At 25.6% G+C, this 72,089-nt stretch overlaps 1 protein-coding gene and 1 long non-coding RNA gene across 2 annotated transcripts; both read left to right on the top strand.

The window, feature by feature from the left end:
• Window positions 1-44,535: 44,535 nt before the first annotated feature.
• Window positions 44,536-48,364, top strand: LOC145835070 (uncharacterized). The gene is made up of 4 exons (XR_014369818.1): window positions 44,536-44,660; window positions 46,138-46,163; window positions 46,899-47,058; window positions 47,983-48,364. It is a non-coding gene; the product is annotated as an uncharacterized LOC145835070 (long non-coding RNA).
• A 13,559-nt stretch (window positions 48,365-61,923) lies between these two features.
• Window positions 61,924-65,826, top strand: LOC145834624 (uncharacterized). Its single transcript, XM_082942098.1, has 7 exons — window positions 61,924-62,033; window positions 62,179-62,350; window positions 62,631-62,735; window positions 63,073-63,194; window positions 64,200-64,356; window positions 64,505-64,609; window positions 64,743-65,826. Exons 2-7 carry the CDS (start codon window positions 62,179-62,181, stop codon window positions 65,297-65,299), a joined length of 1,218 nt encoding a protein of 405 aa, XP_082798224.1. The 5' UTR covers window positions 61,924-62,033; the 3' UTR covers window positions 65,300-65,826.
• Window positions 65,827-72,089: the final 6,263 nt, after the last annotated feature.

The raw sequence follows: 72,089 nt of genomic DNA, 5'->3' as shown, positions 1-72,089 counted from the left end.
AAACTTATATTCAACACTTTAAGATAAATTATATATATATATATATACAAAACATAGTTTAAATAACAACACAAGTTAAACACAATATGATAAACAAATTAACTAAATTAAAAAAAAAATCAATTCAAAAAATTCAAACTTATATATTACTTAGTACACACAATGAAGAAGTTTGTCTAAAATCATCGCTTATAAAACAAAATTCACAATTACAGAATAAATAAAAGTAAACTAATAGTTTGTAGGGGGGAGGCTTAGGAAAAAGAATTTTTTTCTTTTTTTTATAGTGGAAAATTAGTGAATTTAACTGGTGTTTATTGTATTTAAATCAAATCTTTTTAGCTTTAAACGAAATAGTTCAACCCCCTCACAAGATACTATATCCTGAGGTAGTCTGTTCCACATAGCTTTTACTCTGTGAAAAAATGCTCCTGGCTACTGACTGTTTTGAAAATCATGTTTACATTTTATTTTCAAATTATTTCCTCTTTGTTTATATTTATTTTGGGAAAAACTAAAAAACTGGTTAAAAAAACTTTTATATTTGCCATTGATAATTTTGTAAAGAGTTAATAGATCAAATTCCCATCTTCTATATTCCAGTGATTCTAAGCAAAATTTAATCATTCTATCATTATATGATGTGTAAGATATGTTGCAACGACTACAAATAAGACGGGTAAAACTCCTTTGCACAGATTCAATTTTATTAATGTCCTTTTTAAATGGGGGGACCAAATTTGAGTATTAAACTCAAGTTTATGGCGAACGTATGTTTTAAATAGTTTTGTCAGAATTGAAGCAGAATTAGTTTTAAAACTTTTTAATATTTGATAACATGAAGTTTGTGCAACCTTATATAAATAGTTGATATGTTCATTCCATTTTAAATTTTTGGAAATATAAATCCCTAAATCTTTAAAAACTTTAACTTCTGGTAACTTGATGTTATTGATTTAGAGGTCAGTTGGAGAAGATTTTTTTTTGTTAATGGATAGAATTTTACATTTGCTAGGATTTAAGTTTTGCTTTCTTGTTTTTAACCATATATAAATATTATTTAAAGATAGTTGTAATGAAGTATTTGACTGACTAAAGATTTTGGCATCATCTGCAAATAAGCTTAACTCACTTTTAATATCAATGTTTGTACAAATATCATTAATATAAATTAAAAAAAGAAGGGGACCAACTACACCACTTTCTCATCATAAAACTTAATTTAAGAGATATTTTGCATTGTAAGCGTAATTCGTTTAGTAAAGTATGATCGAAGTTTCAGCACAAAACTATCAGAAGAATTAGTTAAAATACCTCAAACTAAACAAAAGTTGATAAACTATTATAATTTAAACTTAACTTATTTTAGTTGCTTTTTATAGAATAGCTTCTAAAACATTGATGTGTTTTAACTAGTGATCTATCGGATCTGGCTATTTTTCTCTTGGATCCAGTTAGTTTAAAATGACTTTGTTTTCCGCGATTAGCTTCTTTCAATTTTATATACTTAGCTTATTGTGTTTTAAATATTTGATATATATGAAATAAGTCAAGTGAAAAAAACTAATTAAAGTTCAGTTAATTCAATAATTTTTTGTAAACATACAGGTACATACATCCGTTAAAAGTAAAAATAGTGAACCGTTAATTTAAAGTTTCTTACAGATTAGATTATTCTACTGACTCTACAGCTTAGTTCTATTTCTAAATTTATAAATGCCCTGTAAAACAATGGAAAATAAACGATCCAAAAGTAATAAAAAATCATATAAAACTCTGAACATAATTGCTATTGACAACCAACCATTTCCAATTTCTAGCGATCAAGGTTCCATAGACCTGTTGGCTGCTTTGGAGCCAAGTTACTTGATTCCGAGTACTCAGTACTTCACTGACACAATGCCGAACTTATGAAAGTTTGAAGTTGAAAACACAAACTGAGTCATCAGAAGCTTCGTTTTTGTCACATGTGACAAATGGAAAAATTCAAAGACATCATGTTTTTCTTTAACAGCGCGTTGGTTAAATGAAAGCTTTGAGTACAAAACCCGCGCTTTGCACTGTAAGGATTAGAAGGTTCTCACACTGGCTTCATATTTGTGAAACATAAAGGAGATGCTTGAAAATTGGGGTATTAATTGATTGGGGTAGTTGAATTTAGAGTTTAACATAAACAGACCTTATAAAAGAACCTTTGCAACCGTATTATTTCACTTTTAATTTAACTTGTGAGTTAAGAGCAATTATTAGTCATTTAATATTTTATAAAACTACGTGAAAATTTAGGACGCACTAAAAAAAGCTTATGTTAAATTTGTTCATAGTTTCTGAAGCCAGATACAAAGACAAAGTTGACAAACCGTACTAATTATCTATCAGCTATCAATCTAAGATACCTAACCTTACAAATGAAATAAGGTAGTACCCACGATTGGGCATGGTAAAATTTGAAAACCACTAATTACAGCTGTTTTAATGCGATAGTAACTAGAAAGCTAAAGTAACAAAGTATAGCTAATTTTTTTTTCTAATATTTTACATTGGATAAGATTTAAAAGATAATCATTATTACTTTTGTTTTTTTAAACTTACTATAATGTTAAATTACATAAGTTTTAATTTAAAATGTACTAAAATTTTAACACCTTGATTGTAAAACTAAAGCAGTTTATAATAACATTTTTACATACTACCTTAAGTTTTTTTTCAATAACAAAAAATGAAGTTCTTCTTAAATTATTTTTAGCTTAAAGTTATAAATAAGAAGTATAAATTTTTTCAAATATTAATGTAATTTCTTTTTGTAATTTAATCTTTTATTCAACATTATTATTTGTTAACTATTGTTTTTTGTATAAATTTTTTATAAAGTTAAATACATAAGTTCTTCAAGGTAAATTAGACTTAAATGTTTTAATATCTTTATCAATCAATAAAATTAGAAACAATAATTTAGAGAAATACTTTAATGTCTTATTTACAGTATACAAAATTAAGTTTTGTTATGTGCAATGCATTTGAATGTACATGCTTTGTCCACAAATGAGAGTTGTAAATTATAGGCTGAATTGTTATAAAGAAACAACTATATAGTATTAATTTGTGGCTATAAATTAATCAAAGGTTTAAATAATGTAACTAAAAAGATTTTAGCTTAAATTAATTTTGATATCTTCGGAATGAGAAAACCTATGTTAAGAATAAAAATTAACTATTATAACTATTTAAAAAAGTTTACTTACATTTGAGATTAAAAACCTTATTGTCGGGGATTTTCTGATAGTGATACATTTAATTTGCGACGCTTATACCATCTCTGCCCACGATGGAAAAGATAATTATGGTTAAGTTTATTTATAGACAAGTTTGATAATTCATATAATCAGAAGTACAAACTCTAAATTAGACATACCCTAGAAGAACTTAGCCAAAATTCCTTATAGAGTATCATGTGCAGCAACAATAAATAAACATTTTTACAGTTTTAGTAACACTGTTTTAATGTCTATAAGAAATGTAGAACAACTCCAGAAAAAAAACTTAAAAAAAAAGTTTTAGTTAATTAAAATGATTGTGGTACGTGTAGATATAAGAAGCAATAAATGTAAACCTTAAAAGGTCTTAAATTTATGTTAGTATAAATAAAGTTAAAGTTCTTTCAATGTTAATTAACATTCAATTGAATATAAACTCTGACATGATCTATTGATAAGTATTTATACTTTATTTACTTTAGATTAGTTAGGCCGATTAGAAGTTTTAAGAAAAATAGTTTTATTAAATTTATACAAAAAATCAGTCAGTAAATTGTCTTAATTCCCTTTTAAATTTAAACTTATTATAGTTGTTAGATTATTAGTTTACAAGATAGATATTACTTACATAAAATTTAACTTTATTTTTATATTTATTAAACTTGCTGAATGCAAAAATATTTTTTATAATGTTTGCATTATTCTATATATATAATACATAAGAACTATGAATAATAGATATATCCAACTAATAATTGTTTAAATTATTACTTCTTAGCTAAGATAATTGAATTAAAATAGACACAGGCATCGCAAATGTATTAAAATATCTAATATAAGGAGTACTTATACATAAGCTAATTGAAAAACAGTCCATGCTTTAGAACTTAGTTTGCTATAAATAACTTTCAAACTGAAACACAATTGTATTTAAAATAGGCAACACACATACTTAAATCATACATACAAGAGTTAAAGATACTTAAAAATAGATAGCACTTATAAGATGTATTTATAAATATATATGGTTATCACAACTAAAGCAGAACATCATAGTTAAGTTTGTGTTTCAGCATAAACACTTTAGTTTTCTATCCCTCACACGAACTTGTTCCATGTGTTAATTCTCTTCTTCAACAACTCCGTGTTTTTGTTTGCATAGTATTTAAACTCTACAGGCAACTCCGATAGACGAGACAAACCGTCTTTATAGGCTTCATTAGCAATAGCAAGTGATTTTTCAACAGAACCAGTTTTACAGAAATTAGATGAAGCAATATTGACTGCAATAATGAGCTCAACTGGATGAGCTGGATTAATTTTACCATTGACAATCTCGTATGCACCTTCAAATAAATTAAACAATCTGGTTTCTAAACTTTTATCAGGTCCTGATGTAACAGCAGCTGTAAAAGAATACTGAGTTCCTCGGATATTTTTGTAAAAAGTAACAGCTTCGATATTGGTATCACTTTTAATCCAGTAACTATCTACTCTAACACTTCAATAGCTTCATAACAAATTTTGTTTATTGCTGTTGTAGATTTTAATTTTAACTCTCATTTTAGTTTTTCGTCTACATTGGATGGACAAAGGGGACAAAAAGAGCTCAAGTTATATCTGCAAAATATCAAATTTCGTTCTTCATAGTTAAAAGGTGTTCCCATTTTTATTACTTCCTTGATGTAGCTAATTTCATCAACAAACTGTCTATTTTCTAAAGAAATTTCAGCAAGAGACACTAATTCACTTTTATCAAACTGAGAGTCATTTTGATAATATGCTGAAAACTAAAGCAATATTTATAACTGATACGATCTCACTTTGAAAGTCTTAAAGATAACATATAGAAAAATATAAAGTCTACCAGTCTTTGATGACTATAGATATTCAAGCATAAATATAAACAAACAAGTATTTTATTTTTGTTTTGTTAGTTCAACATTTCTCATTATAACGCTATAATGTTAGAGTTAAGTATTTGAAAAACATAGAGCTTATTTTTGACTTACAAATGTTTTTATACTAACAAAAGTGTTGCTTTTAAATTTAAATAACTCATTTAAATTCATAATAATTCATAATAAATAAAAGTTTACACTAATGAGTTTTTAAAGATGTATAAGTTTTATTATTACGGTATTAAATAGTGTCTTATATCATATACATAATAAACAATGAACTTTACCGCAAGATCAACAACAACAGCATCCGAGACAATCCTACGACCGGTTTCGTCCTTATTAGGACTCATCAGGCAGGAATAGTCGCGAGAAACCGCTATTGTGAACTTAAACAAGCGGGCTTAAGTACAATGTACTGAAGCGACCGTTTGTGAGTAAAGTTGAAAAAAGGACACAGCTTAATCATTCACAGCTAATATCATATACATCAGGGTTTCCCAAAGTGGGCGATTTTAGTAAATCGGGGGGCGATAATTAGTAAGGGGGCGAAAGGGTGGGTGATAACTAGTAAGGGGGCGAAAAGGGGGCGATTTTAAAATTTTGGGCTGTCATAAAATTTTTACTTTTTATCTTGCTATTTTACTAATTTTAGCTTGCTCAAAAATATTTTACTCTGAGATAAAACTTAAACAAAAAAGTTTATTTTTTTTATGTAAAATATAGGAAAAAAAATCAAGTACTTATGACTCCTACTTTCAAGTAAATTACATGTTTTCATTTTTATGTTTTCTTATTTGACAATTACATAGATCATATACGATCGGAATCCCTCTCACCATAACTTGACATTTATGTTATTTGGGATCATAAATGGTTTGTAAAAATCTATGTTATCTATTATCAACTATAACCTCATGATATTTTCAATTGATTTTTGAAAAGTCACTAAGTTAGACTAAGAAATAAAAATAGAAAGGGTTACCAATTTACCTAGAAACCTGGAAAAACCTAGAATTTGACAATTTAGGCAAAAAAAAAACCTAAAAAATTTGGTATTTTTAACAATTTCAACATATTGTATAGTCAAAAGTGTAGTGTCAAAATTTTGATTTGTCACAAAAAAGCTATCATATAGATAAAAATATGGATCCCTTCGAGGCAGATCTTTTTGAAGTAAACGACTTAAAGGAAACCTTCTTAGACTTACAAACTAACCTTTAACTTAAAGTAAATTTTTCTAAAGAACGATATGAAACCTTTTGGACTAAAAAAAATAAGGCAAAAGTATCAAATCATTTGAGAGGAATTTAGATTGTTGTTTATAGTTTTTCCTTCTAGCTATGTTGTTGAAAAAACTTTCAGTTCATTATCAACATCTTGAGCAAAAGATCTAATCTAGATATTTGTAAAGGAGGCTTTATTTTACTGATTAAGAACCAGATTTAAAAAAAAAACTTGCAAGCAGTCATGAACCTCATCCTTCACATTATATTAGACTTAAGTAGCAGACATTATTTTATAAAAGTTTTTTTTATTTTATTTGATCTTTTAAAATACTTCTTTTTTGACCTGGTTTGTAATGTATCTAAAAAGTCTTTTTATGATAAAAAATTTATTAAGTTATTTATTCTACAACAGGTTTGAATAATGCCTACTAAATATTAATTACGGTAGACTTCCTCTTGATTTCGCACTTTTTACACAAAAAAAAACTGCAAATTTATATTTTCTTAAATTTAACTTAAATAAAGTCATTTACCAACTAAGTATTAATAAAAGAAAAATTACTTAATATTTGATATCTTATATAGATTTATTTTTTTATTGAATGTTCATTTTATGTTTTAGTTGATTTCATGTTTATTCATAACGTTATTGTAACTAGTGATGTACCGGACTCACTATCCGGGTCCGGGTCCGGCCGGATATTGCCATTTTTGTCTGATATCCGGATCCGGCCGGACTCTAATTTGAAAAAAAAGTCCGGATCCGGTTCCGGCCGGATTCTAATTTGAAAAAAAAGTCCGGGTCCGGTTCCGGCCGGATTCTAATTTGAAAAAAAAGTCCGGATCCGGGTCCGGCCGGATCCTAACAAAGATCCGGCCGGACCCGGATCTAGTTAGTAAAAAAGAACATACTAAAAAGTATTTTTTCAAAAACAAACCCTGTGTAAATTAATAAGAGTCATTTTCGTCAGTTAAAATTAAACACCTACCGTGATTGGCTCATTTTGTACACGTAAATAATTTACATTTCTTTACATTTAAACTATGAAATAAACATTTCATGAAATGCAACTCTTTACATATGTTGTAAAATTGAAAACTTTGGAATGAATACTTGTATTATTTATTGTTTAAAGTTGAGCTCAGACAATATTTAGAGTTAATACGGTTGAATGTACGAGCCAATGAGAATAATATGACGAAATGTTTCAAACTAAATACTGATGCAACAAAACATCATAACATGACAGGCAGTTTATATGTAAGCAGTTAGTTAGTTTGGTGTGTAGCGTGAAGCAACAAAATATCTTGAACGTTTTTGTGAATGCTTATTGTAAGTAGTGTTTTGTTTTAAAAGTGAATATTTCAACAGGTATTTAATTGTTGAAATATTTAAGCCAGGTTTATAGTTTAATAGTTTATTAAAAAATTTACAGTTTCTTGTTTACTAAAAGTTTTATTTAATTTTTAGTTTTTTGTTTTAAGTCTTTTGATATAGATTTAAATAGCTTCCAGTTTTTAAAGTGTTACCATAGTAAATAATAATTTTGTATATGCTAGTATTTTTTGTTGTGTTTTATATAAAAGATTCATCACTCAAAACAGTCGTGTCTGATTATAGAAAGTAGTCTCAGTTAGAATTTAGTATTTGTTAGATATTAGTTAAATAAGGTAGGATTTAATTTTGATGGGTAGTACTAATAAGTTAAGTGTACCACAATTAGTCCACAACTTTACTACCAAATTGTCAACCTTTGCTAGCTGTTCTACTGATTAATAGATTAAAGTAATTTTTTCAGTTTTTAAAAACCTCATTCTGACTCAGGCTTGTTTATACTCCTCTAGCTAGTTTTATTGACTTAAACAGTGGCAACTCTGCTAATTTGAAAATTTTTGGGAATTTTAGAAAATCTTGGACTGCCTCAGGCTAGTTTAGTTTTTTATAAAAACTCAGGCTAGTTTTCTTTTAGATTTTGAATGAGTTTGAGCTGATCCAGTTTGCAATATTTTGTAATTTTCTAGTGTATTTTGTTCAAGAACGTGATTTCAGATTTTTAATTGTAAATAACACTTAAATTTGTGAACCTTGTGGCTAGCTGTTCTACTTATTATTAGATTAAAGTTCTTTTTTTCAGTTTTTAAAAACTTCATTCTGACTCAGGCTAGTTTATTCTAGGGATGTATCGGACTCACTATCCGGGTCCGGGTCCGGCCGGATATTACCATTTTTGTCTGATATCCGGATCCGGCCGGATTTCTAATTTGAAAAAAAGTCCGGATCCGGTTCCGGCCGGATTCTAATTTGAAAAAAAAGTCCGGATCCGGGTCCGGCCGGACCCGAAATTGTGGGTCCGGTACATCACTAATTGTAACTAACATATTTAAATTTATCATTTTGTAAAAAAAAATGGTAATTATTTTTGAGTTTGCACTTTTTTATTTTGTTCAAAGTGCGATTTCAAGCGAAAGTCTACTGTATTTATTAAATGGTTTATGTTTTAAATCTGTTAATAGTTTTATTTTGACCTGGTTAATTTTGTAGTTTATATTAGTCGTTTTATATTACACTAAAAGTTTTTATAGCGTAGTGATAAAAGTATTTGTTTGAAAGAAATTTATTTGACATATTTTTGTTATTACTTTTTTAATCTGTATAAATAAAAAAGTCTTGATAACCATTAAAGTTTTTATTTGATTTATTATTGTTAAAAAATCTATATATTAAGAAATTTTAAACTATTAATACAACTGTTTTTTGTTTTATCTTAATTTTTAATATATTAACAATTAGAATGTGTTGTTTATTTTAATAGTTCAACACTACCTTTAATAAATTATTATAGGCTAATAACTAACAGCTTAATTAAGTTACTTAGTATTAACTACTAAATGTCCGAAATTTGTTATATGAGAGATTATCAAAATGTCAGGTTTCAATTAAGATTTCAGATCGGTAATGTACGGTTAAGATCCAGTCAAATTTCGACCCGCTAAATAACTTGAAAACTACTTGTGCAAAAAAAAAAAATTTTTTGATACTTAATATTTTGAAATACACTTTCAATTTGGTTTTCAGTTCACAATAGCATTTCCTAGATCACAATAATACTAAATCATTTTATTACAATTTTGATCGAGTTGTTTAATTTTCTTATATGTTATTTTATTAAATTATGCAGCCCGCAATTACATTTTTTTAACGAGTTGAAACTAGAAAAGATTTTTTAGTAAATATTAATTGCTGGTTACAAAAGTTTTCCACCGCTACCCTAAAAGTTTCATTATTTTTAAAACAATTCATATTTAAACAGGATTGATTACAGATTACACAAGGCTTTTTAATAATCAACTATTTTAATACACTTTACTGGGCGTAAAAGAAAACAACTGTAACTTATTTTCTCAAGCCCTGTAAACTACTTTGAAAACAGCCACAAAAATGCTTGCATAAGAAATACCAGACTAAGTTACATTTCAAACACAACTTTTTTGGCTCAAAAGTTTGTACTCAAGAGAAAAACTACTTTGTAAGATCGTGGGGGGCGATTATTTTTCAAATTTCTGAAAAAGGGGCGATTTAGTAAATGAGTTTGGGAAACCCTGGTGTAGAAGTATTTACCCTTAAATTATATATCTTTATATAATTTATTTTTAAATCAGTATTTTTATCTTTGTAATTTTTCTACTTTGAAAATAGTTGTACGAACTAAAACTAAGAACAAAAAAGAAATCAGTTAGATTTTAATATAAGCAAATTAATACTGCTTAGTTTAAAAACATTTCAAAAAGTATAAGTTTTCTAGCTGTACACGTACACTTGATTGATGTTTTTATTAATAGTTCAGATAGTTTGCTGTAGTAAAATTTACTTATACAATTAGTACTTTTTAATAAAGAGTTACTAAATTTTTTATTGATAAGACAGTTATTGTTGTAAGAAAACAAATGAAAAAAGTAAAAACATTGAGATCAAGATGAAAATTTTTGCTTAGTTTTAAACGTTTTAAAACTTAAACTTTTAAAAGGTAAATGTTTTGAATTTTTAACTGTTTTTAAATATTTTATTTTCTAAATACGAACAGTATGATTTATAATCATTCATGATAGTAAGCATGTTAAGTCGAATTGGACACTGATTAAATATTAAATAATAAAACTGAGTAACTTACAATATTTACTTAATAGCATTCATGTTTTTAATTAAATTTATGTTAATATGTTGAATTTTTTATAATTTTAGTGATATTAAGACAAAGATATCATGATTATATAAATAGACTCAATGCAAGATAAAGAATTAATAAATAAATAAATTCAATATGCAAATACGAATTTACAAAATTAGAAAGTCAGTCATTTATAAAAAACAGTTTAAATAACTATCAGTTCTAACAAGATTGTACAAACTAGCAAGTTAGTAAAATATTAAAATATATTAATGTAATAGTATAAGCCTCAATAAAGTTGTACAAATCGAAAGTAAAACATGCAATTTTATTTTGAACTGGTAGCTAACTGCTGAGTTGATATAAACTGTTTAAAACCAAATATAGAGTTTTTGTCCAAACAAGTAACAAATGAAAAATAAAGTAAGCTGTAAGAGGACTGATTCCAGCACTCAAACTCAAATATAGGATTTGTGTCCAAACAGGTAACAAATGCAAAATCAAATAAGTTGTAAACGGAATGATTCCAGCACTCAAAATCAAATTTAGGATTTGTGTCTAAACTAGTAACAAATCCAAATAAGCTGTAAGTGGAATGATACCAACACTCAAATCCAAATATAAAACTGTGACCAAACAACACAGAAAGTGGCTCCAACCCAGTATTTTGTGTAATTTTTGTATCATCAATCAGCTTTTTGCATAAGTGATTCGCTAATTAGTAATGTGCTGATCATAGTTGGCTGTAAAGCTTCATTTTGATATTCACTTAATAGTTAAACTTAATATCAGGGATTCATTATAAATGCATTAAAAAATTTAGTATGTAAATTAAAATTTGTAAGTTAAATCATAAATATTTTGTTATATTTCCATAAATACTAGTTTTATTTAAGTAAACGCCTTAATTTTTACTTTTTTGATTAAAATCAAATGTGTTTTTTAATTAATCTGAACTAAAGTTAGGTGTTGATTTTTTTTGAGAAGATTTTTTTCAAATAAAAATGAAAAACAAAATTCCTGAGTAAAAAAAAAATGTTGTTTAAGTTTATATATTTATAATTTTATCTTATAAAATTATTTATATTTTATGTTTTAAATCATTTAAGTATTTAAACTACAGTAACGTATAATGTTAATTACTATAGTAAATAACAAAACTTAAAAGCTTGAAGTCTAATTATATTTTTTGAATGTCTTAGTGGTTATTTTTTCTTTTTGGATGATTAATTATTTATGTAGATCTTTAAGAATGTCATTTGAAACTAAAGTTAAAACGAATTACATAAAATCAATTAAAAAAACTACTTTTTTTACTAACTACATATAAAATTAAAAAAAACTCACTATATTTGTAAATGAAAAAAGATCAGTTTGCATTATAAAGCTTTAATTTACATACGTTTAGTACAAATAGTATAAAATAAAAACTACAAATGCTTAAGAAATAAATTATATTCAAATTTGATTTTATTATGTTGTTTAATAAAGTTTTGATTATATAATGTATTTGTATCGTAACCTTATTTAATAAAACAGGTTATTTAAAGAATATACTAAGAATAGTTAAAAAGTAATAAACAAAGTATATCAAACAAAAACAATTAGTTGTGATAAAGTTTCAAAACCGGAAATAACGTTAAACGCAACGCATAAAGATTAATAATACAAAGTATAATTTATTTGATATTGAAATATTTTTAAAATTAAAATAAAGTTTTAGTAAATTTTTAACTGTTTAGCGCATAAAAGATTTAAACTAGGCCTAATTAAAAATTTGTTTTATGAACTTTACAATAGAATAGTAGTGCAACAAAAAACACAAACAACTTTATTTACAAAGTCTTAGACGGTTTTGGTAGTAAATAAATCAGTATTTATGAATAAAATAAAATTTCATAAAAAATAAAACTAAATGAGCTAGTTATATTATAATTTTGTACAAGCTTTCTATTAAACAAAATCAATGTTACCTTAATAAAGCTTAATTTTAATAAAATTACTGTTGCTTCTGTTTAAATGTTTAAATATATGATAACATTATAAATAAAAAATATTAGATGTTAATACATAAAAAAATAACATTAAACAATATATAAGTTGGCATTAGAAATTTTGTTTGAATTACTGCATACTTAAAGAAATAGCAATTTCTTAACTATACAACAGTTTTAACTTTATTTAGAAATAATAAAAAAAACCTAGTAGTATAAAGCATTTATTTTTACTCATTTTTATGACTTGTGAACACATTTTGTTTACCTTATTGTAGTGTTATACACTAATAAGAAACTAATTCTAAAAACAATCTGTTTAATATTTCAAAATCGTTTTTTTTTCTACACCTTCTTTTTAGTAAGAAATTATATTTGATTTAGACAAAAGCACTGAACCAATTGTCAGAATATCAAGGAATGAGGTTTATGCGGAATATCTAATCGTTGTTGAAAGTTTCTTGTAATTTTTTGTGTATTTTTTTGTAGTTACAAAGTCGTAATAAGTATTTGTTGTATTTTTTAGTCGTTTAAACTTAACTGTAATGTAAATAACTTATTTAAGTTAAAACTAGTATACTTATCAAGATCGAAAACTAAGTTTTTAGTTTTTGAGTTTCTTATATTGAACATTTTTTTTAGTATATTTACTTTTAGAAGCCCCCCTTGGTTTTAAAAACATTTTATTACTAAACTTCTAACATATGTTACAACCATCACATCACAGTATATAGCAACACTACAACTATCACATCAAGGTAGATCGCAATGATACAACTATCACATCACAGTACTATGCAACAATACAACTATCACACCACATTAGACAACAACACTTTGACTATCTCAGATTTTTTATTATTTAAATCAACCTTTGACGCAATTGTATAAAGATGTAGCATTGATTTAAAACTTAACAAATATTCTTTCAATATCTAAGATATAATTTAAAGTAAATTGAGTTTAGTGTAGAAAGAGTATCTAACAGTTAAAATGGTACTTGACAAATAATCTCTTCTTAATATATCATAAAAACTTTGACGCAACTCTTTAAAAGACTCTGTGTTTTTTAGAGTTTTCATACGTTTATTATATATTAAATATTTATTAAATATTTAATATAGTTTATTCAAAAGTCAAGCTTATTAATCACCTTCAAATGCTGCATATTCATAATGCGTTTTTTATTTATTTTATATTTTTTTACTTTATTGTTATACTTTTTTAAATGTCATACAACTTTAATGAAAAATAACTGTTTAATAAGTACTTAATTTTTAGGAAGTTATTTTTTCGCATATTTATGATAACATTACAGCCTACTGTATTTTATCACAAAAACTTTCTTGTTTAAAAAATAGTTATTAATTTGAATCAAAGTTATAGTTAGAACAAAGTTACTAATAGTACACTTTATTAAAATTAAACTTAAAAAAAAATTTTCTTTTAACATATTGATTACAAAACTTTTCCTTTTTTTTTTGTTACTACTTTTAATTTATAAAGAACTAAATGTATATTTTTAAAGATTGTGCACCAGGGCTTTCCAAACTATTTTTAAAAGGCCCTCTTTAAAGAAATAAAAAACAGCTATGCCTCTCCTACAAGGTTTCTCAAAAAGCTACCATTAAAAAAGCCTTTAACCCTTTTTTTCCTCTTCATCATAAACTCCAAAATTTCTAGCAAAACTATTAAATTATGACCTCATGCACCCACCGTGGTCCTTTTAGTGCTCAAGCTCTTTTGCTAAAGCTCCTTTACTGCTTATTGGCCCAAAGGGGCACCTTGGCTTACTTTTGAAAACCCTGATCTAAACAGTATTCACGTCCTTACATTTTTACCCTGCAAATAAGATTTTTTATTCGTTCATTGAGTTTTTAAATATATACTAAAAGTAATAAACTAACAGATCAGGTGTTATTAAACACTTTAGTAGAGACTAGTATCACAAACAAAAATTTTATATTAAATTTAGTTGTAGTGTCATTTAATGTAAGTAGTATTTCATAGGACTTTCTAATAGCTAAAGACAAAGGTGTTAGTTCAAGGAGTTTTTTTTCAGTAAATTTTAGCTAGCCTTAACAAAAATACAACGCATCACCTTAGTTGTAGTTAAATTATTTTTGAATCTCTTAGGTCATAGTAAAAAAGCCATTAAAAAACTAACTAGTTTCAAATTTACTTCTAATCAAGTATTTAGACTTCCTTTTTTATTATAATTGCAACTAAACTACTTCTATTTGTAGATTTGCTACACAAACGATAAGTCTAAATACTATTTTGAAATCTCCTTTACTTTATAAGTGTCTCATTAGCATTATTTTATACTCACAGAATGAGCAGTATAAATATAAAAAAAAAATTTCTATGTGTTTGTTAGGTGTATCTTAAGTAATTAAAAACTACAGTAAAACACATCTCGTCAACTTTTATTGAAAATAAATTCTATTAGAAAAAAAATAGAAATTGTTTTTTGCATATGTTAGGTTACACTACATATTAATACAGGGAACGGATTAAAATTTTAGAAAGACATAATTGCACGAGGGGACTAAATTGCACTACGACAATTTTGCACTTAGGGTCAATTTTTTACGAATTACAATTTAGCTCGGAGAATCATTTTTGCACGAGACTAAAAAATAAACAGAAAAAACATGTATAAAAAAACAGAAAATAAATCTAAAGGACAGAATGTAAAAGAAAAAAAAAGTAAAACATTTTACTGACCAAAGGTAAAGGTTAGGGGGTAAAAGTGACAGTAAAAAAAAAACTAATAAGAATTATTAAAACATAAACAGAAAAATAAATAGATAAAAATAGATTAATTAAAAAGAAAAAAAGCTACCAACCGAGGGTAAGGGTTAGGGGTTACAGTAGTAATAAAAAAATAATTAATTTTAATAAATAAAATACTAAAATAAAAATGTAAAAAAGTTAACCCATGCTAAAATGTATCCGTGGAAAATTGTCTGCTCTTCCAAAAGTGATCCTTCGTTTAAAAGTGTCTTCGTGCAAAAGTGTCTTCGTGCATTTTGTCGTCGTAAAATTTAGTTCCCTAGTGCAAAAGTGTCTTCGTGCAAAAGTATCTCCGTGCAATTAAGTCTCCTCGTGCAGTTTTGTCCGTTCGTGCAAGTTTGACACTTACCCATTAACACAGGATAAAAATACTACATTTCTTAATAATAAATAATCATAAATTAAGCTTAAAATTTGAATTCGTGAAAAACAAAAAAATAGTTATCTATAATTTTAATGAAATTTATGATAGTAAAAATATAATAATTTTATTTATTTTCCATTGTATTTGAAATACAACTTATTTCAAACAAATACAAACAAGACTAATATATGCATATAACTGATGCAGGTGGTTGTTATTTAGTTTTTAAAATAAATATTTCATAAAATTCATAACTAATGTCTAGAATCTAACAACTAAATTGAATATAAAGTTTAACTTTCTTGAAACCATTTAGTTTGACCATATCAAAACAGATTGTAAAAATACTGCTAATTTTGAGCTTACTTACTCACCAAATAATTAATAACTTCGTTTTTTACTATTAATTGCACCTAGTTGTAGAATTGCTTTAAAACTAATAAAATTTCTTATGTCATTTTTAACTTTAGTTCAAAGGTTTTTTAGCATTATAAGTTGCTTTTACTTGTTTAAAGTATTATTTTTACTCACCAAAGAGTGAGCAGAATAAAACAAATTACAAATAATTTTATAACAGTTTTTAAACTTGTTACTTTAATCTTTAGTTATAAAAAATACATTAAAGTTCTATTATTTTAACTGTTTTTTATAATATAAATCCATCTATAACTTTTACCTTTAACGATAACAATTTTATATCTCATATTATTTATAAGGATAATGACATCACCTAATTTACTTAAGACTTTATTTTTTAAAACATCATCAGCTAAAAAAAAACCTGTTATAAACAGATTGTAAATTGAATTGAATGTAATATACTTAATTAATAACAAACTTATGTTGTTATTACACATGCTATGTTAAATGAAAGTTTTACATTAAGTAATTACACAAGATTTTAAGCATATTTATTTTTAGTGGTACACAAAATACATTGTTTTAATTTTAAAGGTTTGATCTTAAAAAAATAGAACTTAAGTTAGCAATAACCTACAACGATATTTTTACATGGTCCGAACAGTAGTGACATTCATTACACAGCTAATAATATTTTAAATTATTATATTTAAGGTTTAAAATATATTCGAACAAACAAACAGTTCATTAAAAATAAAACCATAATCGAGGTTGATAACACACAACACAAAATATTAATAAATTTCAACTTAACTGTAATCGCATAGACAAAAAAGTGCAAACAACTGCTAATTCAAGTAGCAAATATAGTTAAAACCAAGTTAATGTCATCATGACTAATTTATTAATGTTTTAGTTTAAAATTTTAAAAATGTAAACAAAAAATTACATATTTGAACCATAAACGTTTTGTTATACTTTTATTGATACCAGTCTGTATAAGTGAACACCTTAGTATTTTTTTTTCAAAAACAAATTTTCTTGTTAATTAATTAAAATTGAACTCAGAAGTTTTTTGTTGAGCTTTTTAAAGGAATACGATAAAAGACTAAAATAGAGACAGTTATTTCGTTCAAGTATATTAATATATAGTATATTTAATGGTTTTTAATTGGTTTTTGTTGTTTTTTTTTATATTTTAAAAAGTCCAAGTACTGAGTTTACATCTAATTATAGTGTAAACTACTATATTAAAAATAAAACTGTGAGGCATAAAAACTAAGTATATTTCTAAATATTTCTTAATATGTTGGTCTATAAAAATGGTGGTCGATGTTTAAGTTTGAACACAATCCACAACATAAAAAAAATACTATATCATAATTAACGTTTATTTTCTACAATAAAAATTATAAATCTTAATGAAGGGACGGTTTCTGAAAAGAATGTCTGCATGTAAATTAAAAAAAAAAAACTTTATTTAAAATAAAAACACTTCTTTATATCAAAAAATTAAAAAAAAACTTGCTTATTTAAAAAAATTACAGTTTTCATAATAAGTTAACTTCATCTAAATTAGTAGTTTCCGGTTTTAAAGTTGCATAACAACTAACAGCTGTTGTTAGACATTTAATTAAGTAAATACATTCAATTTTTTCGTACTTTTAAATTAAATTTATATTGTATGAAAATATTGATAACTAATTTAAGTAATTACAGTATGGTCTGTATATTATTTATTAAAACTAAAACTTGTATATTCTTAGTGGAACTAAATTCAATTTATTTTAAAGTTTAAGTAAATAAATAAATACTTGGGATCTTTTATGTTGTTTCTATGCCCAAACATTTAAAGCTGAACTAAAAATTCATATCACAAAACTTACTTAGATTATAATTTATAAAAAAAACATTATAATCTGAAGTGTCTAATTTAGCTCATTTCTACCACTAGTGCACAGTTTATATTTACTTTGTTGTAGTTTTTATTCATTAAAAACTAAAAAAAATGATTAAGCTTTAAGCTTTGTGTTTATAATTTGTTTTTACCGTTTGACTTTATTTAGATACTTTATTTAACTCGAAAAAAGAAAAGAAAACTCTATAGATAAAAATCATTAATGGAAAAAGTAAAAATTTAAAATGAAAAATATTTTTGATAAGTTTAAAGTCTTAGCTCGTGTTGTACTCAATTTAAAACATTTACTGTGAGTTTTGCAACTATTTGTTTATAAATCGTTTAATAAATCTTTCAAAGAATTTAAAATTATGTTTAAAAATTATACAGTTAACTAATAAATTAAAAATTAAAGTACTTATTAACTTTGATATAATTAGTATTTTAGTTTGAATGTTTTCGAAGCAGTTAGATCAGGGGTTGGCAAACTGCGGCCCGCAGTCCAATTTCGGTTCTCAAAGAAAAAATCTACGGCCTGCGAGGTACTTTTTAGCTAAAAATATACTTTTTTTAAACAAAAAAGATAAAAGTTTTTGTAATAAAAACTTAGAATTAGGCTCTTATTCAATAAATACTATTCGCTAATGCTTTATTATTGCTTTTTTTATTATTTATCGGGTTAAAAAAGTACTTTTGTAGTTATTATTACAACTGTTTAAAAATAAGTGCAGCTCTCGAAGAATTTTTTCTAAGTAGTGCGGCCCGCGATCTATTTTCTTTATAAAAATTAGCCTGCAAGTCATTAAAGGCTGCCGATCCCCGAGTTAGATCATCGGAAAAAGTCTTGTAACTAACTTATTTAGTAACTGAGTTTACTTTGTAAGAAATAATTGATAATTTTCATTTTCAAGTAATTGGTACCATAGTGCATCTAGTTGTAAAAATGTTGCATAACTAATACGATTTCGTTTTTCAGCTTAAACAATATTCTATAGATTTCTAACATTATAACTGATTGCACTGTTCATCTCTTTGACATTATTTTTCACTCACTAAAGAGTGAGTTTAAAGTTATTAATTCATTTTTAAATTATTTTAAGTATTTATTAGGTTTATTTAAAACAATTAAAACACACAGTAAAAATATTTTTGTTTTATCTTTAGAAAAACGATTTCACACCTTTAAAAGTTCAATTCAAAGCAAAACTGTAAATTAGTTACAAATGCTTGGTAAATTAAATTATTTAAACTACATACTAAAAACAAAAACTACCATTTTATTTAATTATACAGACAATATTGTGTTTAAGAAAAACAGCGTAAGATACTTTGATATTTTTATACATTTCTCATTATCTAAATAGTAGACACGTTTATGTAGTTTTACCAGGCAGCTTATGTTTTGATAAAAGTATTAAAGTTAAAATTAAATTCACGTAAAGTAATTAATTAAAGATTCAGATGTTTTAGATACCATGCTTAAGGTAAAAACACCATACAAGAATTTTCTATGTAACTTCAAGACAATCAAGATCAAGTTATTTTATTAAGAATAAAAGAAAAGTAAAACAATATTTTAATAATTATATATATCAAACAATAGCAGTTAGTTCTTTATGAAGTTTCAAAACCGGAAACCACGTAATTTGTGTCTCTTCAAGCTTACTAAAAGAGAGAATAATTTCTTTAAACTAGAATTTTTTGTTATCTAAAGATTTAAATAAAGCAACTATAGTAATTACATTATTTGTAAAAAAAAAAATAGTTTTGAGCTTAGTTACTCACTATCTCTACATAATTTAATACTTCCCTTTTTTTAATAATTGCGACTAAAATGCATTTAGTTGTAAAGTTCTTACATAACTAATAAAATTTACTATGTCACTTTGAACACTATGTTAATAGTTTTGAGAATTATAATTTGCTTTTAGTTGTTTAGTTAATATTATTTTTTACTCACCAAAGAATTATCAGAATATAACGTTTGAGTAAATTACTAGTTTAAAGTGTTACGTGGACCTTAAGTAATAAACAACACAATACAGTCCTACTAGTTTAACCGTTTTAATAATATAGAACATAACATTCTATAACTTTTATCTTGAAAAATAAAATATAAAGTTCTTATTTTTCTACAAAGAGATTGACATAACTTTACACATTTTAAGACTTTAATTAAAAGCATTATCAATTGTGGATAAAATATTTTTAGATAGAATGTAAATTGAGTAAAAGATAAAATAGTTAATTAAAAGCCTACAATAATTTGTTTATAAACATGCTATGTTAAATGAAAGTTTTACACTAAATATTATCACAATATATAAAATATCGTTTTACTTAGTTGATGTTAAAAAAATGGAATTTAAATACACATAGTAATACACAACGATATTTGTTACATGAACTGAACAGAAGTCATATTCATTACACAACAGATAATGTTTTAAATTATTATTTTTAAGGTATAAAATCCGTATAATAAACTAACAGTTCAATAAATAAAAAACATTTGTGATAAAAAACACAAAAAGTTAACTAATTAGTGAATAAATTAGATACTTTGATATATTTAGTATTTTAGTTTAAATTTTTTCGAACTTACTAGTTTTTAGTTAACTTACTCACCATACTTCGTAACTTTTCTATTTACTTATTGCACTAAAGTGCATCTAGTTGTAAAAATGTTAAACAACTAATAGGATTTCGTTTTTCAGCTTAAACGATATTCTATAGTTTTCTAGCATTATAATCTGTTGCACATCTCTGTTGTCATAACATTATTTTTCACTCACTGTGAAGTGAGTAAGTTTAAAGGTATTAATTCTTATTTTGAAAGTTTTAGCTATATGTTAGGTTTATGTAAAAAAATTAAAACATAAAGTAAAAATGTTTTAGTTTTTTTGTCAAAAAAAAAAGTTTCAAAGTTCAGATAGTTATATTCAAGGAAAAACTGTAAATTAATTACACATGCTAGGTGAATTAAATCGTTTAAACTACATCTTAAAAGATTAAACTACGAATTTAATCAACTATAGAATAAAATAGCGTTAAAAAAACAATTACACTCCGTAAGATATTTTGATATTTTAATAATTTAAAAATAATCTAAACAGTAGACACATTCATATAGTTTTACTCAGCAAATTATGTTTTAAAAAAAATATTAAAAATAAAATTAAATTCAAATAAAGTAATTAACTTAAGGTTCAGGTGTTTTGATAGCATAGTTGAGGTAATTAACACATACAAGAATTTTCTATTGTTTTTTAAAATAAATAAGATCAAAAAAAATTAACAAGTTTAAAAGAAAAGTAAAACAAATGTTTATAGCAAAATAAATAAAAAAATAGCAGTTAGTTTTTAATAAATGTTTAAAACCGGAAACAACGTAATTTGTGTCGTTTAAAGCTTACTAATAGAAAAAACAGTTTCTTTGAATTAGTAGCGTTTGTAGCTTAAAAATTGAAATAAAATATTTATTGTAATTATGTCGATTGTAAGCTTGTATTTTTTAGCTTACTTACTCACTAAATATTTTATTACTTCCTTTTTTATAACAATGCAACTAAAATGCATCTAGTAATAGAACTAATACATAACTAATAAAGTTTGATCTGTCACTTAAAACATAGTCATAATGGTTTATTAGCATTACAGTTTTCTTTTACTTGTTTAAAACATTATTTTTTCTCACCAAAGATTGAGCAAAATATAAAATATTAATAAATAATTAGTTTAATAAATTTTCGATGTGTTACGTATATCTTAGGTAATAAAAAATACAACAAAGTCTTATGAAATTAACCGTTTATACAATATAGATCATTCCAAAACTTTTATATTTTAAAATAATAATTAAAGATCACAATTTATTCATAAGAAGAATGACAAAACTTTACACATTTTAAGACTTTATTTATAAAAAATTATCAGGTAATAATGACATATTTTTTAAATAAAATGTAAATTGAGTAGAATATGAAATACTTAATTAAGAGCTTAATCAAGTGGCGTAGGGTGGTGTTTTTGTTAGGGGGTGCAAAATTTACTTATTAAAAAAACTCCACCAACTAAAAACTTTATTGTAAGTACTACAAATAAAATGTTTTATTGTATAAAATAGACTAGGTTACTGAACAAAAAAATACTTATTTATTCTAAAGTTAAGCACTTTTTTTGTACGTAATTTTTGTAAGATGTTAGCAGTTATACATAAAATTCTAACTAATGTCTAGATCTAGATATTAAAACTAGTTAAACCATATCAAAACAGATTGAAAAAAAAATACTAGTTTTGAGCTGACTTACTCGTCAAATAGTTCATAACTTTGTTTTTTATTAACTGCACCTAAAATGCATCTAGTTGTAGAACTGCTACATAAATAATAAAAATTTTATGTCGCTTCAGACATTATGTTAATGATTTTTTAGCATTATAAGTTGCTTTTTCTTGTATTTTATTATTTTGTACTCACGTAAGTAAAATAAAGAGCAGAATAGAACGTAAAAGTATTGTTTAATATATTTGCAATTTGTTAAGTGTATCTTAAGCAAAAAAAAAAAAGGTTCTATTATTTAAACTCTTATTTTAAAAACGAACATTTAAAAAAATATACCTTTAAAGGTAACAATAAACGATCTCAAATTATTCATAAGGAAAATGACATGACTTTAAATATTTTAAGACTTTATTTTTAAAACATTATCAGATTTTAAACAGAAAGTAAATTGCTATGTTAAATCAAAGTTTTACACTAAATATTAAAAAATATTTTTATTTTGTAGTACACAAAATACATTATTAATATAAAAATATGTGATTTAAAAAAAATCGAGTATAAATACACAAAGAAATAGACTTTGATATTTTTTACATGATATGAACATAAGTCACATTTATTACACAGCAAATAATATTTAAAATTTTTACATTTAAGGTTTAATATACATTTGAATAAACTAACAGTTATTAAAAAAAAACTATTATCGAGGTTAATAACACCAAATTTTATTTTAATTAATTCAAAAAATAATTACAATCGAATAGATAAATAAGTTGTGAATCACTGCCATTTTAAAATAGCAAAGTTAGTTACAACTAAAACAAAATTAAGATCATCATGACTAAATTTATTAATTGGTTAAGTTTGAAATTGAAAAAGTTTTGGTAATAAAAAATTGTAAAATTTTTATCATAAACGTTTCGTTATACTTCTTATAATAGCATTTTTATATAAGTGAACGCCTTGTTTATAATACTTTAAATTTTAAAATCAAATGTGTATGTTAACTAACTAAAATTAAAGATATGAGTTTTTATTTTCGAGAAATGATTTTAAAAAGTAAAAAAAAAAACACTTAATTAAAAGTATCAATTTGATTTAAGTTTATAGATTTATAATTTTATTTTTTAAACTCATTGCTTTTTAATGTTTTAAAATTCAAGTACTTTCATAAAAGTTAACTATGATAATAACACAACTGGAATTTTCAAAAACTAAGTCAATGTCTTAAATGTCTCAGAGGTTGTCGTTTCTTTTTAGATGATTATATAAAATATATTAGTCTATAAAAATAATGGTCAATTTTAAAGTTTGAACACAATTAGCAAAATAAAATAATAACTATTTCATAATTAACGTTTGTTAACTATAACAAAATATTTTTAAAACAACTTAATGTACTAATAGCTAAAAAAAAATAGTTTGCATACATTTTAGTAGTTTAAAATAAAATGTTAAAGTAAATAATAAAAAAACTTCTTAATATACAAAACTTATTAATCTTTAGAATCTTCAGCTTTCATAAAAAGTTTACGTTAATGCAACATTCGTAATTTTTGGTTTTGAAGTTGTATTCTTTATAGCAAATTCTTTATATCCAAAAGTTAAAAAGAAATACAAATCTAAAGAAACTACAGTTTTTATAAAAAGTTCACTCTAATATAAATTAGTAGTTTCCGGTTTTGAATTTGCAGAACAATTAACTGCTGTTGTTTAACATTTAATAAAGTATATACATTAAGCTTTTTCATACTTTTAAATAAGATTAATATTTTATGACAATAATTAATGACTATTTACAAGTAAATCAAGTATGTTCTGTATAACTCTTAATAAAACAAAAATTTGCATGTAATTAATGCAAATAACTATGGTTTTATTTTAAAATTTATGTAAACCTAAAATTGTTTCTTATCTTTTATGTTGTTTCTGTGTCCAAAAACCTAAAGCAATATCAACTTAAAATTCATACCACAACATTTACTTTGAATTATAACCTATAATACAACATTATAATATATAGTGTCTATTTTAACTCATTTTAACAACTTTTAACAACAAACAAGAATGCTTGTTAAAAACTTACTAGATTTAAGTATACTTACTCACAATATTTCACAGCTTTCCTTCATAATAGTTGCGCTAAAGTGCATCTAGTTGTAAAAATGTTACATAACTAATACGACTTTGTGTTTTAGCTTAAACAATATTGTATAGTTTTCTAGCATTATAACCTGTTGCAGATTTCATCAGTTTTACATTATTTTTCACTCACTGAAAAGTGAGTAAATTTAAAGATATTAATTCTTTTCTAAAAAAGTTTTAAATATTTCTTAGGTTTATGTAAAACAATTAAAGCATACAGTAACACTATTTTTTTCTAATCGGTATTTTTACAATTTTAAAAGTTTAATTCAAAGCAAAACGGTAAGTAAATTACATATGCTAGGTAATTTAAATTATTTAAACTACATATCAAAAGATTAAACTCCCGATTGATTCAATTATAAAAAACATACATTGTTTAAAAAAAAAAAAAACCGTAAGATACTTTTTTGATTTTTATATATTTTCACGTAATCTAAAAAGTAGACACGGGCATACAGTTTTACACAGCAATTTATGTTTTCAAAAAAAATCTTAATGTTAAAAATGTATTTACAAAGTGTAATAAACTGAAGATTCAGGTTTTTTAGATACCATGATTGAGGTAAATAACACGAACAAGAATTTTATATCAAATTTCAAGATAATTCAGATCAAAAAAATCTATTAAGTATAATACAATAGTAAAAAAATATATTAAAATTTAAGTATACCAATTAGTAACAGTTAATTTTTATGAAGTTTTTAGACCGGAAACCACGTAAATTGTGTCTATTTAAACAATAGTTAAAAATTGTGACTCTAATAAGTTAAAAATTAAAGTACTATGATATAATTGGGAACCGATCATTTCTAACCCGCTATCATTTCTAACCTGATCACTTCTAACCCGATCACTTCTAACCCGATCACTTCTAACCCGATCAATTCTAACCCGATCACTTCTAACCCGATCACTTCTAACCCGATCACTTCTAACCCGATCACTTCTAACCTGATCATTTCTTACCCGATCACTTCTAACCCGATCACTTCTAACCCGATCATTTCTAACCCGATCACTTCTAACCCGATAACTTCAAACCCGATCACTTCTAACCCGATCACTTCTAACACGATCATTTCTAACCCGATCACTTCTAACACGATCACTTTTAACACGATAATTTCTAACCCGATCACTTCTAACACGATCATTTCTAACCGGATCATTTCTAACCCGATCACTTCTAACCCGATCATTTCTAACAAGATCATTTCTAACCCAATCACTTCTAACCCAATTAAACCCGATCATTTCTAACCCGATCACTTCTAACCCGATCATTTCTAACCCGATCGTTTCTAACCCATTTTATTTATGCTACGTTTTTATTTTTAATCTGGATTTCATGCAAAAACAAACTAGTCTTAATGAAGTTATTAAAATAACAATAAAAAATTAAACTTTTAGTTACTTTAAAACATAATGGTTTTGCTGTGTAACATAAAATTATTTTAAATATAGATTTTAATTTTAGTATTAACTTAACATAAACTTAATATATTTTTATTACCTCATTTTTTGATTTTTTATTTTATACATAATTTTAGTTTTTTTTCTATTGTTATTATTTTTTTTTCAATACACTTTAAGAGACGTTTTTCGTTAATCATATACAATTTATTAAATTGTTTACTTTAAAGTATTTTGAACTCTTCTTTGTAGGATTTTAAAAAAGCAGTAATAATTATATTTTAGTTCGATCTTATTGTAATTGACGTGACTACAATAGTTTTAACATAAGCAAATTTTAAAATTAAACTCTTACAATTGTAATATCCAGATACAAAAATTTAAAAACTACATTGAAAGTCTGACGTTAAATTTTTATTATTGCTTACTAATGTATTAACCTTTTATAGTAGGGTAGTTTTAAAATTCATTTCAATAACTTATACAAATTGTTATGCAACTTGCATAGGCGTATTAAGATAATGGAATTCAAACACACATTAGGAGAAGTTAAAAACTTTTGTTATCTTAAGTGAAAAAGCATGGTTTTTAATAGAACCTAGCTATTAAAACACTTATGTTATATAACTAAACCGCAAAAGTTGTTATGTCGATTGTCCGTCTTGATTTCAATTCATTAATAAATTCCTACTTTGTTTTAGAACAAAAAAAAAATGTTTAACACTAATAGTTAAACAGACAAGTCTATTTTTATAACAAGTTCGAGGGTAATTAAATCTCGCCTATGTTTTAATTAGTACTTTAATTGACAAACATTTCTTTAAAATTACTTTATTATGAGCAGTTGAAATAACGTAAGTAAAAACAAAATAAGTATTAAAAAAAAACATTTTTAAATAAAACAATAAATTAATTATAGTTAAATTAAGTATAATTAGGAGCAGAAATTTATAAAAACTCCGTTAAGTTCTTTGTTTCTTTTAATCAAATATTTTTCCAGACGATTATTAAACAAAGCATATTTATATTTTATTCATTACAGTAAAGCCAGCTTGCAGTCTATTGACTTTATTCTCGGTGGTTTTTTGCAACTCTAAATTTATATAGATATGATGAGTTTTTTCTTTATTTAAAGTTTAAACCTATATAATAGGTTTCACAATACAAACTGGTTTTATTATTTTGTTATAAGTTTTTAAGTTATATAGTTTAATCTAATAATTAATATTTACATTTCATATTTAAAGATTGCTATGTAATCTATAAGTTTTTGTGTTTTTGAAAAACTGTAAAACAATAACTTTTAAAAGATATCAAGAAAATTATTTTAGAAATATCTATTATTAATCATGAGAATAATCGTGTTTTTGCAATTTTAATTTTTTATGAAAAATGTAAACTTATTTTGCCCTACATAAGTTTTATTTCAAAAGAAAAAGAAAAATTGCGTAATAATAAATTTTCGACACTAAACTTTCATAATTAAGTTTATTATAATTAATTAAACTTAATTACAGTTAATTTTTATATACAACTTACCAGTTAATTTAAGAATTAAAATTAAATTAAAGTTCGAGTTAATGACGAGTTCTAAGTATTTAAAAAACCTTCTACCTCTACTTTTGGCTTTGTATTAAACAGTATACACTTTCGTTTAAAAAACTTAGAATTTAATGATATTAATTTTGAATAAAACCACCATTACAATTACTAAATTTTATTAACTGTATTACTTAAAGTGTCATAAACGCTGATATAAATATTTTTAAAAAGTTGTATTTCGTATAAATTCTCCATGAATTTAAAGGCAAATTGACAATCTGGTTTCTACACTTAAAAATATATATTAACCATATAGAATCATTTCAAAAAAAAGTACAGAATAGACTTTAACAGCTGTGATACTCAATATATTCCTTACATTGACGACTATCAAAACTTAATATTTAATATTTAGAATACAAAATACTTATACTTTTGCTAAGTATTTTTACTTATAATCCAATTTTAAGCCTTAGTGTCAAAACAATAAACGAACCAATTAATATCAACCATTAAATTTTAAACAAAAGCTATCTGAACATTATTATTGTAAGTTTATTGTCATACGAAGGACCCAGGCATCAAAACCTAGGCCACTTATACAGAAAGACATACAACAAAAAGACAAAAATAAACCAAAATTGTACATTAAAAATGAAAAAAACTGAGTTTAACTAATTAAAAGTTAAAAATTAACGTAAAAACACAAAAATTATAACACAAAATTTATAATTCCGGTGCTTCCGAAAAGATAACAACAATATCCTACTTCAACTTCACCCGAACAAATGGTTTTACTCCAAAACTGGTTTCACTTTCATTCGAACAACTGGCTTCACATAATTTCAATAACTGGTTCAGCCTTCATTTGAGTAACTGGTTTAACTTTTATCCATACAACTTGTTTCACTTTTATTCGTATAACTAGAACATTAGGTTTTATTTTAAACAAGATAAACTAAACATCTAAATAAAACAATTTTGTTGAGATAATTTTGTTTTTAAAACAAATCCTTATCTTAAATAAATAATAAATTAATATATTAATACAGATCGGCTAAATAAATATCGGGTTAGATATGATCGGGTTAGAAACGATCGGGTTAGAAATGATCGGGTTAGATATGATCGGGTTAGAAATGATCGGGTTAGAAATGATCGGGTTAGAAATAATCGGGTTTAATTGGGTTAGAAGTGATTGGGTTAGAAATGATCTTGTTAGAAATGATCGGGTCAGAAGTGATCGGGTTAGAAATGATCGAGTTAGAAATGATCGGGTTAGAATTGATCGGGTTAGAAATGATCGTGTTAGAAGTGATTGAGTTAGAAGTGATCGGGTTAGAAATGATCGAGTTAGAAATGATCGGGTTAGAAGTGATCGGGTTAGAAACGATCGGGTTAGAAGTGATCGGGTTAGAAGTGATCGAGTTAGAAGTGATCGGGTTAGAAATGATCGGGTTAGAAATGATCGGGTTAGAAGTGATCGGGTTAGAAGTAATCGGGTTAGAAGTGATCGGGTTAGAAGTGATCGAGTTAGAAGTGATCGGGTTAGAAATGATCGGGTTAGAAGTGATCGGGTTAGAAATGATCAGGTTAGAAATGATAGCGAGTTAGAAATGATAGTAAACCGATATAATTAGTATTCAGTTTAAATGTTTTCGGAACAGTTAAATCATAGTAAGAAAGCTTGTAAAAAACTTACTAGATTTAAGTTTACTTACTCACATTATTTCATAACTTTCTTTTTTACTAATTGCACTGAAGTACATCTAGTTGTAAAAATGTTACATAACTGATACGATTTCGTATTCAGCTTAAACAATATTCTATAGTTTACTAGCATTATAACCTGTTGCAGATTTCATCTTTGTGACATTATTTTTCACTCACTGAGAAGTGAGTAAGTTTAAGGGTATTAATATTTTTTTAAATAAATATTAATATTCGTTAAGTCTATGTAAAACAACTAAAACATCCATTAAAAAAATATATATGTTTTAATTTAAAAAAAGGATTTCACACTTAAAATAGTTCAATTAAAGTCAAATCTGTAAATTAATTACATATGCTAAGTAAATTAATTCACTTAACTACATATCAAAAGATTAAACTACCATTTTATTCAATAATACAAAAAACATAGTGTTTGAAAAAACAAATAAACACAATAAGATACTTTAATAATTCTATATTTTCACATAATCTAAACTAAACGATAGACACGTTCATACAGATTTACTCAGCAACTTATGTTTTGAAAAATGTTCTCAAGGTTAAAAATATACTTACATAAAGTAATTAATTAAAGTTTCATGTGTTTTAGATACCATAATTGAGGTAAATAACACATACAAAATCATGTTAAAAACAAAGTATATCACACAATAGTAGTTACTTTTTATGAGTTTCAAAACCGGGAATTACGTAATTTTGGTCTCTTTAATTTTATTAATATAAGTACAATTTTCTTGAATCAAAAATTTTTGTAATTTAAATATCAAAATACAACAACGTTTGTAATAATATTAATTTATAAAAAAAACTAGTGTTGAGCTTACTTACTCACTAAATAGTTTGATTTTCCTTACTTTAACAATTGCGATTAAAAAGCATTTAGTTGTAAATATGATACATAACTAATAAAATATTATTTGTCACTTTAAACATTATGTTTATTGTTTTTAAGCATTATAAGTTGCTTTTACTTGTTTAAAACATTATTTTCTACTAACAAAAAGTGAGCAGAATAAAATAAATTAAAAATTTTATTAACAGTTTTTTCCACTTGTAACTTGTATTTTAAGTAATAAAAACTACATTAAAGTTTCATTATTCTAACTGTTTTTAAAGTATAGAGCATTCTAAAACTTTCATTTTTTACATAACAATTAAAAATCACAATTTTTTCAAAAGGAGAATGACACATCTTTACATGTTTCAAAACTTTATATTCTAACCATTATCAGTTAATAATCAACTATTTTTTAAACATAATATAAAGTGATAAAAACGTAAAATTTATAATAAGAAGCATACTCATAAGTTGTTTATTACATGCTATGTTAAAGAAATGTTTTACACTAAGTATTAGCACAAGATTTAAGGTATAATTTTATTTAGTGGTACACAAACTACATAACTAAATATAAAAAAGGTGTGATCTTGAAAAATAAAACTTAAATATACTGTAAAATATTTTGACATTTTTTAGATGATCTGAACAGTAGATGAATTCATTACACAGCAAATTATATTTTCGATTATTGTGTTTAAGGTTAAAAATACATTTAAATAAACTAACAGATCATAAAAAAGCATACTCGAGGTTGATAACACAAAAATATTTATCACTAAATTTTAAAATAATTACAATCAAATGAATAAAACGTGAATCAATGCTCATTCAAATATCAACGATAATTATAACTAAAACCAAGTTAATGTCATCATGACTAAAATACTAATTGTTTAAGTTTAAAATTTTAAAAAGGTTTAGTTCATATGTTATAAAATTATGTGAAGTAAAGTGCTTAATAGATAACAGCTTCATTATCAATGTATATTTTATTTAACAACTTTCAACTTAATCTTACGCCGTTTCACCTAGAGAAGGATCTTCAGAGCTTTTTTATGTGATGATAAAATGATATGAAGCATAATAAGATTAGGTAATGAGAAGGTAATTAGTTAATAATTACTTGCTTGAGCAAATACATGGGAAGTTTATTAGTTAATTGTAAAATGAAACAAAGCAAAATCACTCTTCAAATAAAATAAAACAATAGTTATTAACAAATTGATAGTAATAAATAAATAGATAAAACTTCCCTATGGATGTTATAATAGTATAATAAGATATAATAGATATATATATAATAGATGGTATAATAAAGAAAATTACGACTGTAATAAAATTAATATCAAAATTAAAACTAAAAACAACTAGATCTAAAGTGGGTGCATATTGAAGTTAGTTCTTTTCTTACATTGAGTGCTTTATCTCTGTCCGCTTCAGCAATGGCCATTCTTTCTAGATTGCAAGTAGAAAAATCATCTTTTTTTTTGGGTATTGAGCAGTTAATTTTAAATAATATTTGCCATTCGATTTACGAGAATTCAATATTATTTGATGTAGTAAATTTAGCCAGGGCCGTTGATTGTAATTTCTTGAGAATGCTGTGCTTGTATATTTGCTATCTTGTTTTAAAAGAATTTCTTGTATTCTTTATCTCTAACTTTTGCTTTATATACTCCTTTTAAGAGGCATTCGACGTTAAATGGGCAGTTTATCTTATTTCTGCAGTTGCAAATTCTATTCGTTTTGTTTTCAGCCTCTAATATCTTTCTGTTGTGTGAGTTGATGATGTTTCTTTTATTGGGCAAATAGCTATAAGAGATTTCAATTGTGTTCTTGGTAAAAATCTTATGAAACTTATTTTTGGGAAAATGTAAAAGAATAAAGTCTAATAGTTTCTTACCTATTTTAGTTTTTACAGAATTGCAAAACAGAGGGTTGAAATAGACTAATTTTTTTAATCTTTTGATTTTCTTACTGCTACAATTCAGATCATTTTTGTCGTAGTCTTTTAGCTTATCATGTCCGCTTGAAACTAGTGCTTCATTGTAATCTTTTTTAATGCTGTTAAATATCTTTTTGTTACTAGAGAGATTGATTAGTCTGTTATTTATCATTGGACATATGCCTTTTCTTCTTATTTCGGGGTGATTAGACACAATATCTATGGATTTCACGTTTAAATTTTCCTTTTTATATGGTGCAAAAGTATTACTGCTTAAATTCATGCTAATGTCCAAAAATTCCGTTTGGATTAGATGCCCTCAACAGAAACCTTGAATATATTTCTAATTGCTTTTGTTGCTCTTTCAATTTTGCACTTAGATCTACTTAAAACGGCTAGGCCATCTTCACGATATAAGCCAAAGGTGATAAACTACTCATGGAAGATAAATTAAATAAAATGTATTGTACTATTAGGACGCAGATCTCAGCGCCCATATAACTGTCAATAGCAACATCAAAGTTACTAGTGTCATTTTTATTTGCCCATTCTGTACCATTAGAGTCAGATTATACACTTATGCAGGAATAAATTGTTATTTCTTAGTCTTGAGGACTTATTTTGATATAGCTTTCGGCAAATTTTAATGAATTAGATAACTCATTCCTTGTGATAGAAGGATAAAACTGCTCATTATCAAACTTCAGGAAATTTAGTGTTCTCTTGTTTTGTATTTTATTGAACCAATAAATAATTTCAAAGGAATTTTTCCATTGAACTAAATTAGTTTTAAATCTACTGTTTCTAGTTATTTTATCAAGTATATTCTAAGAGGTAATTCCAATCTCTGATTCTGAAGTTGCATTTGAACTAACTGCTGTTGTTTGAGATTCATTTAAGTATATACATTCAGTTTTTTCATACTTTTGAATTAGATTTATATAATATGAAAATACTGACAACTAAGTGTTAGTAAACGCAGTATGTTCTGTAAAATATTAAATAAAACTAAAATTTGTATAAACTTGGTGCAACTTGTTCCGATTTTATTTTAAAATTTATGTAAGCAATAAAAATATTTGGTATCTATTATGTTGTTTTATGACCAAAATTTATAAGTTGTAACAGCTTAAAGTTCATATTACAATGTTTACTTAGATTTTTAATTTATGAAAAACATTATTATCTTAATTGTGTATTTTAGCTTATTTCTACAGCTAGTGCACAATATTTTTTTTCTTTGTTGTAATTTTTCTACATTAAAAACTAAGTAAAATTTTTAAGCTATAAGCTTTGTATTTTTTATCTGTTTTTCTTGATGTCGTTAAGCTTAGTCTAAATACTTTATATAGCTTGAAAAAATAAAAGTAAACTGTATGAAAAAAACTATACAAGGAAAAAATAAAAACTTAAAATGATAAATATTTTTGATAAGTTTCAAATCTTAGTTCGTGTTGCACTCGAGTTGAAAAAATTGCTGTGAATTTTAAAACTACTTGTTTATAAAATTTATCTTATTAAGTTTTTTGTAAAAATTACAATTATTGTTTAAAAAGTGGCAGTTAAGTGATAAGTTTTAAATTTAAAGTACTTATGTACTTTGATATATCTAGTATTATAGTTTAAATTTTTTTAGAACAGTTATATCTTAGTTAAAAGCTTGTAAAAAACTTACTAGTTTTAAGTTTACTTACTCAACAATACTTCATAACTTTCTTTTTTACTAATTGCACTGAAGTGCATCTAGTTGTAAAAATGTTACACAACTAATACGATTTAGTATTTCAGTTTTAACTAAAGTCGAAAGCTTTCTAGCATTATAACCTGTTGCAGATTTCATCAGTTTTACATTATTTTTCACTCACTGAGAAGTGAGTAAGTTTAAAGGTATTAATTAATTTCTAAAATAGTTTTAGATGTTTCTTAGGTTTTTGTGAAACAACTAAAACAATAAATAAATTTTCTATTTTGTTTAATCGGTAAGATGATTTCACAATTTAAATACTTCAATTCAAAGCAAAACTGTAAATTAATTACATATGCTGCGTAAATAATATCAATTAAACTATATATTAAAAGATTAAACTACTGATTGATTTAATTATACAAAACATATAGTGTTAAAAAAAAATTAATACCGTAGGATACTTTGATATTTTTAAATCTTTCACATAATCTAAATAGTAGACACACTTATAAAGTTTTACTCACCAACTTATGTTTTGAAAAATATTTTTAAGGTTATTTTTTACTTTAGTTTTTTGTTATGTTCAGCGTATCTAAGCAATTGAGAATTTCAAAATTAGTGAATAGAACTTTTTTTATTCTTTTTGTTTTATAACGTCGTATTAAACACGTAATAAATTAACTAATATTTTTTTATTAACGTTGAAACTATAACAATTTTAAAAAACTTGAGTTTACAAACAAAGTTTGATATTATCGTTTATAAACAGATAATTTAGTTTTCTAATGTGCTTAGCAGGGGCGGCTCTAGTCAATTTAACCAAAGCAGCAAATATGGTTTTAATTATAAAAAATAAACGAACAGACAGAAAATTTTAAAATTTTAGATATTGTTTTAGTTAGTTTTTATTATATTTCTTATTCACAATGTATTTTTGCTACTCTAATTTGTTTACTTATAACTGTCTAGGTTATTGTTTTTTGAAAAGTTAAATACTTTTAATATTTTATAAATGTTGTTGTTTATTAAAAGAATTTCAATTTAAATTTTATACCATCACAAGAAATATATGATTTTTTAAGACATAAAAAATAAAGTTACTAACAGAGAAGTATTAAAATAAAATTAAACAAACATAGCAAATTAAATACAATTAAGTTAACTTGAAATGATGATTTGTTTATTAAAGTTGTAAACCGGTTTGTTAAAAATTCTACTAACATTTTTTTAAGCTATAAAATTTGAAAAAAAAAGAAAAAAATGAGTGTAAAGAAAAGTTTTAATTCTATCACTCTATGCTTTCTTCATTTATTTAATAATTCATTTGAAACTTGTATGTTTAAAATAAGAAGTTTTACTGAAAAACTCGTTTTATGTTTTATTCATACTTTAGCTTAGCTTTCAATTGAATGTTTTGAAAAGTTTCACAAAATCTTTCAAGCAGTTTGAAAATAACACTTGTGAATTTTATTCTGTAAATTTAAATTTTTAGAGAATAAAGCAACTTTTTACTACTTTTATGTTAATAAATCTGTTAGTTTGTTTAAACAGCTTTGTTTTTTAAAAAATGATATGTCTATTTATTGATGCATTTTATGTGCAAAAATAGATTCGCTTTATTTAATTACATTATAGTTTAACCTATTTTTTGCCTTTTTAAATTCAAGAAAGCTGGTTTTTCTATTCTAGTCTTTTAACAGACGGTTTGTAAAACTTTTAAAGTTTAAGTTATAGTTTTTTTTTTTGTTTAAGAAATGCTCAAATAGTTTGTGTGTAATTTAAAGTAAATTTAAATTTTTTATTAAAAACTTGATAAAATGTTATGTTTAATTCATATTACAAAGCAGATGGTAGCTAGTTTCGAGTTAAAAAACATATAATATACTTATAAACCTGTTAATGGTTGTTTTATTTTAAACTAAATTAGAAATAAATTAACATTTAATTATAAACTTTTATTCTCATTTGATGCTTAAGTTCATTACAAAGGAATAAAAATTTAATTACAAGCTGAGCTACCAAGAAAAAAACTAAACACTTATTGGTGTACACAACTGTTTTTCTTTGAATTAAATAAAGTAGAAAGTTTAGCTGTATATTATAAGTTCTATTTCTTTTAAAACTATTCTTATGTATTTTTTAAATTGATGTTTTATTTAAATCAAAGAAGAAAATTTAATTGTTGTGTAAGTATGTATAGTCAAATATATCTTTTAAAATCTAAAAAACAGAGCTACAAAAGTAAAATGTTTACTAACTTATGGAACATAAAATTATAGCTTTTTATACCGATCGAAAATGAATTTCCAATTCGATCTTTTAGGAGTTTTCAACGATTATAATACGACAAATCAGGTAAAATAGGTTTAATTGAATCACTAAAATTTATTTTATTTTGTAAAAGTAAAAAATATCTTTTTAGCTATAACTTTGGAATATGAAAACAGATTACAATGTAAAATTGACACACTTCAATTGCTATTTTTTTTCATATAAAGTGAAAATTGTTCTTTTTGTTTTTAAAGCATAAACTTTTGTAGTAATGATAATCATATAATGTAAATTTTAAGGTCTTATAGAACTTAATTTATATAGGAGTAGAACTTTAGTAGAAACGAATATAGATAGGAAATGAACTTGAATTACTTTTGAATTTAGATACAGTATTCAAAATAAAGGTATTTTGTTTGAAGCTGTTGTGCACAAGTTTAAACTCAAGCTTGTTTTTTGAACATCGTAATTATAGCGATTAATAACAGTAAACAGTTTAATACTTAGTGACAAAAATTATAAACAATTGTTGAAAATTTTATTAAAATTTATTAAACGTTTAGTTTCAATTAAGAAAAAAAAATTAAAGAACACTAACTAAAAAAAAGCTAGATTTTACAGATCGTAATTAAAAGTACGTAATTTAACGCGTTTTAAAAGTGTACTTATAAGGTAATTAAAAATTCATAGGAAAGCTTGCAAGTAAGGCCGAGCATTAAAATAATTTTTACACGACCCACTATTCTGCGGTTAGCTAAATATAAAAAAGTTTTCGCGACAGCTATTTTCGATCGAACATTTAACACGTGTTGTCATGGAAACCGATTATTTTTCGATTAATCTCTTTTTACGCGTCTTCGTATTTTCAAAGATATATGCGAACAGCTTGTTTTAGATTCACGTTTCAGAAATGCTTTATGACTTAATATTAGTAGTACTTCTTCGTATTGTAGTTGTTTTGAATTTGGTCTACAAAGGTTTTCTTGTGTACCAAGAGTACAGAAGATGTTCACAGTAGCAATTGACACAGTTTAAATTAAAAACGATTCAGTTTGTTATTAGAAAGTTTCATTTTAAAGCATAAAAGTACGTATTTCATTTATTATTACAACATAATTTGAAGTTTTAATTTTCTTAAGCTTAAACAAAATCAGCACTAATTTTATAAAAATTTCTAAAAACTAAAATAAACAACAAAAATATTTTGAACGACATAGTCTGTAATTAAGTTGTTGCTTTCAAGTCTTTTAAAGTTATAAAAGTCTCTTTTTTTTAATTAGCTTAGATATTCAGTGACTAGGTATTTACATACGTTGACATTTTCTTTATACATTTAACTGTTTGTATTAACTGAAAGTTGCTCATTTAGATCTAACCTAGAACCGTTGTTTATTGTGCAGACTCAGTAAAATATTTAAAAACAGTATACATTTACAAAAAAAAATAGTTCGATAAAAAAATAAAAATATTACAAATTTTAAAGCAATAGAAGTTATAAAAACAAACATGTTTTTATGTGTAAATAAACTGAAAACCATTTTTTAGCCTCCACGACTTGGAAAAACAAGTATGAACTCAGATGTAGTGTATGGTAAATTTTATTTTTTTACTTAATCAAATAAATTTTAACTGTATACATCAGCACTATTTATACAAAACTCTATTAGAGCGAAACTTATGATGTTTTCAACTTTTAAAAAGTTATTTAAACTTTGTGAAATTAAACTTACAGCAAGTAGTACACTTAGTTCTGTAACTAAAAAAATTATCACATAAACTAAAAAGAAACAATTTTATAAATTAACTTACTTTTAAGGTTGCACAAATTGTCCCTCTCATAGACCTTACTGCTGCGAGAATCGTTATTACCGCCGGAAGTTTTGCTGTGGAAACCACGATAACTCTAGCGAGTAAGAGTTGAAAGTTTTAAATAAATCAAAGTATTTAATACGTTAAATAGTTTAAAATTAGTCTGTTAAATTCATTCTTGATTTTGTGCTTCATACACAGAAGCAAAGTGCTTTCGCTCAACAAACTCATCTGAATAGAGAATCAAAAACTGAAAATATAAAATTTGAAATTTTTAACAGCTAAAAATGTTAGACTTTACTTATTTTAAAATTGGGTAACATATAAATACATGTTAGTGCAGGGGTCGGCAAACTGCGGCCCGCGGGCCAATTGCGGCCCGCGAAGGGTAAATCTGCGGCCCGCGAGCACGTTATTTTTTTGAATGGAATGCGGCCCGCGAAAGAAAATTTTGTGGCCCGCGAGCATGTAAAAGTGGCCCGCTGAGCAAAAATACATTTCAAGTAAATTTTTTATTCGGTAATTCGATTTAATTTGTTTAGTTTGGTTTTACATCTCTGTATAACATTTAAAAATAATTAGAAGAAGTTACTACTTTAATTTAAAAATGTGAAAAAGACAGATTAGCATTCTAACAGGATGTTTTTCTGAGTTTTAAAATAACTTCTATTTTACAACAGCAAGTAATTATCTGAAAAAAGAGTCCTTAAATTTAATAAGTTAGTTATATTATACCTATTTATCAAATAAACTAAATGCAAATGTTTTCCATTTTGTACAAAATTAATTCACAGTAATTAACTAAAGTGTCATTTCTTTATAGCTTAGATATTCTTTCCAATATTTTTTATACCTAAGTTTCTTTTATATATTTTTTATTTGTAAATGTTTTGTTTTAGTGTAAAAACATTTAAAATAACATATTAATAAGAAAAAAAGGTTTATTTAAGTTTTGTATTGACACATTTTAATTTTTTAGAAGTTTTCTTTGCACTTGAACTAATTTAAATGCACACCAACTTAAAAAAATGCTCATATTTTAAACCACTTTTTATAAAATACTTTAGTTAGTTTAAGTTTAGTTTATGCATAGTTTTCTAAGTTTGTTTTTTCTACATGTAGTATCTAAATTTTTACAGAAACAATTAAAACAATATATATGACACAAACTAATACAGTTTTTGTTAGGTATACATTTTCATTTTTCAAACATTGATTTTGTCAAACTAAGTTAACTTTTATGCTTTGCATATCAATACACACATTTGCTGTTTTTTAGAGCTACCTATTTAATATAAACTAGACTTAGGAATAGTTTATAAACATTGACACACACTCAGACTATCACTATTTGAAGACTTCAAATCTCAGGCTAATTAAGTCATTTTATAAGTTTTTGGCTAAAGTTGTTTTTTGTATACAAAAATATCAGGAATGTTTTTGTTAATTCAGGCTGGCTTTTTTGCTTAAAAGAGTGGTAAATTAAACTTATGATGTAAGTTTTACTCAACCCAAAGTGTTAGTTTCAGTTATAATATATGTTATAATATATCAAGTTCAAGCTTTGAACTTGAAAATTTATGCTTAAAAATTTTGGAAAAAAACTTGAATTTGAGAATTTTTGAAAAAGCCTGGAGTTTCAAACAATTTTTACATGTAAATTAGTGAAATTTTGATTTGACACAAATAATTTAGCAAATAAACATTTCTTTATTAAAAAATATACTAAAGTAGCTAAACAGTGTTTATTAATATTGATATACTTTATAAGACACTTTTTAGACTTTAATAGACTAAAATAATTTAGACTAAAAATTTAATTTAATAATTTAGACTAAAAATAAAAAAAGGAATCGTACTTCTAAAAACTTTTGGTGCATTGAACCTTTACTTGTAAAATTTCACCGATTGTTGTGCTTCGTGTTTAAACTAAACCAAGAAATTATACTAAAGTGTCAAAGTTAAAAAAACATCTCTAATAAAATTCTCAGATAAGAAATAGTTTTTCTATCAGTGCTCTCATGTTAATATATTGATTAAAGTCATAATTTGATTTATGCGACTTTATAACCTTAATGCATTTCCTAAATAGGATTTTTTGTTGTCATTGATAAAATAAACAAAAGTTTTTCATTACTGACAACAAAAATTCTTTAAAAAAGTTTTCAATTATAAACTTTATCTCAGTATTAATAATAAATTTTGCTACTTTATAACTTGCCTTAACAACTTTTTTTCTGATAATTCTGTAGTTACTGAAGATGATCATGTGCTTTGTTGGAACTGACTTTGGTGATTTGTTTTTTTATCGTTTCTCGCAATAACTCCTAACTAACGTTTTTTTTTTTTTGTTGCTCGTCTTTTATTTTACAACTAATATTTTATAATTCTTATTGCAGATAAAGAATTGATGTAATGCTTAATAAATAAGAGGTTTTTCTCTTCGCTAATGACTCAATTAAGTTTTATACTTTTGTTAAAAATGTTTAAGAAAGTTAATTGTTCATTCCAGCTGACTTATATTTTTTTGGCATGTAATTTGTTTACTGTTAATAAGTTTTGTTATTTCTTTATGTTGTGAACTTTGTTTTAACTGGGTTGCTACACAAACAGGCTATTTTAAAAGCTTGAAAACTCAGATGTGTGTGAAACTTTTTTTTTAAACACTTTAAATAAATCTTAGAATTCCCAGAATAGTTTTTATGAATGAAGTGTAGTTTACTAATTGTAGTTTTTTCTTGTTTTTTTTTTACACTTTGTGTACTCTTTAATGATGATGATATTTTTACTAGGTACTTAAGCTTGATTTACAACGATTTAATAGCTTTTTAAACTTTTAATGAACTTAGGCTGGTTTGATACAAATCAGACATTTTTGCTTTTTAAGTGACAACCATGTAAAAGACTAGTTACTAATAAGATATTTTATTTAAGAATTCGAGAATTAGTTATCTTAAAGAACTTGTTCTAGCTTTCTATAATACAAACAGGTATTAATTTTATTAAATTAATTACTAATTTTTTCAATGAATGTAAACTATTTAACACGCAAAAACTTTTTTTTGAAGTTAATATTCCTAGAAATATGAAAAAATGGGTTGATAATATAACAAATATAGGAATAAGTAATAATAAACAAATAAGTAACTAATAAATTGTCTTTCAAGTTCGGTTTTTATAGAGAGTTAAATTGTATAGAAAATTACAAAAGTATTAAATTAACTTAGTAAGTGCTTATGAAAGTACATAGTTTATTAACACTTAAGTATATTAGTAATTGTAAATTTTATTCTAATTTTATCTAATTTAATTTAATTAGTCATTATATGTATAGCTAAAAGTTATTTAAAATGATAAGGTGAACAAAAGTAAAACTTTTCTCTAGTTTGACTAAAACTAAAACCAAAAGATTATTCAAATGTCACTAAAACTAAAACTGCGGCCCGCGAAGACTTTGTAAACTTAAAATTTGGCCCGCGACCACCAACTGCCTGCCGACCCCTGTGTTAGTGTAACAAGTACCTCAAACTTGTATAAACTGTCAAATTGTTTGTTTTTTTATTATTTGTACTGGTGAGCTCTTTGAACAAAATATTACTTGGAAAATTTAATTTATATATTTTATATCCTTCATCTATTGATCAAAATATTAGTTAGTTTGATTAAACAATATTCATATAAATAACAAAATTGTTAGTTTTTTATTAAACTAAGTAAACTCACAAGTGTTGAAATGAAACACAAAATGTAAAAAAGGGCTAATGTGTTAAAAAACGTGACTTTGAGGTTTTTAAATTAGTGCAGTTGTTTTTTTATCAAAACTGATAACTTTTATTTGTATATTTTTTAATTTTAAACAAGTTTATTTAAGCCTTACGATAAATTATATAAAAATATAGCTTATTACTTATTTTATACAGCCTAATCAGTCTAATGTGATTTATCTAAAATTAACATAATGTTTTTTAGTAGTACTGTTTTTTAGTATACTGTGCATTGTTTTTGTAAATTTGATAATCACTGCTTTTAAGCTACATTACAAACTTAAAGCATTTATGTATAAATAAAAAAGTTCAAATAAAGAAAATTTGAAAACCTATTTGAAAGTACTAGCGCTGCACTAGAGATTTAAGAAGCATACTTTTTATATGAGAACGGGTCATTTTTGCACGAGCGTCACTTTTGCACGAAGACACTTTTGCACGAAGACACTTTTGCACGAGGGGACACTTTTGCACGGCGACTCTTTTGCATGAGCGTCACTTTTGCACGAGGTGACACTTTTGCACAGCGACTCTTTTGCACGAGCGTCACTTTAGCACGAGGTGACACTTTTGCACGAGAGGACACTTTTGCTCGGCGTAACTTTTGCACGGAGGGTCACTTTTTCACGAGGGGACACTTTTGCACGAGGGTACACTTTTGCACGGCGACATTTTTACACGTCAAAAATTTTTCACAACGTTACAATAGCATGGCGACATTTTTGCAAAGCGTCAATTTCGCACAGCGTTATATTATCAATGATATACTTATGAACTGCTAAAATTTCAAACAATCAGCCAATTTTGAACGGAACTTCACTTTTGCACGCTTCTAATTTTTACTTTCTCAATAAATGTTTAAATAGATAGTTTTTTTTGTCAATATAAATAATATTCGATTTTAAACGTATTAGTTTTAAATGAATAAAATGTGGTAGTTTGTAAATGAGATTTTAATGTAAAGTTTTTATAAATTTATTCCTTCAAGAATTCATTTTACAAACTAAGTTTCGGTCAAAGACCTTGTCAGTGCTTAAATACAACTATTTAATAAAAGTTTTAATTTGAAGTTTTACGTATAATAATATAATAACTTACCACAATTTATAAATAATAACAATTCATATATATAATTTTAATTTAAATAAACTAGATAAATTCACATTTTTTTAGTTTTAAATAAAAACAATTTTGAACATTTTAAATAAAAATAATCTGAATCTCGTTAATTTTCAAACAGAAAGATAAACATAATTTAGTAAGGCTTTAAAACACGAGTCTTAAGTATTATTTTTTACTTATATTCTCCTGATGTTAAAACTAGAATTATATAGTTGTTAAACAAATATTTTAAATTCAATTTAATTTTAAACAATCTCTAAACAAAAAGAAAGATATAGTTAACTTATGAAGTGTAAAGGTAATTCAGATTTTACTTGATGGTTATTTATTTATTTTTTAATTTAGCTTGAGAATAATAAGAACAACAAAATTGCGCATTTTTCATTATCTAAACTCGGAATATTTCATTACTATAATGTTGCATGATCATTGTAAGCCAATGAGAAAGTAACATTTGGAATTTTGAACTTATGTTCAAAGAAAGTATACAATATTAGTCTTCAACCGCTACAATATTTCAATAATGAGGCTTGGCAGAATTCTTTTTTTTATTGGGCAGTTGAAATATGGAATAAACTACGTATGTTCAAAGAAAGTATACAATATTAGTCTTCAACCGCTACAATATTTCAATAATGATGCTTGGCAGAATTCCTTTTTTTATTGGGCAGTTGAAATATGGAATAAACTACTAAATGAATTAGTATCTTGCAAAAATTTTAAAGAATTTCGATTAAAGTTACAATAGTTTTATCTGAATTATATTTGTGTTAACAAAACTAATAAGTAATTTTTATCAACCGTTGATTTAATTTTAAGACTGAGCTTAGTTTATAGTTCAATTTTATTAGCAGCACCTTTACTCTATTAATAATAAGTCATTTTTCAATGTATTTAATGATTATTCATCTAGTCAGTCAATTGTTAATGTCTTTGAAGCATTAGGTTTTTATTTTTGCTGTTAGTCAATGAATTTAAATAATTGATGTTGATCGTTGTATATCAAATTGTAAATAAGTATAAGTTTGTTGTTTTTTTTTTAAGTTAACCTATAAATTTTGTATCAAGCTATGTTTTTATCTTTGTTTTAATAAATAAACTATTTGTGTTAATTTTATTTTTTTGTTATGTGTCTTTTAGTTCAAGTGGTCTAGGTTTTGATGCCTAGGTCCATCATATGGACAATAAATTTATAACCGTATAGTAAAACATATAAAAAGGCATAGTTGTAGATTAATATATTAAAGTTCAAAATAAACTAGAACTATTTACTTACACTTAAAGTATTTTATAACCTACTTTATAAATAAATTAATTTTTTTGTCCCTGGTATATTTCTTTTATAAATAATTTTATTTTATCTTTTCGTTAGTTTGTTTCTAAGTTAACTTTTACTGTTTAAGATTTTAAATATTTCATTTTTTGCCTTTAATATAAGTATGTTACAAAGTTTTAGTTTTCAGTTTCTTTTTATATTACGGATTTTGTAGTAGCTTAAAAACGTTTTACCAAAATGCAAAATTGATGTTCCGTGCGAAAAAGTCATCGTGTAAAAATGTTGTTGTGCAAAAATTTAATCGCAAAAATGTGACGTTGTGCAAAAGTATCGTTGTGCAACAATGCTGCCTTAAAAATTGTCATCGTGAAAAAATATCGCCGTGCAAAAGTTTCTCCTCGTGCAAAAGTGTTACCTCGTGCAAAAGTGACCCACCGTGCAAAAGTTATGCCGTGCAAAAGTGCCCCTTCGTGCAAAAGTGTCCCCTCATGCTAAAGTAACGCCGTGCAAAAGTGACCTTGCGTGCAAAAGTGTCCCCTCGTACAAAAGTGACCCTTCGTGCAAAAGTGATGCTCGTGCAAAAGTGTCCCCTTGTGCAAAAGTGACGCTCGTGCAAAAGTGACACCCACTCTTTTAGATATATTAATATACTAAAAAAAATAAAAATAAAAAGACTGTTAAAAGTATAGTTTACAATCAAATAAGTAAATAAAGAGTACTTTACAGACACACAGTGTACTACTTGAGCAGCATAGTAGCCGGTATTGCCTTCATAATATTCTGCTATCTCGTTTTGAAAAAAATCTGCTGCCGATGCGCCTCTGACACACAACAACAACAAACTGACAATGCTACATGTTTGTTTGTTTTTTTCCTTACATTTTGAAACTAAATAAAAAATGTATACAAAAATCTATGTGTACTTTTATAAACATAAAGGCTTGTTCATACCACTACGATCATCAAACAAAGCCTTCCGTCCGATGATCGAAACTGTATGAACAAACCTTTATGTTAACTACCAGGCTTAGGCATACGAACTACCAGGCTTAGGCTCTGTAGACTTTCGCTGATGTTTTCTTTGATTTTACTTTTACCAGGGTTATGCATTTTAATATGTTGTACTAGAAAGTTAACTATGCATAGTATATAATACAAACTTGTTTTTTTTATAGAGTGTGGCTGTAAGTTTTGTATGTGTTGTCATGTTAAAAAATTATTTGGAAGGTATATTTAACGTCAGCAAAATAACACCATATTTTCAACGTTTGTTGTCTGTGTAAAATCGAAATAAGTCTTAATTTATAAAAGTAAAAGTCGATTTAAATTATAGCACGTAGTAAATAGTATTAATAAAACTATTATATTTCATCAAAAAATCTTTATCTATGCACAATTGTGTAACCAATTGATCATTTTTACCAAAGTTTTTCTTGTTTTAATAAAATTTACATGTTGGTCAGTAGTATTCACTGATTGATATATAGAATTTTAAAACTTTTGAACAAATCAGGTGTACCCTAAATAATTTTTATAAATGAAAATAAACATTTTAGTAGGTGTCAAATTTAAAATACTTGTTTGATTTGTCACTCTGACACGAATAACCCTAATATCATGAAACTGAACTTTAAATCTAAACACTAGTATATAACTCTACATTTAATACTCGACCTTTAATTTTTTATCTATAACTGTCAAACTTTTAAATTAAAATTAAAACTATATTTTATCATTAATAAAGTCTTATATACATACAGTTTATAGCTAAAAAAGTTATACCATTAACTCTTTGAACCATTTAACATATTACCTTAGTTTCAACCACGTTATTATAATAACTAGCATTTAACCGATATCCCTAAAGTGACTCCGTAGATTTCTACCTTGTTCCACGGCAATAGATATAAATAAATTGACTTATTGTAGGAAACAAATACAAATTTATTAAGAAAACAAAACAAAATAAGATAACATTTGTTTTTCTTATTTAAGTTGAAAACTAAGTATCTTAGAAATTGATTAAGTGAGCAATGTTTACTAAAACATTTAACTGATTATTAAAGTAAGAACTTTAATAATCTACACAACACAGTATTAACTTTATTTTTATTATATTGCCTTAGGTAATTTAATATTTACCTAAATTAAACACAATATAAACTATTTAAGTAATACCTTTTTTAACTTTTCAAACTTGACTAAAACCATTATAAAATATTTTTTAATTCTGAGCTTTTAATTAGTTTTAGTCTGTTGTATAACAAAGTTATATTTTTAATTCATTTTTAAATATTTCGCCATTTCTTATGAATTTATATATAATTTGTACAGATATTGGAGAGCATCGCAGACTACAAGTTAGTGTTATTTGGAGTATATCTTATGTCTTAAATCTACTAATATTATACCATTTTAAGTATAATTACTAAGAGTACATTTTGTTTAAATTTTATTTTCATGATTAATTAAACTAATTAAAATACTTTATGGACAATCCGAAAGTATTATTATAGATTATTTTAATTATATTTGTTTTTAAGCGTATTCTTTTGGTGTTTATAAATAAGTTTAAATTTTTAATGACTAATTATCATTTATTAAGATCATACATTCAATGATAACTACTATTAAGAAGATATGTAAAAGGTTAAAAATAAGTTTTAGTGTACAGTATTTTTATATTTCATATGTGAAACATTGTTGAATAAAACAGTAAAATATTTTTCCAAATGAAGGTTTTTTATCTGTTACTATTGAAAACAATAATATTTTATATAAAACACTATTTTGGTGCAATTTTTTTTTAGCCAAAAACCAGGTTTTAAATTTAAATACACCATTACAATGATTCATACCTGCAAAATAAGAAACAGTTTATGTTGAATACTAGTATTTGCTAACAAATATTTTTATATAATATCTCTTATGAAAAATTATAAAAAATAACTTAGAAGCTTTAAATATTTCTTTATAAATGTTTGTACATACTTTTTGTCCAGTTTTTTTTTAACTTAAAGAGTTTTAATAAAAAAATAATAATGTTATTTAATTTAGACTAAAGTATGCTAAACATTTTTTTAAATTTTCTTAAGTTTCTACCACTGCGCATGCTACGTCAGCAGAACGAGTCACGTGATTCAGTAAGAACCAATCAGAACAATCGATCGCGCCAACCAGTCAATCACAGCCCGCTATTTCACGTCAGCATCGATGATAACAGTTATCCTGTTAACATCGAGTCTGCTGAAAAAGGTGAATATTTAACTAAGTATAATATGTTTTTTTAATTTTCGGTTGAAAAAAGTCAGTTAATGTTTACTAAAACTTAAAAACATTATTTGAAGTTTAATAAAGTATAAATTACTATTTAGATAATATTTTAGTTGAAAGTTTTGTGCAAATTTGAAGACAAACATTTTTACAGATTTATTTCAAATATAAATACATAAATTTCTTAGCATCTCACTTTGTACTTTTCAATGTTTAAGACAAAAACTGTTGAACATATGTTTTAATATTTTACGTTAAGAGTCGCGAGTCGGCCTTTTCTTAGGTTTACTTTCAAGCCGTTATCATTATTTTAAGACCATAGAAAAACTGTAAAGATTGCACTATTCAAAAAAAAACTTTTGAGGTTGCTTATCTTGGTTTGAAAAGAGCTCTTTGTAGCTAATGTTTAAGTCATATTCTTCAGACATGTTTATTTACAAAATAAGTAAAGACTTAAAACTGTGAATTAAGGTGCCTTAAGGGTTTGCTAAAGTTTTTACTATATCCATTACAATAAATTTGTTCAGTAAATGTAATAACATTTTCATTTAAATAGACTAAAAATTTAAGGTAAGCTTTTTTTCAGATAATATATTTTTAAATCTCTAAATTAGTCTTTTTATAAGCACTAACTAAAAGGATTTTTTGTGATAAGTAGCTTTGTTAGTTTATAATTTGTATAATACCTTAAAAGTAGCTTTTGCTTAATACCCCTTAAAAAACTGTTCAATCTTTAGTAAATACAAAACTTACAATTCCAATCTTTTATGTTTTGACTTTACAGAACTTTTATTCTATTGTAGTCATAGCTTTTAGTTTCTTAATTTTCTTTTTGAGTTTTAATGATTTAACACCTAAAAACCTATAAGCAAAACCTATCATTTTTTTACAATAAAAAAAAATCAGATGACGATCCACTTCCCACATACAATGACGTCATAGCTAAAAAATCAAAAGAAAGTTTCAATATCGATGACGTCACAGAAAAGAGCCCGCCTCCGTACAAACCCAATTAGAGATGACGTAACAGCTTGCTATGTCGTAACAACCAGTTTTGTCATCATTGATTTGATGTATCTCATCAACTTCATTCAAATATTTTTAACATTCTTTAAAATTTTGTACACATTATTGTTTATTGAATTACAAAATATAAGCGCTAAAAATATTTGGTCCAAGGACCTGGTGCACGAAAACACCGTGATTATCGAGTGGCAAACTCCTTGGTTACCTTTTAACGTTTTGCCAGGACAAAAAAAAAGTTCTTTATTAAAAAAATTCTGTTAAATATCAGTTTAATAAAGTGTTATGGAAGTGATAAAGTTTAACTAAAAAATTAATACAGCAAAGTGTAAAGTAATACACAAACTACTTTATTAGCTTTGAGATTATGAGAATGTAAACTATATTAGTTGCTGAATAGTTGCAACTAAAAAAATAGGCACATACTAAACTAGTTCAAAATAATTTTGAGATCACAAAATTTAAAAGCTAATTTTAAATTAAAATCGTACTTAATATCTCAAAATGAAGATTAAAAAGTCCTGTTTTATAAATAACATTTAGTAGATTTTGTCATAACCTGAATGGTAAAAGAACCCATTACATAAAAAATAGCTTAAGTGTAACAGTAAAAAAAACCACGATTTAATTACGTGAAAAGTTAGCAATTTAGTCCAACAAAGTATAAAGAAAAAAAAAAAGAAATTAACCTGGTTTATACAAAATAAAGTACATACACGCATTTCATTAATGCGATTATAAACTCGACTATTCACTCAAGTACTCAATGAGTAGAATTTATTTAACTACTTTGTTACAAAATATTCACTTTGAAATATTTTAGAACGCTGGCTATCAGAGTATTAGACTTTTATTAGTATACGAATTGTTAAAACATATATACAGTTTTATCGCTTATGGTCTATAAATTAAATGTTACAGAAAAAACTCTTAATCAAACAAAATCTGCTTAAGAAATAAAAACAGATCAACAAAATTTTATAAACATGCAAATTTTTAAACAATTTATATATTACTATAGAATAAAGTATATTTTGTACAGTACTGTTGTGTTTTCTACATTCCGTTTTGACTAATTAATAGCAATAAAAATTTAATAAGCAGCAATACTTGCAGTGACAATTTTTAAGTTTTTTACTTGTTTCAACTTTTTTAGTTATGTTATGTTTTCAGTAAATGTCATAAACGTTGTTTGTATCTTTGTACAGAATACTTTTGCTTTTTTCCTTTTGGTTTTAAATTGTCTTCTGCTGATTAAATTGTTGTATTTTTTTTAAGTAGCATAAAAGTCATTAAAAAAACAAACTGTACTTATTCATATTAAGTATGCTAATTCAGAACTTGTTTGTAACTTTTAAAATTTAAGGTTTTTTATTAAGGTTTAAACGTAGACTTAAGTTTTACAACTGTTCTTGATGTTATAATGTAGAAATGACAAAAAAATTGTTTGTATAAGACTTTATTTATTAGCCGTTTTTTAACGTTATATAACCAAAAACGCTTGTTTAATGACAAATATTTCATACTTGATACGAGTTTAACACGCAATTATGTATTAAGTTTTTTTAAAAATATGATTTTGATTTGAAGACTTTTTAAATAATTAAAAACCAACTCACATGTCTTAAAGCACCTAGCTTAAGACTAAACTATTTAGTATTTATTTTTTTAAACTAATTTTTGTTTTAAAACGGTTTTATCAATCTCAACATTTGAAGTATTCAAATCTAAAGTTATTTGAAAAACTGTTTTCTGAGTCTTTAGATTGATTATCGTTTTTAAGAATTTTTTTTTTGGTATTTAGTTGCAAGAAAAAGGTTTCACTTCAGTTTCGTTTCAGTTGTGAATTGTGATATACTTGTTTATTTTTATTGTATAGCTGTAATACATATTTCTATTTTTAAATAATTTATAAAACTCAAAAGCTTTGTTTTTTTTTTTTTTTGTTCTGAAAAATTTGTTCAACCAAACGAATTCTTGTAAATTATCTATAAAGTAAACAAAATTTTAGTTTAACTTGCTAAAATACTTAATCATACTTTAATTTTACTTTTTTTGTTATAACTACTTTCACTTTATTTTTTCGTATATTATTACTAATATACTTATACAATAGTTAGTTTTATAGAAAAAAATTAAAACCAGAAACTGTCGAACATAATATATTTGTGTATATAGATTATTGAAGTCTTCACTGCAATTGCTCATATTTACTTCATTTTGTAGAAAAAAACTTAAGCTGTAATATCTATTCATACTTTTTTTCACTAACAAAATTTTAATAAATTACGCTGAAATTTGACAATAAACACAAATAAATGTACAATTCAAATACTTTTTAGTAAATTAAAATTGTTTTTCTATTTACTAACAAGCATACAAACTTTTTTGACTTCTGAAATTATATATAAGGAGTCAAAATTAATGCTGTGGCATGCAACACATTATCATATTTTTTAGAATTAAACTTTTAATATGCCGTTTTTATTTTAGTAACTTCATTTTTTTGTCACTCTATACATATTCATTGTAAGATAAAGCACGTTTTGTAGCATTAAGTAAATTTTCTGTTATACATTTTAAGAACAATGTCATAATGTCATTTTTAATAATTTAAATCGTAAATAAAAACAGCTCATGTTTGTGTTTCTTCAAACTTTTTCCTTAACAAATGCACTAATAAAGACTATTAAAAAGCTAATTAAAGTATGTGAACTTTCTAATTTAAAAACTTGATTTTAATCACAAAACTTTTAAATTGGAGAAAAAATGCATCTATTTAAGAGTGTATTAAGTTTAAATACATTTTTTTGAAAAACGTTTCAAACTAACACAGTTAGAGTTTAAAAGAAAACACAAAATTAAAGACTTGTGATAAACAAAAGTAAGATTTATTTTACGATGTTTATTAAACAAACAGTTTTATTTCTGAGCAGCGTTGCTACAACCATACCAAGTTAATCAAATTAAGCAGCTTCTCAAAGCTCTTCTTTACAGCTTATTTTTTTATTTTTTCATTAAGTTTTAAGTGCTTTAAGAAGCAGATAATTTTTTTTTTCCGAGAAATATTTACTGATTATTCTTATTTTTTCTTAAAGCAAAGTTTGAGTTTATTAACAAAGAAATAAATCAGTTTAAAAGTTTTAAAAGTATAAGTTTAGCAATGAACTTAGTTGAAACTTAGTTTTATAGTCTGGTTTTATACAAATAAGATTCAAAGTAAACTCTGTCAATACAGTCATTTAAATAATTTCAATTCACTAAACTTTAGGCTAAAATTGTTTGAATCATAAATGAGTTAATGTCAAATAGCGTTTAAAACTATATACAATATACATTCTTAAGATAAATCAAAACAAAATTAGATAGCTACCCTTATATGTTAGCAATCTGAAAAGTACGAAATAAAGCTTATAAAATATACATATAAAGATGGGTTGTTGCAAGTCAAAAAACTTAATCGACATTGAAGCATTAGAAATGCAAAGTAATTCAAAAGGTAAACGATTTTTGCTGTTTAAAATAGTATTTTAGCTAATTAACATAATAATTTTTGACCTCTTTTTTATTTTCTTGATTTACTTTTAATAAAAGTTAGAATAATTTTTATGTTTAATTTAGTTATGCAAAATAACTTTAACTTTCAAAAACTAAAATCGAACAAACCTTACACAGAATGCATCAAAAAAACACTACACTGAATATTAAAGCTACTTCAAAAGAGAAAATTTATATAAAACAAAAACAAATAAGCAATTTTTTTTGTTATAAACTCAGCTTGTTAAATTTATTTCAACTATAAAAGGAAATTCTTTAATCAATTAAGTGCTTGTATGGCACTTGACTATTAAGCCCTTAACTATCTATTGCACTTAACTATTGTGTGTGTTGCACATTTTTTACTTACTTACTTAAGTTTTTTAATTGCTTTTAGAATCAAAAGACTTAATTTTTGTAATTTCTAATTTGAAATATTTAAAAACTATATTACCAAGAATATATAAAAGTTTTATTCAACGATTACTACTTTAGCTGTCCTGGACAAGACGTTAAAAGGTTTCCTTGGTGTTCAACTCGATAATTGGAAGGCACAAGGTCTTAGGACAAACAACTTTTAACGTTTTTTTCTTGTCGTTCAATGAACTATAATAGCTAACACTGTTTCTTCAAAAGGATCTTCAGAGGTTTCAAGTAACAATGTTAAAAGATCCTTTTAGGAGAAAAAATGTTAGCTAAAGTAACAATTGTTGAGTAAAATTTTTATAATTAAGCACTTTAGTATTGAGCACTCTAATTCATACAGTTTTCTAGCTTATGTACTAAAAATATAACTAACTTACAAAGCGTAAAATGTCTCTTTTAAATGAAAATAACTAAAAATAAAGAAAAACTATTAAACTAAACTATAAATATATTGATAAATATATTGATAAGTTAGTCGAAATAATATTTTGTTACTTAAACTAACCTAAGTTTAAAATTTCGGTACTTTTGCTTTTCGCGGTAGAAAAATAGTTTGGGACTATAAACGAAACAATGATTTAAATGATGATTTATAATCTATTTTAACAAAATCAATTTAAAAAAATGCCCGTTTCTATTACTATTATTTACACGTATAAAATCTTCGTTTATAAACGAAAACTATCTTATATAAACAATAACATGAAATTTATATGATTATGTCGTCACAGACCTGTCGAGTTTCAATGTCAAAAGTGACAGTTGGGTGTCCAACTCTGGCGCATCTGAAACGAAAATAACGTCTGCGGTAGGCAGTAGAACGGTGACGTCAGATTCGAATGTCGTTGTGACGTCACTTAATAAGATGAGCTCGCAGACCGACGCCACGCCCGAAAGGTCGTCAATTCAACAGACCCCTGAAAAGTATAAGAATTTATGTATTACATGTCAAATATTGTTTTTTTTACTTATATTATATCAACAAAGATTAAATGTTTTCTTTCTTGTGTAAAGTTTTTAGCTAACTAAATACAATACTATGTTTAATGTAATATTAACAATTTTTTAGCCAAACTTTTACTTTCACAGGCACTTACGCAGTTATAGCGTGTGAATATATCCATGCAGAAGTTTGTTTGGACCACATAAACCTGTAAAAATTTACCTTATTTAATTGGTAACAAATTTTACTCTACAGATCGATAAACCAAATCGCTATAAAACCCGACAACACTCCCTCCAGGTCGAGCTCGGAGGACTCGGTGTTTGTGAAAATGCGGAGGGAAGTGAGAGAGGAGCAGGCGAAGAGAAGAGCTAAAATGGAATCAATGAAAAAAAAGAATGTTAGTTTGAAATTGCTAACTACCTAAGAAATCATTGGTTAAGGTCTAACAAGCCTAAGCTTTAAATTTCTTATGCAAATTACAATTTCAAGTTTACGTAAAAGTTTAATCACACCACTGCCATCATCAGACCACAAGCTATCGGTAGACTGAGACCCGGGTTTTCTTCTTATTGAAAGTAAACTTTCGTTCCAACCAAAAAAATAACGAAACCCGGGTCTCTGTCTACCGAAGGCTTGTGGTCTGATGAACGAAATGGTAAGATTAAACTTTTACGTTAACTTGAAATTGTTTATCTCCTCTAATGGAGTTTTATAATTTTTTAAGTCTCTTAACCAAGTTTGGTAGAAAGTTTAATGTTACTTAATCACTGTATACAGTTTAGTCGTATAAAACTAATATTTTCAACAATTTTTTTACTAATCAACGAAATTAAATGTTTTGTTATCTTACAAGTTTTTGTTTATTTTATTGTTTAAAAATTTTACTCACAAATTATTTAGTTTTACAAACTAAACATACTTTATGCTTTTTGTTTTTGTCATTGAAAGACTTAAAAAATTAAAAAAAAAATTACTATATATTATTTAAAAACTTACATTTAACATATCTTAATTAGATTTTAAAACAGTTGAATATTAAAGCTTTATAAAATATTATTAATTTTGATCAAATTAATACTAAAACTATTTTTTTGTGTCCAATAATTTTACATGAAAATGTTAAAATTATACATGCTTTTTGAACAATTTGCGATGGTTCTTAACTTCATATAAATCATTAATTGCAAGTATACGCTAGCTAGCTTAAAACAGTTCCTGTAACCAGTTTTTCTATGTTACAACGTACAACAAAAAAAAAAGATTAATTTTAACGAAACACAACAGTTAATTAAAGTTCAAGTCTTACGTAGCTATTGTGTTGCTTGTTTATTTATTACAAAAAGAAACTGTGCTGAACTAAAAAAAATGTTTAAGGATTAATAACTTTTAATCCACTTTAATTCATTTTGCTCTTATGTTACCCAACAATTAAACTAGTTCTTAAATGGTTTAAGCAAATTTGGTCCTAGGCATGGCGTTAAACTGTTCTGGTGCATGACTCGATAACCGAAAGGTTTTTCGTATACCAGGTCCTTGGACTATACTTTTATGTCGTTCAATAAACAATAAACCTATTGAACTTGAAAGCACCTCCTGGTACAGCTTAGCTTTAAATTCACAAGTTTGTATAGTTTTCTATCACTTAAATTTATACTATAAAAAAGTTGTATAAAAATGCAAAGCTTTTTATAACTTATGAAGACGTATATATTAAATTAACAACCTAAAAGATAAAATCATTAAAACCCAAGAAAATATCCTGCCTTATTGTATTAAGTACGCAATTTCATCAAAAATTTTTCCACTTTCATTGATTTAAATTTCTCAATAGAATTAGCTCAAGTACCAAAGCAATGGTAAATGTCCTTTGTCAATCCAGTATATAAGAAAGGTAACAAACACAACGCGTTTAACTATAGGCCAATATCTTTACCTAGTGGCTTTTCTCGAATTTTTGAACACATTATATCTATAAAAACTCGAAATCATCTTTTTGAGTATAATTTACTATCTGATAAATAATTTGGTTTTGTCCCTAACCGCTCGTCAAACATTCACCTATTAACAAGCTTACATTCATGGACAGCTCCTTATCTCAAAAACAAATATAGTTTAAACGGATATTAAAAAAGCTTTCAATTCAGTATAACACAAACGAATATTAAAAGTATTGAGTCAGTATGGACTACATGAATCCTTAGTAAAATGGCTCAATAGTTTTTTTTTAATTTGGAGTTTATAAAGGGTGGTCATTAAATGATACGCTGTCAGCCCCTTTATCAATATACAGTTGAGTACCACAAGGTAATATAATTGGTCCCCCTTTTTTTTAATTTACATTAACAATATTAGTTCAAACATTGATATTAAAAGTGATATGATTTACTTGAAGATAGTACAAAAAATTTAGTAAGACAAATACCTCTTTAAAATCTAATCTAGATAATATCTCCAAATGGCTAAAACAATAAAATTCAAATTAAATACTAAAATATGTAAAAGTCTAACTATTAAGAAAAACAAAAAAGTTTGAACCGATTGACCTATTAATAAATAACGTTAAGATATTAAAAGTTAAAGTTTTTAAGAGTTTAGGAACATATATCTATGAAAAATTAAAATGGAACGAACACATACATTATTCATATAATGCTGCACAAGTTTCAACCTATCAAATATCAAAAAAAATTAAAACTAATGCAGCTACTATTCTGACAAAACTATTTATGATATACGTTCTTCCTACGCTTGAATACAAAACCGAAATTTGGTCACCCTGTTTAAAAAAAAACCATTGACAAAATTGAATTTGTGCAAAGAAATCTGTGCAAAGAAATTTAAGTATGTAGTTGCTGTAACATATCCAATACATCATATAATGATAGATTGGTTAAACTTGAATTGAGATTTCTGGAATATAGAAGATGAGAGTTTGACTTATTAAGGCTTTATGAAATTATTAATGGCAATTATAAAGTTTTTTTTAGTAAATTTTTCAGTTTTTCACATAATAGATACCGGTTAAGAGGAAATAATAGAAACATAAAATGTAAACGCAATTTTAACAACAGTCAGTGGCATGGTTTGTTTTATCACAAAGCAAAGACTATGTGGAACAAGTTTCCATAGGATGTGGTATCGTGTGAGAGGGTGGAACATTTTCGTTAAAGCTAAAGAGATTTAATTAAAATAGTATAAATATCAATAAAATTCAGTAACTTTCCACAAAACAATACAGTAAAATAAATAAATCTATTGATTAACTAGTGAACTTTCGATTTATCTATTTGTAATATTAGTTAGTTTTATTTTCCTACGCCTCCCCCTAACAGAATTTTTATTTACTTTTAATTATTTTGTACAAATCTGTTTGTATGTACAAAGTTATCGTTTTTAAACTTATTAAAGAGCTTTTTTTCAATTTGTTTAACATTTTGTATTTACGTATTTTATTTTATCTTTACTTTTCTCATTGTGTGTCCAGTTTAAGTGGCTCAGGTTTCGATGCCTGAGTCCAACATTGCACAAAAAACAATATAATAATAGTATCAGCATATTTTTTTATACATTTAGGATAAATTCTCATCAATGATTAAGCATAAACAAGCGTATGTAAATATTTAATTTTTTTTTAAGGAAAACTTTGGTTCCCAAGTATTTAATCAGAAAACATGGTTTTGAGGTTTATCAAAATAAAAGAAAAAAGAAAAAGAAACTCATTTACGTCACAAAACCATACAAAAACACTTTGAAAACCGTTTAATAAAACAGACTGAGATTTCTTATGCAAAAATTTTGAATCCCTTCTTTTAACATTATGACGTCACCACAGCCTTTTCTTCACTAAAACAAGCTTCGGATTTCGTACTTTAATACGTAATAACAAAACAAAAAACTATTTTTAAATCTGCATGAACGTTGGTAAAGCAGTCATTTTAACATTAAACTTCAGCCTCTTATGTGTACAAAATTTAAACTTCATGGCGTAACATCAGCCTTCCGCCTCCCTGGAGCAAGCAGCCCGGCGGGGGAGCAAACCGCGCGCCACGCAGGAAACTATAGACTTTGTATACAACGGAGGCAGGTACCAGCACCACGGGAGGAGGAACAACTCGCTGGGGGAATACGAGCCGGACTTCCGGGTGAAGAGACCCGTTGGAGAGGGATACCGGAGGGTGAGGAGGGCCTCCGGGGCGCCACCGCCCGTCAGACCCCTAAAACAAGGCTTGAATTTTTTTATTTACTTGTGAATATTGTTTTTTGAGAACTAATATGATTGTCATCTGTAAACTTAAAAGTTGTATAACTTTAACAATGTTCTAAAAAATATTATCAGTTTAAACAACGGGCGTTTAAATGGTTATAACATAATAAAAATAAGTTTTGAAGTTTTTTTCTCTTATTTTTTTAAGATTTGATATGATGGTAATTTATTAAATAACTTAAGAAATATTTATAATTTACAATAAGTTTTAGTAGGTATTATATAAAAGATTAAACATCGGGCAAATCAATGGTTAAGATATATTAAGAAATACAAGGCTTAATATTTTTATTTATTTAAATAGGTATTAATTATTTTTCAACAGCTGATGTAGAAATAATCTATAAAGTGACTCATGAATGTTTACGATTTCAAAAAAATGTTTATCAAATATTAATATTTAAGTTTAAACAACGGACAAACCAATTGTTATGATATAATAAATAAATTATACTGAAGTTTATTTTATCCTCTCACGCTTTAATAGCTGATATAGAAACAATAAATGCTCATTAAATAAAATAAAAAAGAATAAATTGAACTGTAGGATTAATGTTTAAATGATCAAAAAACAATTGAATTTAGTCAATTATTTTCTATTTATCAACAGGGGATGCGATGATGAGTTTTAGAAGAAATCTCGCTGAAGATTCAACAGGGTCCGCTTCTACTATAAAAAGATCTACTTTTCTAGAATAACAAAATGGCATGTAAACAAAATAATTGCTGAATCATGTCTTTTTAAGAAATACTGCTGATTCAGCAGATTTTTTGTTGTAATTAAAACGTTATGTTGTTAGATTTTTTTAACGAACAAATACATGCACTTAAAATAAAGTGTTTTGTGTAAATATATGTAAACTTCAATGTATAATTAGTTTTACTTGTGTTTGTCTTAACTAAGTTGCAAAAAAAATTATTTGTTAGTTTACTGTGTATTTACTAGTTTTTCTTTTAGTTTAGTGTAAATTCATAGTTAACAAAATGGATTTAAAAACTGTGCTATGATGCATATCTTAAATTATACTCATTAAAAAACAAACGCTAATTTTACATATGTTTCAATTGTGATGGTGATGCAAAAAAAAAAAATTACCTAGTTAAACTTATAAGTATGATTATAGAATGATTCTTTTTTTTTTTACTTTTTCCATTTATTGTACCATGGTCCAAAATTTTGTAAAGCCTTTTCAATTTTACCTTGACTTTTTTTCTAATTAATGATTTTTAAACTTTAAAAACTTCAAACTATGTTTCGTGTAAGCAATTTCTAATGCCAATCTTAGATTTTTTTTTCAATGTGAATTAAACGCAAAATTAATTGTAAGCCATACTTGTATATTTGTAAATAAACTTTAATAAACTTTAACTAATAGTTCATAACGTGTTAGATTTTTAACGTTTTTATTGATCTAATTTATCTGTCTAAATTTGAAGTTATTCAAATTTGAATGTTTGAAAAGTATTTTTTTTAATTATGTAGTATTTAAAATTTTTACAACAAATCAATTTGTTGTAGGTTTTCATTCACGAATAAATTTTCATTGATTTGTTTTAAATATGTTTGCTCTTTTCATCTATTTTTTCTCACAAGGTCTATTTCTTTCCCAAATTCAAAAATAAATATTTTATTACTAAAAAATCTTATGGTGATTATGCCATTCGTCAATTTTTTTATTTTAGTCTACCAAGGTAATCGTAGATACAATAATTCTAATATTTTCTTATGTTATAAATACTTATAATTTTTTTATTAATATTGTTACAAATGTAATTTCATAGGGATAAACGAAATGAAAACGTTCATAACTTATATTTACTTGAAATGTAAAGTAATTAAACAACTATTTGTGTTTTCCGATTTGTTTATAATTACTGTTAATTAAAGTGTCTTGAAGGAATTATAGTAAAACAATAACTTAGTTCGACTCATTATAGTTTTTATTCAAAAAAACATTTTCTTGTTGTTAAAGGTCAGCAGTTATTCTTATTAACTTAAGTTTTCACAAAACGTTTTTGTTATAAATGCTTTCTAAGGTTCAAGTAGCTGCATAAACTTCGTAAAAACCTGATGAGAATTTCACCACCATACCAAACTTTTCCAAATATTTTTAGTTAATTAGAAAAGTTCATAAAAGTCTAAACAAACTAAAAAAGTTGGTAAGATAAAAACTTAAAATTTTAAAATGTTATTCAGCTTTTAGCAAACTTCAAGCAAGTAACTAAAAAAAGAAGATATACTAGTTGTTTAGTTTCTTTTAAATGAGCAGATTAATTCTAGGACATTTTAAATATTCTTTTTTTCTACGAAAAAAGTTAAATCAAAAAAAAAGTTTACAAGACCAATAAGTTTTAAAGTACAAAAGAATTTTACAAGCTTATTTAAAAAGCATGGTTAATTCTCAAGGGATTTTGTCTTACAATGTTTTGACACATGTTTTTCTTATCTATAACACTGTACATATGTTATTTAATCTTTACAGTCAACTCTGTACAGACTAGTTATAAAAGCATAAAGTAGAAGTTCGGTGAAATTAAGCTCTAGCTTAAGTTATATGCAAATAGTTGCAGACATAACCGCAACGTTGCAGAATAGTAACGGTTATTAACTTTATGCATATAAAATTTTTAAACGTTTTTTTTACAGTAAAATTAACGTGAGGAATTAAATTTATTCATAACTAGTGAGCAAATATATGTCAAATTCAATCTAAAATGAGCAGTAAAGATAGACAGCAAAGTAAATAAACTTAAACATTTGTCTAGCTTATTTTTTTTTATGTTTTGCTTTAGAAAAAAAAAATTTCAACTATAATCTAAAAATTACATTCATTAAGTTTGTAGTATTACGCTTGTTAGAGTTATAGCTAACTAGACTTAAGAATTATGTTGGTTATAAACCAAAAAAATTGTGCCATCAACTTGCTAGCATAATGCTAACTTTATACAATTCATTAAAAGTCTTGTATTTGGTGTTTAAAGCTGATTTGTAGCTTATACTTTTGTTGTTCATGGTACAACACTTTTAAATGCTTTTAGAATATTGTTTATTAAGTATTCTGTACTGCCATAAAAAGTTAACAAACATATTTAAATTTCGAAGTAATAAAAAATTTCACTTGTTTATTTGCTAATTTGTTTCAGTTTTTTAGTTAAGAAATCAACTATCAACTAAATAAAAAGTAATGAAACTTATATATACTTATAAAATGCTTTGTGAGTAAATATTTACATAAAACAAACAATTTTAAACCATAAAAAAAAGCAATTAACATAACTTACACTTTTATACATTTTTTCTTAAAAACTTACGAACATCGGAAATAAATAGTTAACAGAATAACGTATTTTTAGTCATACTAACAAAACTCATAAGTTAAATCATTCAAGTTTAGCATATTGAGCTTTTTATGTAAAAGTTTACAGCACGTGAAGCTTATATGTGAAGCAAATGCACTTCGTTCAAGTTTGATAGTTGTTGAGAAACGCGTGTTGTGGTTTGCTAAGAAAAAGAAAAAAGGTTTTTCATTTGAGTGCCAATGAAATATCCGCATAATTCCAAGCTGTTTACAAAAAGCCTTCTTCTTTTTCTATTTGCATATAGCTTTTTGCTACATTGTAGAAATTAGTTAATGTAAGAATATCTAAAGAAATGACATTTGATTTATAGTTTTATAAAATGCTTTTTTGTAATTAGTCTTTTTCTTAGTTTAAACATAAACTAACTTAGAGTTTATTATAACACCTTTTATTGAACATACTTATTTGTTAGAAAGAAGTAGTTTTGATTAAACCCAAAATATTTTTTTTGTAACGTAGTTTGTTATTTAATTAAATTAACAGTACATAAAGCTTAAAGTAGAGCATTTTTATATAAGTTGATAGTTTTTAAACAATTATTTAAAGTGTTTGCTTTGATAGCTTAGTTTATGTGTCCTGTTGATGATTTTTTTTTAAATAAATGATATAAATTTAAACTAATTTATTGAATAACTTTAGATAAACATTTAAGTACGATAGTTTGTTTCTTGCTTTTGTTTCTAACATAGTTAAAGTTTTAGGTTACTTGTATTTTTTTGATACTACGCAATAATTACATACGGTGTGTTTTTCTATTATATATTTTAAATCATGCTTAGTTTTTTATACGATAATCAAGCATCTTGTGATAAAAACAAAATAAATTATCTTTTTATCCAACAAATAAACATAATTTTCTTGTTTTGTTTAATAAAAACTAAATGCTATCACACAATTAAAAGGATTTTTAATTATTCGTAGACTACTTACTACTATAACACTTTTTTACACAAAGTTAAAAGTATATCCAACATACAAAGTTTTAGGTTAAAATATCCAATAGTTATTTGCCAAAACGATAAAATTATCTTAGTTACGCTGTGAAGTGAAAAAGTTATATTTAAATTTTCAGTTTTTAGTTTAGAGTAAACAACTTTAATTGAGAAACGTTAAACTTTTTTAAAGTAAAATACTTAAAGTTTGTAAGTTTATGTTAAAAATTTGTTAAGCAGGTCTGCACGACTTGAGCTGTACTGCTAGTTAAAACAACGGTAACTTTCTTTTTAAAATCTATGTTCAAATAAATATTTCTGAACAGAAGCTAAGTTTTCAGTTTTAAGTAATGCAGTATTGATTTTAATACTATTGATTATTGAGGTCAAGGATGGAAAACATATCTAAACCGTAAAATACAGTGGAGCACTTATATTCAAATAGCTATGCGTTAAGCCTGACAGAAAAGTTTAATTTTAAAATTTTAATACTTTAGTTCATAAAACAGAAAAAAATATTGATAACCAGTCAGTTTTTAGAAGCATAAAAGCTTTATGTTATAAAACAATTAAAAAAGAAGTTTACACACAGTTTAAGTAATTCAACAAAACAGATGAAAATTTTAAGTTTGCTTTTTGTCGTTCTGCTGTCTTCAAGCCGTGCTGTAAGTGACAATGATCCCGATGACGTGATTCAGTGTCATGAGAGGTTTACTGAAAGCATCAACAGAACTTATCCGAACAATACCGAGTGTTGGATTGAAAGAAAGTTTGAAAATGAAGCAAGTTAGTATTATCATAGGATTAAATCTAATTTAATTTAAAACAAAATTTTATTAAATTTATTACTTTAAGAATGTTTTATACTTTTACGCTGATCACAAGCAAGTCTACTAAAAACTGACAATGGATATGTAGAATAAATTAAGAAATTTCTTGAGATATTTAATTTATAAGATAACTTAAATTTAGTTAAAACAGTTTGTTAGAGTTCTAAGTCTGCATTGAGTGCAAACATTTTTTAAATCGTCACACACAGACGTATTACTTTAGTATTTTGTTTTAGATGACACAGGGTTCGATAGAACTTTCAATAGATGCAGTGCAGAATTAGTCAGGCCGATTGAAAATGGAAAAATGGTTGAGTACATACAGCTTAACTACACTGTCGGTCAGTTTACTTATAGCTTGATTTATTTTCAACAGCAGTTTTGTATAGTAAAACTAACTTAATTTTTTTTTTTTTTACAATAAATTTGTAACCATTATATTCCTTTTAGTTTGGTATATTTATGTTTTCACAGTTAAATTAAATCAATTTAATTTACAGTTTGTTTAAAATAAATCAAATTTCTACGCAATTTTTCGATGTATTTGTTTTGTTTACTACGATCTTAATAGCTCTAACATCTTATTTTTAAAAACATTTTTATTCAAACTAAAACAGTTTTTACAAGCATCTTTTCTAAGATATAATTTTGTGAAAAACTAACTTAACTCAAATACAGAACTCGCACAAAACGATTCTGACAATCTCAAAGGTCTCATAGTTCAGTTGACTACTTTCAGTGACAGTAACAAGGCCTATTACTTTTTCCCGTTTCCAAAAAGATTCGACAAAGGGTTAAAGGTTAGTTCAATTAAACAAGAATAAAAAGGATTTACTTAGTCCAGCGGTCGGTAGCCTTTTGTAACTTGTGGGAAAAAAATTGCTCGTGAGCCGCACTGTTTAGAAAAACGTCTTTGAGGGCTGTAAAAATTTTAAAATAGTTGTAATAATTAGTATAAAAATACTGTTTTAAGCGAAAAATAAGATAAAGTACGCAATAATAAAGCACAAGTTAACTATTTACTGAATAAGGAGCCTAATGCGTAGTTTTTATTAATTTATTTTTATTTTTATGGCTTTAAAAATGTATGTTTTTAGATAAAATACCATGCGGGCCGCAGATTTTGGCTTTGAGGGCCGTGTTTAGCCCGTGAGCCTCTGATTTAGTCTAAGACATGAAGGAAAAGATTAAATATAGTATTTAGCCTGTTTTTTTTATAACTGAACAGTTTTTTTATCACTTAGTAAAAAAGTTTGTATATAATTTTATTGAAATTACACTCTAATTTTTTACTAGCTTGTAAAAGAGCGAGAAAAAAAAAACAGCATTATAAAAGATTAACTACTAACTTCTACCTCAAACATACTCTACTAGATAAAAAAATAATAATGGTGAACATTATAAAAAAAAATTCAAATACACTTAAAATTAATCTAACAACTTTATATCTGTTAGACTAGTTATTTGATAATACAAATGTATAAACGACGATACATTATGACGCCATCTAGGGTTTGATATAACATGAACCTCTCTTAACTGTAGTTATGTCTAATATTGTAAAGTTTTTTGCAGTTTAACATAACTAATAAAAAATTTTAAACATAATTACAGCCAATATAAGATAAATTTAATTCAACCTGCTGACGTCACTAATTATTGTTATAAAAATTCCAGACGACTTTTGTGTCACTTAGAACACTGTATAAACCTTTGGTTTGTACTAGCACACATGGCTGTATCGAGTAGTTGTATGAATATTAAGTCATAGAAATTTTGCAACTGTAATAAAGTAATTGTTTCAGACACGTTTTGTGTTCAACGTGAATCCTCTGGGAGATCCGCAATTTGAAAACGCAAGCTTGACGGCGTGGCCTATTCAGTACTTCATCACCTTTCACTACTTCCCTGTGAATGGAAAACGATGCGAAATAAACTTTATAACTCGGACACTACCTACGTGTTTGTTACCCATTTATTTCAGAAAAACTAATATAACAAAATTTAAATTAAAAAAAAAAATATCACTACTAAAAAATTTATCGTGTTTCTTTTTGTTGAAGTCATACCCTTATTGATAAATATGCTGATTATTTTTTTTACATTAAAGTAAATGATCAAAGTGATGAAGAGGCAAAGCAGAAGGAATCTCAATATTCTACTTTGCTCATTTTATTGTACTCAATTTGCGCTGTGATCATGTTTGTTACTGTAGGTTTGTTGCGTTAAGATAAATGAATAAAAAAAAGTTGATAGATTATAAATTGTTTTTTTTTGTCTTAATACATTATCATTTTTCTAAAAAAACTGACAACAGTTAAACTTAAAAACACATTTAATTCACACAGGGCTTATTTATTTCTACTTCAAGATGCCGACGGATCCCGCCAAAGACCGCCTCGTCATACTGGTGTCCAGCGGCGACCAATCGACAGAATATATGAGGAGGGCGGGAAGTTTAGCGAGAAACCTTAAATCTAGCGGTCGGTTCGCCCATGTGTTCTTCAGCGGGTGGCTGAAAAGGGGCGAGTTCGACAGGAACACCGAGCTGCTCAACGACGCCATCGGTGGTGGAACCCGCTTTGTTTTGTACCTTTCACCCTTCGGCAGGAGCAGTTACGAGGAGTTCGTCGCCAGGGGGCGCAACGCTACGTGGAAGGACGAGTTCGTCGTCGGGACGCGCTCGTTGCTAAGGAGGAAGGTGAAAGGGGTCTACGTGGTGTTCGATTCGGGGGTGGCGGAGAGAGAGGAGGTTTTGTGCGGGGAGTTCAGGAAGCGCAGGTGCTACGATCTTAGCAAGGAGTTTGACAGGAAAGTTTTCTTTACCAAGCTGATCGGGTTCAGATATTCGAGGAAGAAGAACAAAGAGAGCTTGGAATCTGGAGAATTTGATAATTTTCTATAAAGTTTTGATGTTTGTTTTTCTATGTGCAGAAGTTATAACTACTTTGATGTGAGCCAAAATGAAACTTGTAAATTTTTATATAAACTACTTCCTAAGTATTTAATTTCTAATTATATATAGTTTACACAATACTAATTAGTTTTAATAAGTTTGTTAACAAATTTATTTTTATTAATTTTAAACTTGAAAGAAGATCACTCTAATAAAGCTCATTTTTAAAGATAAACTTTTTTTTGCTTAGATTTACTGTGTACAAAGTATATGTAAAAGTTTACTTTATGTTTTGTTTTCTGACTCCATTTCTAAAAAAGTTATTAAAAAAAACCCTAAACAAATTATTCATCTAAAAACTTATATCTTTTACAGTATTTATGTTCTTAGTACAACTTAAATTTTTTTAAACTACTACATAACTCTTACTATTTTATTATTTTAATCATTTTGATTTTTTTATAAGAAGGCTAAATTCATTATTTTCTAAAAAACATTTTTATTTTTACAAATAAAAAAAAATATATCTAAACATTTTTGTTAAAAAAATCTTAAAGTGTTATAAAAGGAAAAACTTAAATTTTATAGGAAAAATAAAAAGAATTTTAAATGACATTAAACTAATATTTTAAAAAACTAATTCATTCTTATTTAATTTAGAAATATTTTAACAGATCATGTTTTGATTGGTTTCAGGTTTCCTTTGTGACCCATGAAAAATTTGAATTAACAAAAATTGAATTAACAAGCGATTGTTTATTGTTTTAATTAAAATATTTTGCAAAAGTTTTATTCTAAATCTTTTATATAAAGTAAAGTTTGGTTCATACTTTTTAAAGAACAACGTAAAAAATGACATAGTTTTATAAGTTAATTTTGAAGAAAAGTATGTATAAACTTTGAAAAGATTTCAATGTGTCACAACTTTGAGAAAACTTTTAATACAAAATTAATAAACTAAAAGTGTTTTAAAAATCCATTTTCGAATATTTTTATAACTCAAAGGGTTTAATTTTTAATTTTTGACCAAATCACATACTGTTTTTTGTTTACAATATTAGAAAAACCTCTTAGTTTTACAATAGCTTTTTTCATTAAGTTGTAAAAAGTTCATTCACGTCATACTTACCAGAGTTTATTTTTGTCGTAATTAAAGCTGTAAATGAGAGAGTTGTAAAGCACGCACTGTAGTAAACAAAAGAAAATAGTTTAAGAAGTGAGAGAATAAGCTTAAAAAAAGCTAGCAATGCAATTTTGTGCATATTTATTGCAACTAGATTTTTTTCTTATTTTTAGTCGATTAAAAATGTACAGTAACTTTTCGTGTATTAAACATTTTTCTATTGTATTTTTGATTGCTTTTATTAGATCAAAAATTGATTAATTTTAATAATAAGATGTACCTAATAATGATAATTTAACATTGTAAGTGAATTTTTTCCATTAAATAGAAAAATATAATTTTTTTTATGATAACTTAACATTTTCATTCAAAGATGCTTGGTTAAATTGAAAAACAAATAATTCAATTTTATTTAAAAGATACCTACTTCTAAAGACTTTTATTGAAAAACTTTATAGAGAAATAAAAAATTAGTGAAAACTTAAAATTTAAACAACGTTTATATATGACTTATGCTTAGAAGATTGTTCTCTCTGACATTGATAAAAACACAGTAAAATGTACTTATTATTTCAAAATATTTTAAGTTTAAGGTATTAATTTTGAACTATAAAAAGGTAAAACTATGAAAAAATCTCAAACAATATCTAAAACGTTAGCTCTTAAAACAACTTTAACAAAATGAAAACAAATTAAAACAAACATTGTTTAACTTAAATTTACTGCTTGTTAAATTGCGTCGTAACCTTAAGTAACACTTAATTGTATTGCATCACTGCTCTGCATAATAATGTTTGAAATTTCAAAACATAGATTTGCACTCAAAACAGTTTTTTGTGGGTTAAAAAAGCTTGAACTTTGCCACTGACAACTTTTCTTTAACATTATGGTTTCTGTTTTTATAGAAGCTAGTCTTTTCAACATGTTCTATTATATTTTTAGTGATAGGAAAATTTCGGCAACAAAATTCCATGGCTTTGCAAGTTGACCTAAAAATTCAAATATTCAATATGGAATATTGCATTTCTATTTGACTAACAGTTTTCTTTTATATTATTTGAATAGAGAAAATATATTTGCAATTGTAGCTTAAATGAGTAGAATTATTTGTTTAAAACCTTTGTTCAAACTTATCTATAAAATACACAGAATCTTAATATTTCAGATACCTTTAAAAACTTGGTTTTTAGTTTGATAACTATCTGAAATAATTTTAACTAAATATTCTTACAAGATATTAAAATGTTATAAGAATACTTTATATATAGAAAGTATAATCGTTACAAGTTTATTAAAAACAACAGAGTCTAAATGTCTTGCTGGTAAACAGTACTTGTGTATCAAACAGTATAAATATATGCCTTAAAAGATCATAAACCAAACTTCCAAAATAAACTAAGTTGTAGAATAATTAATCCGGCAAAAACATTTAATGGCAAACCTGCAAAAACAAATTTAGATAAAATCAACAATCTTATAAGATCAAAAAGTAATTTAATACAATGGAAAAATACTTATGAGGTATTGAAGTGGTTCAATAGCTTAAGCAATAAATCAACTTCAAGGTTTATCAAATTTGATATAGTGAGCTTTTATCCAGCCATCTCAGCAACAATTTTGGAAAACTCCTTCAAATTTGCTGCAGGCCTAACTAAAATCACGGAGAATGAAAAAGAGCTAATCAGACATTGCTGCAAATCAGTACTGTTCCACGAGGGTGAACCATAGTCGAAAAAGCACAACAAGAACAGCTTTGATGTACCAATGGGAAGCTTTCATGGCGCAGAAATTTGCAAACTGGTTGGCCTATATATTTTAGATATATTGAAGAAGGAAAAAATCTTTAGAGATGGTAACTTTGGTATATATCGTGACGATGGTTTAGCAGTGGTGGACATTCTACCGGGTCCAGATATGGAGAGAAAAGTCAAACATCTAAGAAAAGTCTTTAAAAACATTGGTTTTGATGTCACTATTGAAGCTAATCTGTTTGTAACAGACTTCTTAGATGTAACTTTAGATCTTCAAAATGAAAACCATAAGGCGTATAGAAAACCAAATGCACATATGGTTTATGTGAATAGCAAGTCAAACCACCCAGAGCATGTTTTAAAACACATACCGGTCGCAGTAAATAACCGCCTCCATAAGATTTCTAGCAGTCAAAGCATTTTTAAGGAAACAACCCAGCAATACCAGGAAGCTACAAGAGAAAGTGGGTACGATCACGAGTTAGCCTATAGCCACAAAAGCGAGAAGGGTAAGAACAAGAAAAGAAGGAGATAAAATATTTTATATTTCAATGCTCCATTCTGCAAAAGTGTGGCAACACGGGTTGGGAAGCGCTTCCTAGAGATTGTGGACAAAAACTTTACTGAAGACCATCCATATTGTAAAGTTTTTAACAGGAAGACACTAAAAGTGTCCTATTCCTGCATGCCAAACATGAAACAACTTATAATGGCACACAATCGAAAGATGTTAGACACGCAGGACAAAGAGAGGCGAATGTGTGACTGCAAAAAACAAGAATGCCCAGTAAATGGAAGTTGCCTAATGGAAAATATTATATATAAAGCGACAGTCATAACTGAAAATCAGACAAGTTTTATGTCGGCTCGACTGGACTATCGTTCAAGAATCGCTACACAAAGCACAAGTACAGCTTCAAACACGAAAAACATAAAAATACGACAACATTATCGCAGTACATTTGGAAACTAAAAAATTACAAGGTCAATTTTAAAATTTAGTGGGAAATATTAACAAGAACGAAAAATAAGTATAATTTAAAAAACGGATGTAAATTGTGCAATGCGGAAAAAATCGAAATTTTAAAAGTTAAAAAATCTGAATCTCTAAACAAAAGAAACGAATTACAAACTGGCTGCATACATTATCGAAAACAATTTATCTAAAATTTCTGTTAATAATTTTGTCAAAAATTAACTATCTATTCTATTATTACGTAATACCTAATTTTGTATAATTTTATTGCTGTACTTACAAGTTTGTTTTTCATTGAATACAACTTGGCTGAAGACGCGTATTAAACGCAGAAAAGTGGGCTCAGTTGAAAGTGTTTAAGTTTAAACATTAACCTTATTTTATATATATATATGTATATATACAATTTTATCAAAAGTATCGCACATATCATATTTATTATTTAATACATGAAATAAGCCAAAAATAAAAAGTAATAAGTAATTTCATCTCATAACCATAAATATAAGCAACAAAAGTATAGTTTGAATTTCATTTTAGTTTTCAGAATTATAGTTTTCAATTATAAATTTACATTTAAAAAATATATAATAAAATATAATTTCAATTCAAACTATCAGAACAGCCATTGGAATATTAACTAATGCAGAATGAGAGTATGGGGGTCAGACTAAGTGATTTTCTTTTAGGAATCATTTAATAAACTATTGAAACATCAAGTTTAGATGAATACCCTATTTAACAAAAAATAAATAAATGTAGTTAGTTGGCTATTTAGATATAAAATCAAATATTCAAGTTAAATTTTGTGAAAATTTACCAATACAACTGTTGTTTTTCCAATGCTAAGAATCCAATTCATGTAAGTTTTTTTTTTATATAATAAAAGATTTTTGTAGATAAATAAAAAAAAGTATAGTTATCTTTTTTATAAAATAAAAAATACACATTTAATTTTTAGAAAATACTTAAAAGAAATGGTGTAGTTAAAGTCTAATGTAAATTTATGGTTTAGTTTTAGAAATTAACAAAAAATTCAGAACTTGTTTTGTCTTTTAATTGTCTGTTTTAGTTATAAACTAAAATTGAATATTTAAAATTTGAATGTATTTTGCATAAAATCATATATCTGTTTTTAAAATTGGTATTAAAAACAAAAGTATTCTTTTAGCAGGGTTGCCACAAGGTCAAGAGAAATCAGGAAACCAGGAAAAGTCAGGAAAATCATTAAAAAAAGACAAAAGTCAGGGAAAAATAGGGTCTTTTGAAAAAAGTCAGGGAAAGTCAGGAAATTTGACAAAATAAAAAAATTGTTAGACCTTATCAGTTTAAGTTTAAAAAATCCCATATTTTTCAAAGCCTTTATATGGTAAAAAATTAATTAGAAACCCTTTAAAGTCAGACTAAAGTTGCAAAATTTTCCTAGAAATTTACAAAACTATTTCATTCCAATGCCTTCATCTGGTATAAACGGGATTGTCACTTTACCTGGAAACCTAGAAAAACCTAGAATTTGACTAGTTTGGCAAAAAAATTCTGGAAAAACCTGGAATTTGAATTGTTTGAAAAAATCTTACAAAACAAAAAGTGCTAAAAAAACTGAAATTTTAACAATTTTCGCATGGTAAGTAGTAAAATTTTGATTTGACTCAAAAAATCTATCTTATAAATAAAAAGTTTTTGTAATTATCAAATATGTTTTTTATAAATAAACCTACTTAAAGTAGCTTTGCAGTAACTTTTCAATGTTTTTATGCCTTTTAGGACAGTTTCTTACCCCAAATTTAATTTTAAATAAAAATAGACCCAAAAATGTGTACTTTTAAAAACTTGTAAAAATTTTTGAAAAATGAGTGGCAACCCTGAAAAGAAAAGAAATGAAGCCCACAAATTGTGGCTAGATTTAGAGAAAAGATTATCTTCGACAAATGTAACGGAAGCAGATGAGAACGAATTCAATAAAATGAGAAAAATGGTTTTAACTACCAAAAATTGAAGCGGGATGCAGACCAGATGAAGGAAACCAGATCTTCATTGGATGATGAGGTTGAAGTGATAATAAGAGAAGGAGAAAATAAAATTTTGTACATATTTAAAAAAAAAGTGTTTAATTAAGTTCTTAATTTTTTAAAAGTTTTAGTTGTATAAGTTCATTATTGTTTTAAGGTTTTAGTTGTGAAAGTTAGTTATTAATTCAAGATTTTAATTGTAAAAGTTCCTTATATGTCATTTCGTTATTAAAGATACATTTATGTTAGGAAATGCTAAAAAATTTAGTCTTTTTCAAACAAGCTGCGTTTATAAAGTATCTATACAAGTATTTTGCTTAGTTGGCTGTTAATTGCAAATACACAGATGGTTCAAGTGATGTAATGGAAGTTTGATGATTGAGTTCAGCAAAAACAAGCTGTTCTTTTAACCTGTGTTAAAATTAAATAAAAAGCTTTATATAGTTACAAGTGTTAGATTATGTATTTTAGAATAAGTTTAAGTTAAGAGTTTGATTTAGAAAAGTCAGGAATTTTTTTTTAGCATGATCTGTTGCAACCCTGTTTTAGTCACTTAAATTCTATTTCTATTTTATACCCTATGATTAATATTCTTTTTAATTAACTTATAAAACCAAATATTTTTCTAAATGTTTTGTTAGTTTTTAGTTAATTAAATTATGTAGTTGTCATTTTGGTTTCTAATTTAAAGAAGAGTTAGGGTTTTAATCTTTTTATATCAAATATAATATGATTACAGTAGTTTACTAGAAAGTTATAATGCCATACCTTTTCATTTGATTTTTAATTACAACATATCTAAGCTAATAAAAAAGTGTAATTAGATTAGTAAGTTAAAACATAAAAAAAGGTTAGAGTTAAACTTATTTTACTGATGTTTGACAAAAGTTGTTGTCTACTTAAAATATATTTGTTATAGTTATATAGATTTTAGCTATTA

This window comes from Thalia democratica, chromosome 4, assembly GCF_965202585.1.
Source record: "Thalia democratica chromosome 4, ktThaDemo2.hap1.1, whole genome shotgun sequence".
Classification (NCBI taxonomy): Eukaryota; Metazoa; Chordata; class Thaliacea; order Salpida; family Salpidae; genus Thalia; species Thalia democratica.
The sequence above is the reverse complement of the archived record's forward strand: the minus strand, read 5'-3'. Positions and strand labels throughout refer to the sequence as shown.

What these genes read in the sequence shown, in the direction of transcription:
- LOC145834624 (XM_082942098.1), top strand. Translation starts at nt 62,179, where the DNA reads ATGAAAATTTTAAGTTTGCTTTTTGTCGTTCTGCTGTCTTCAAGCCGT. An exon ending in ACAGCTTAACTACACTGTCG is followed by an intron (nt 62,736 to 63,072) that starts GTCAGTTTACTT and finishes ACTCAAATACAG; the next exon opens with AACTCGCACAAAACGATTCT. An exon ending in GATTCGACAAAGGGTTAAAG is followed by an intron (nt 63,195 to 64,199) that starts GTTAGTTCAATT and finishes TAATTGTTTCAG; the next exon opens with ACACGTTTTGTGTTCAACGT.